Genomic DNA, 68,026 nt, shown 5'->3' on the forward strand with positions numbered 1-68,026 from the left:
AAGTCCTATCACTCCCTGGAACCCTCAAAAGTCCCTCCCCAGCTTTCTTGGAGCCACCTTCAGATCCTGCAAGGCCACAAGAAGGTCTCCTCAGAGCCTTCTCTTCTCCAGACTGCACAACCCCAACTCTCTCAGGCTGTCTCCAGAGCAGAGCAGCTCCAGCCCTCTGCTCATCCTCGTGGCCCTTCTCTGGACACCTTCCAGCACCTCCAGATCTTTCCTGGAACAGAGGCTCCAGAACTGGACACAGAGCTCCAGGTGTGGTCTCAGCAGAGTGGAGCAGAGGGGGAGAATCCCCTCCCTGGCCCTGCTGGCCACACTTCTCTTGCTGCAGCCCAGGCTCTGCTTGGCTCTCTGGGCTGCAAGTGCTCACTGCTGGCTCCTGGTGAGCTTCTCCTCCACCAGCACCCCCAAGGCCTTTTCTTCAGGGCTGCTCTCCAGCCAGTCCCTGCCCAGCCTGTATCAATGCTTGGGATTGCCCTGACCCAGCTGCAGGACCTTGCACTTGGTCTTGTTGAACCTCATGAGGTTGGCTTGGGACCAGCTCTGTAGCCTGTCCAGGTCCCTCTGGATGGATCCCTTCCCTCCAGCTGTCAGCAGCACCACACAGCTTGGGGTCAGTGCTGAACTTGCCACTTTGTGAGTGAATTTCTGAGCTGTTTAACAGAGGATGTCCTGAAGGCAGGCAGTGCAAAGGAAGCTTGGTTTGTAAGCACAGAGTAAAAGCAGCAGCCGTGGGTGTACCCTCAAACAGCTAATGCCAATGACTACATGTTCTGGAGGTGTGAGGGGGATGGAGCACACAGTGTCAGGCTCACATGCAGTGCCTACACCAGCATTTTGTGTTGCTGTGGTAGAATGCCAAGCCAGGTGAAACACTGCTGACAGCCCAGCAGAGCTTTGCTTAGCCCTTACAGTCCTCTCCTCTGGCTGGCTGTTGTGTGATTTAGAATCACAGAATGCTCCAGGCTGGAAGGGACCTCCAAAGCTCATCCAGTCCAACCCCTCTGTACTCAGCAGGGACATCCCCAATAGATCAGGTTGCCCAGAGCCCTGTCCAGCCTCACCTTCAATATCTCCAGGCATGGAACCTCAACCACCTCCCTGGGCAACCTGTTCCAGTGTTCCACCACCCTCATGGTGCAGAACTTCTTCCTCACATCCAATCTCAATCTGCTCTGCTCTAGTTTGAAGCCCTTGCCCCTGGTCCTGTCCCTGCAGCCCTTTGCAAACAGTCTCTCTGCAGCCTTCTTGTAGCCCTTTCAGGTACTGGCAGCTGCTCTTAGGTCTCCCTGGAGCCTTCTCTTCTCCAGGCTGAACATCCCCAGCTCCCTCAGCCTGTCCTCATGGCAGAGCTGCTCCAGCCTCCTGATCATTTCATTTCACGTCCCATCCTGCTCTTCATAAGCTTGGTCCTACACTGTGATCTTTATTCCAGTCAAAAAAAAGTCATTAGATATGTTGAGCTTTATTAAAGAGACTGAAATTAGCAAGACCCATGAACCTTTGCAGTGTTTTCAACCAAAGCAAGAATCCTTCAGAAATACCTGGGAAGAACCAAAACCCAGGTTATTATGGCTAAATGGGAATTATGGGAGTTATGGCTAAATTCCACACAAGCCTAAGCTAAGCTTTGTGCTGAAAAAGCAAAAAGTGTTTGATTTTATGAGTGGTGTTAAGGTGCTGTGACAAGCATCAGAGATTCACAGATTGATAGATTCATAGAATGGGTTGGGTTAGAAGGGACCTCAAAGCTCATCCAGTTCCTACCCCCCTGCCATGGGCAGGGACACCTCACACTAGAGCAGGTTGCTCAAAGCCTCATCCAGCCTGGCCTTGAACACCTCCAGGGAGGAGGCATCCACAGCCTCTCTGGGCAATCTGTGCCAGTGTCTCACCACCCTCATGGAAAAGAACTTCCCTGTGTCCTGTTTCAGTCTTCTTCTCTGTGACACATTTGCCCATGCCTCTTGTTAGCTACCTGCATGGTAGTTTGATGTGCACCCATTCTAGGGTGAGCTACCTCATGTTAATGAAATTGAGCTACCCCCTAGTGCAAGTTAGGTCTTCCCAGAGAACAGGTTTGATATGGTTGGGAGCATGGCATGCAAGAATGGCACTTGCTCCTGAGATGGACAGAAGGACAGAGGGATGGGCTGAATAGAATAAATAAATAAATAACCAGAGAGAAATAGAAATAGTGGAGACAAAGTATGCTGAGAGAAGGGTATGAATTCATAGGCTGCTCATGTTGGGTTCTCTTCTGTTCTTCCTGCCTCCACATTCATCATGTTCATTGAGAGGTGACATTTACCAAGACATTAGCAGGAATGCCATGGGTACTGCAGCATGTTCAGCTGAGTCACAGCAGCTCTGGGAGTGAGCTACTCTGCTTTGCAAAACAAATCTAAGAACACATTTCTTCTCTGTGTCATATGTCATAGGATCACAGAATGGGTTGGGTTGGAAAGGACATTAAGGCTCATCCAGTTCCAACCCCCTGCCATGGGCAGGGACAGCTCACACCAGTCCAGGTTGCTCAAGGCCTCATCCAGCCTCCAGGGAGGAGGCATCCACAGCCTCCCTGGGCAACCTGTTCCAGTGTCTCACCACCCTCACTCTAATGAATTTCTTCCTAATCTCCAGTCCAAATCTGTCCTCTTCATGCTTCAATCCATTACCCCTTGTCAAAAGTCCATTCCCAGCTTTCTTGTATCCTCCTTCAGGCACTGAAAGGCTGCTCTAAAATGTCCCCAGAGCCTTCTCTTCTCCAGGCTGAACAGCCCCAACTCTCCCAGCCTGTCCCCACAGGGGATGTTCTCCAACCCTCTGATCATCTTCATGTCCTCCTCTGGACCCTCTCCAGCAGCTCCAGGTCCCTCTTGTGCTGGGGGCCCCAGAACTGGAGGCAGTGCTGCAGGTGGGGTGTGAGCAGAGCAGAGCAGAGGGGCAGAATCCCCTCCCTGTGCTGCTGCTCTCCCTGCTCTGGATGCAGCTCAGCACACAGCTGCCTGCTGGGCTGCCAGGGACCACTGCTGGCTCCTGGGGAGTTTGTCACCAGCTGACACCCCCAAGGCCTTCTCCTGCAGGCTGCTCTCCAGCCACTCCTCACCCAGCCTGGATTTGTGCTTGGGATTTTCCTGACCCAGCTGCAGGACCTTGCACTTGGCCTTGTTGAATCTCTTGAGATTGGTTTGCGCTCAGCTCTGCAGCCTGTCCAGCTCCCTCTGGATGGATCCCTTCCCTCCAGCCTGTCAGCAGCACCACACAGCTTGGTGCCATCAGCAAACTGCTGAGAGTCCTCAGTGCCACTGTCCATGGCACTGACAAAGATGTCAAACAGCACTGGCCCAGCACTGATCCCTGAGGGATGCCACTGGACATTGAGCCATTGGCAGGAACTCACTGAGTGCAGCCATCCAGCCAATTCCACATCCCACCCCTCGAGCCCACACTGTTCTCATTTGGTGACCAGGATGATTATTTGCTAATCATTTATCTGCTTTGATAATTTTAAGTTACATCCAAAAATTTGCATTGCTGTGCTGCCAAAGAATCTTCTCTGAGAGGAGCAAACAAAGGAAATCTCTCTTGTGCCCTGCAAGAACTCTCTCTGAAGCTGAGCAATCACCTCCTTAGCAGCTGGGACAAACACCTGGAAATTATTCTGTGCTGTGACAGCAAACAGTAAAAACAACAACTCTTAACTGAACCCAGGGTTAAATCTTTTCTTTCAGCCCTCCTGATGATATTCATCTCCTCAGCACTTGCTTTCATTAATAAGAGCAAATTCTTCTCATACATCACTTTCCAAATTCAGGGCTGGAACTGCTGTGGTGTTCACTTGATACATTTCCTATCCTGTTAACTTTGGGTTTTGCTTTGAACAAATGAAATAAAAACCCTGGTTGTGAATTAGCAACCAGATGTAGTTTTCCCTGGGACTGTGATTTGCTCTTTCCACAGATGCATTTCATTAGGGATTGCTTCATTGCATTCTAGTGAACAAGATCCTGTTATGCAGCCTCTCAAGCAGGGAATCATGGAATCACAGAATTGTCAGGGTTGGAAGGGACCTCAAGGATCAGCCAGTTCCAACCCCCCTGCCATGGCCAGGGACACCTCACACTACAGCAGGTTGCTCACAGCCACATCCAGCCTGGCTGCAAAAACCTCCAGGCATGAGGCTTCCACCACCTCCCTGGGCAACCTGTGCCAGTCTCTCACCACCCTCATGTGAACAACTTCTTCCTAACACCCAATCTGAATCTCCCCACTTCTAGTTTTGCTCCATTCCCCCCAGTCCTATCACTCCCTGACACCCTAAAAAGTCCCTCCTCAGCTTTCTTGGAGCCCCCTTCAGATCCTGCAAGGCCACAAGAAGGTCTCCTCAGAGCCTTCTCTTCTCCAGACTGAACAACCCCAACTCTCTTAGTCTGTCTTCATAGGAATTCTTTTTCATGAGCATAAAAGCTACTGGGGAGCCTTTATGAGTTAAACAAGTAGCAGATGTAGTGAAAGCTGCCTGACTCCAACAGCTCTGCAGCTTTTCTTTGCATCCTTCAGTTTGAATTCTTATCCATCTTTGGTTTGTGGCATTCAAAACGTTCCTCTCACAGTTTATTTCATTCCTACTAGCAGGAAACTCCTCCTAGCCTTGTTTTGTGAAGAACTTGCACAAATTCGGTGTTTCTGCAGCATGGCCAGCAGATGGAGAGAGGTGATTCTGCCACTTTGCTCTGCTAAGTGCTCCCCTGCAGTGCTGTGTCCAGCTCTGGAGCCCTCAACACAGGAAGGACATGGACCTGATGGAGAGGGTCCAGAGGAGGCCACGAAAATGATCCAAGGGCTGGGGTACCTCTGCTGTAAGGACAGGCTGAGGGAGCTGGGGGTGTTCAGCCTGGAGAAGAGAAGGCTCCAGGGAGACCTAATAGCAACCTTCCAGTACCTGAAGGGGGCTACAAGAAGGCTGCAGAGAGACTGTTTGCAAAGGCCTGCAGGGACAGGACCAGGGGCAATGGCTTCAAACTAGAGCAGAGCAGAGTGAGATTGGATGTGAGGAAGAAGTTCTGCACCATGAGGGTGGTGGAACACTGGAACAGGTTGCCCAGGGAGGTGGTTGAGGCTCCATCCCTGGAGATCTTCAAGGTGAGGCTGGACAGGGCTCTGGGCAACCTGATCTAGTTGGGGATTCCCTGCTGAGTACAGAGGGGTTGGACTGGATGAGCTTTGGAGGTCCCTTCCCACCCAGAGCTGTGGAGTGAGTGCAGAGGAGGCCACAAAGGTGATCCAAGGGCTGGAGCAGTTCTGCTGTGAGGACAGGCTGAGGGAGCTGGGGGTGTTTATAAATATGTGAAGGCTGAGTACCCAGAGGCTGGAGCCAGGCTCTGCTGGGTGATGCCCAATGCCAGCACAAGGAGCAGTGGTGGAAGCTGAGCCATAGGAAGTTCCATGGAAACAGGAGGAAGAATTTTTTCCCTATGAGGGTGACAGAGCCCTGGAACAGGCTGCCCAGGGGGTTTGTGTAGTCTCCCTCTCTGGAGATCTTCAAAACCTACCTGGATGTGTTCCTGTGTGAGCTGCTCTAGGTGCTCCTGCTCTGGCAGGGGGTTGGACTGGATGAGCTTTGGAGGTCCCTTCCAGCCCCTAACATTCTGTGATTCTTCTGTTCAGCCTGGAGAAGAGAAGACCCAGGGGAAAGGGGAGGGTGAGAGGGGGGAGACTTCTTTAATTCTTTTCAGGACTTCTGCAAAATAGAAATTTTGCAATCAAATTCTGATTGAAACCTCACAAACATCCCTGGAGAGAGTTAATTACATTTCCTCAGTGCACTAACACTCTGCATACTAATCCACTTAGGCTTTCTGTTTCAAGCTTATGAGTAGCAGCCACTGACCTGTTCTGTTTGTTCAAAGCCTGTTTTGAACTTTACACTGGGTTGCAGCTGGTGTGTAGCTAAGTCTGAGCAAGTGTGTCTCATTTTTAAGGATACTCATCCTTACCAATTGTGCATCCAAGGAAATTGTGAACATTGAGACTGCACTTTACAGTTAGGATTTGGCAGGCTCCTCTGTGTGTGTGTTTAAAAAAAAGAGAGTGATGAAAAGGAGGATTAGGATTAAAGGTCCTCTTCCATATCACAGGCTCACTGGCTCACAAGATGTTAAGGGTTGGATGGGAACCTCTGGAGATCTCCCAGTCCAACCTCCCTGCCAGAGCAGGACCATAGAATCCAGCACAGGTCACACAGGAACACATCCAGACAGGGATCATTCCTCTTTTTATTTATTTATTCTGTTGTTTTCTGAGGACATGTAGCTACTCCTGTCAGCAATCACTCACTGCAAGCAGATTGAGACTGCAAAGGAGGAAGAAATTCTTTCCAGTGAGGCTGAGGAGGCACTGGAACAGGTTGCCCAGGGAGGTTGTAGATATCCCTTCCCCAGAGGTGTTCCAGGACAGGTTGGATGAGGCCTTGAGCAACCTGGGCTGGTGGGAGGTGTCCCTGCCCATGGCAGAGGGGCTGGAACTGGATGATATTGAAGGACCCTTCCAACCTTAACCATTCTGTTCATCTATGAAATAGGCTCAAGCTGCCCCCCAGGGGAGGTTTAGTTTGGATCTTGGAAGAAACTTCTTCCCTGAAAGGCTTCTCAAGCACTGGCACAGGGTGCCCAGAGAGGTGGTTGAATCCCCATCCCTGGAGGTGTCTCCAAGAGGCAGAGCTGTGGCACACACAGATGAGGGCCATGGTTCAGCCCCAGCCTTGGTAGAGTTAGATAATGGTTGGGTCTTTTCCAAGAGGAACAGTTCTGTGCTCCCATCAGCTGATGCTAACAACTGCTTCCAAAGCAGCAGTGCAGTGCTGTAGAGGTGTGAAATTCTTTGATGAGAGCAGCATGGCTGGAGGCACAGGCAGTGCTCTGGGGGCATGGCTTAAGAGTTGAGTTTGCCACCACCAAGAAACTCATTGACAAGCCAGGGCAGGTTTGCAACACTTAAACAGGGAAGGGAATTCTCCTTTGAAGTCAGCCATAGTGCCCTGTGCTAATTATTATCTACTGTTAGATAATAATCTACTATCATCTACTAATCCCTTTTTAACCATCCCTTTGTAACAGAAACGTTAATTTAAGATATAGCCAGAATGATGTCAGTCCTCTCTCAGCAGCCCTCAGAATCCATAAATCATCAAATGTTGCTTTGAAAGTTGGCTTCTCTCAATAAATGGAAACAATTCACCCTCTGTTTGTAGACTTTTAACAGGACAAAATGAATTCTGAGTTTTGACTTGGGCTTCTATACAAACCACTCAATTCGGCACAGAAAAACCTGTTCTGTGTTTGTCTGGAGGTTGAGCAATCCCCAGAATCAAGTGCTGGAAGCTGTGCCCTCATTATCTGAGGACTAGTGTTTTATTAGTGGAACAAATGTGGATGTGGCTAGCTTTGTTTCACAGAGCAGAGGATATAAAAGCTGCAGGAGATGTGTATCATCATCTGTTTCTGCTTTCCAGGCATTCATACAAATTTCTTTGAGATTAAAATGTCTGGCATTCTTGTTTGCCTAACCTTGCAAATTTGCCAGTGTTAGCTTGGGAAATAACTTCTGGAGTTGATGAAAAAAAAGATAATTTGATACAAATCACAGAATCATAGAATCATAGAATTACAAAATCATAGAATCACAGAATCATAGAATCACAGAATCATAGAATCACAGAATCATAGAATCACAGAATCAGAGAAGGAGACTCCACAACCTCTCTGGGCAGCCTGCTCCAAGCTCCAGCACCCTCACAGGGACAAAGTTTTCCCTTCTGTTCCTGTGGCTCCTCCTCTGTTCCAGCTTGCCCCCAGTGCCCCTTGTGCTGTCCTTGGACATCCCTGAGCAGAGCCTGGCTCCAGCCCTGCACATCTTTATCCCAGCAATGAGGGCAGCCCTCAGGCTCCTCTGCTGCAAGCCCCAAGCCCCAGCTCCCTCAGCCTGGCCTCACAGGGAGATGTTCCACTGCCTGCAGCAGCTTTGTGGCTCTGTGCTGGACTCTCTCAAGCAGTTCCCTGAGGTTCTTCTTGATCTGAGGGGCCCAGAACTGGATACCATGCAATGGCATGGTGACAGAAATGTCGATTTTGTAGCAGCATCCCTCTGGAAAACCCAAGTGAGTGGAAGCAACTTTTCTTCTCTGCAGTCTGAGGCTCTTTTAATCTGATGCAGATGTGGCCTGGAGTAAGTGGTGATGAAGGAGCCTGTTTGCTGTGGGCAGTGTTCCCCAAAGGAAAATGCCATTTTTCTACGGAGACACTTGAAAACATATTTCAATTTCTAATCTGTTCTCACACTTGGAACCACAAAGGAATATTTTGATGCAAACAGAGATCCAGGTTTGTTGGGGTCAGTTAATGTAGACAAGAGTTAGAGTCCTGCAGGTTTTATCTGCTGGACTGAAACACATTCTGCAATAGATTTTACCCAGGCAGCCCTGCTTAAACAGAGCCTCTTTACACAAAATGATAACTCCTCAAATCTGTGGCATACAGGCAGTAATGTGATGCTTAGAACTTGCCAAGAAGAACGTGTTCTGATTCCCATCCACCTCCATTGTTACCTCCAGAGCAGCTCTCTCCATAGCAACTGAAAACTTTTCAAGGCAGCCATAAACTAATCCTCTCCAGCCTCCAGAGCACCATCAAGGAATTTTAAAAACATTGGGCTCCCGAGCAGCTAAATACTTCTGAGGATTCAGAAGGCCACAAAGCTAGACACACACAGGCATTCTTTTTCTCCCCTCCAGAAGGTAAGAAAACGACGTTTAGAATTAAGTGCATCCTCCTAACAGCACTACAGCCTCCTAACTGCTAACACTCAAATGCATTTAACCACCAATGATTTCCTAACGACCTTAACTTAGCTGAGCGACTGCCAGGGCGAGTGCTGCACTTCTTTCCTCCTTTGAAGTACTTCGTTAGCAGAGTTTCCTTTGCAGTAAGGCACTCACCTATGGTGTTTGCACTTTAAAGACACTTAACTTCTGCCTGGCTGTTCAATGCATGCTCCTTACCATCTGACAATCTGCGTGGCTGCCGGCAGCTGCTTGTCAATAAAATGAAAGCAGAAGTGAACCTCTTGCATGTTTCTTGAGACAGATCATTGTTAAAGCGGAGCAGAAGGTTGTAAGACGGATTTACACTACAAATATCTTTTGCACAGGGAATTAAAAAGTTCAGGTTGTTACTTCTGCACGTTTGTCTTGTTGTTTTTTTCCACTGAATTCTGTGAGGGGACAGGCTCTGCTCAATGATAGGACAAGGGGAAATGGATAGAAACTACAGCATAGGAGGTTCCACCACAACATGAGGAGGAATTTATTCACTGTGAAGGTTACAGAGCACTGGAACAGGCTGCCCAGAGAGGTTGTGGAGTCTCCTTCTCTGGAGACTTTCAAGACCTATCTGGATGTGTTCCTGTGTGACCTGTGCTGGGTTCTATGGTCCTGCTCTGGCAGGGGGGTTGGACTCAAAGATCTCCAGAAGTCCCTTCCAAACCCTAACATCCTGTGGACCTGTGATCTGTGAACCTCTTTTATCTGGTCAGAAAAGGTCACTAATTTTGTAAACACATCCTGGTTCATGGGTTACAGCTGGAGTTTGATGCTGATGGAAACAAAACCTGCTCTGAGTCATGGTGGTGCAATGCACTTACCGCACATTCTGCTCATCTTTACTTACAGCCAGCTTGCTGCTGAAAATCTGCTTCAGGATGGAATGAAAGTGAAAGTTATGGTCTTTTCCTCTTCTTCCTGGGGAGGATTATTGGGGAGTGTGATAACATAAATAAAGCATACACTCTGCTTTTATGAGGAGAGAAGGGCTCCCTGAGCCAGCCTCTCGTTGGATAACTCTACAGAAGTTTAAGGCCATGGCTGCCTTCATTTCCTGCTGTTCTGGGCTGTAAAGCCCTTACAGGCTCTCCGTTGTTCAAAAACAGCTTGTCACTGCAAATCAGCTTAGATGACCAATTAATAAATCCTTTCAAACATATTGCATTCACACTAATTAAAGGGTTGGGGTTTGTTGTGGGTTTTTTTTCCTTCTCTTTACCATTCAGATTCCTCAGGTTTCAAGTGTTAAGCTGTGAAGTGCAACCAACAACCCCGAGACTCGGCGCAGCAAGAGGAGATGTGTCCAGCTCTTGGGCTGGTATGCTCTGCTTTCCTCTTCAGCCTGCTCCTCACTGAAGGCCAGCCTGGGGAAGAGCAGGATGGCAGCTATGCTCCCAGCAGAGGCTCTCTGAGGGAAGCCTTGCACCTGCTTTCAACCGAGGATGCTGAGCTCCACACGAAGCGCTCAGGAGAAGTGGTCAGAAGGCTGCTGGAGAGAGCTGGGTGCCCACAGCGGATGGCAGGCGTGCAAGAGGACTGTGAGCTGGTCAGTGCTTCCCTCACCGAGGGCTGTCTTTGCAGCATGGGCAGGGAGGCTGGCAATTCTTTATCAGAGTGATACTCTCCTCCATACCAAACCTAGACACCAGAAGGGCTTCTTGTTGCATCCCCCCCTCGAAAAAAATGTCCCTGCTTGACTAATCTCCTTTTGATTTTTTAATACTTATTGTTGGGGCTCGTAAAGAGATATCCCAAACATGACAGGCATTCCTGAAAGCAGCAATCACTTCCCTTTGAAAGCTGTCAAGAGTTTCTGTTCCAAGCAAGATTTTTCCATCTAACCGCAAGAGCATCAGTCTGAGATTGGGACACCACAGATTTGTGCTGTGGGAAGACAGAGGGAAAAACTGGGGACCAGTTCTGCCATTTTTTTCTTCTTGTTGTTCTGGATTTTAGTCCATAAAAATAAGGCCCAGAGAGAAATATCTCAGATTTATGTCCCCACTTCACTGAAATACTCCAGATTTAGGGGAGGGTTTTGGTAAGCAGTTCAGGTCAAGGAATAATCAAAGGCAGAACAAGGAATCTGCAAAACTAGAAGTGGGTAGGTTCAGATTGGATGTTAGGAAGAAGTTCTTCTCCATGAGGGTGGTGAGAGACTGGAACAGGTTACCCAGGGAGGTGTTGGAGTGCCCATGCCTGGAGCTGTTCAAGAAGCTGTAGATGTGGTGCTGCAGGACAGAGTTCAGTGGCCATGGTAGTTGTGTTATGGTTGGACTTGATGATCTTAAAGGTCTTTTCCAGCCTTAGTGATTTTGTGGCTGTGTGATATATATGTGGTTACATATAATATCTATATGTATTTTTAGATATGTCTGTATGTCTTGGCATTGTATAGATGTGTCTTTAAAAACTCTACTCAGGCAGGAAGCTTGCACAGGGTGACTTCATCATTTCTGTCCCTCCTGAAATGCATTCAGAGGACTGGATGGTGTTGAGACACTATGCTGGCTCTCTGGACTGGATTGTTCAAGTTAACAGAATTCAATTAAGATAAATGAAAACAGGAGTATGATTAGAGAGTTAATTAAATCTTTTCACAGTTCATCAACTAGGCTATAAATTCAGTGTACTGCATTAACCAGAGTCCAGAAATGGTCTTTCTCTAGTAATATAAACACATCTAGAACGCACAGGTGAAAATGTGAATACCCTTAGCCCTTATTTACTGTATTTATAACCAGAAATTTAAGCTGTTGAAGCTGGTGAAAGACTTTCCGTTCTCTACAGTGACCGATCAGAGCTAGTCCTGTTTTGTAGCAGCTCTGAAATCCCCTGGATCTTTGCCATGTCTTAAAAAAGAGAAGGGGCTCTGGAATAACAAAAAAAAAAAAAACCAACAAAAAACAAACCAACAAACCAAACCAAACCAAACCAAATCAAACCAAACCATGATGTGATCTTGCAACCAGAGAGGGGCAATGAATTACCTGCACCACCAGCCTGCATCTGTGTAGGCTTAGGTCTGATCCCTTATATTTAAGGGTTGAATTCTCCTGTTCTCCTCTCTGAATGGTGTTTGCAGATGACAGGCAATGTGTTCTTGGAGCTGAATTTCCATCCCTTTCTATTGTTGCCCAGTGCCTGGATCCAGATGCTGTGTTACTGACAGCTGGTGGGGCTTTAGAGGACCGGCTCAGCGAAGAAGTCTTTGAGAGGATCTCTCTAATTCTCCTCTACCACATTCTGCATCACAGAGATGTGTGCTCCTCACAGCTCAGCCTGGAAAACAAGGATTATAAGTATTACCTTCAGAGCATGCTCAGCTTAAGACAGGATGAAGACTGTTACTATTTTTCCCAGAATGAAACTGAAGACACCTTGGCTGCAGTCAGGCAGCATTTTAAAACTACGGAGACCCAGGTAAAAAATACTTTAGGTTTCCTACAGATCTAATGCCTGCAAGCTGCTTCAGACATGTCAGGACCATGGTCCTCCAGGAAACTGGGTAAATAACAGTATCAGAGCACAGGCTGAGTATTGGTCTGGCCTGGTTTTGAGCCAGGAGCTGCCCAGGGCCGAAGGACAGAGAAGATCTTTTAGCCTTTCCCAGGGAGCAAATGAAACTGCTCCATTCTGGATTGGAAGATTAAATGGAAATCCTATTTACAAATCTATACAAATATACAGGAAAATACAGAACACATGAATCCTTAACACCTAATACAGATACAGGATACATGAAAGCCCACAAAAACCTTCCCCCAACCAGACCAAACCACAAGCCCCACTGCTCCTTTTCATCCCCACTCACTGTCTCCATGGCATAAGAAGGCCATATTTGCACAGTGCAAAATGAGTCAGGCCTCTGAATGACACCAACAGGTCTCCTCCCCCATATAACCAGTTAAGGACTCCCTCCAGAGAGCCAAAGGAAGGGAGGAAAGAGACCAAGTTGGCCTTGCTGCCAACTTACAAAGAGACAGCAGAATTCTGGGACTGAATAACAACATTACAAATGTCCAGTCCATCCCTGGACCTTCCTGGGCAACCTGTTCCAGTGTCACCACCCTCACTGTGCAGAACTTCCTCCTGATGTCCAACCTAAATCTGCCCTGCTCCAGTTTCAAACCATTGTTCCTCATCCTATCACAGCCCCCTTTGAACAGTCCCTCCCCAGCCTTCCTGCAGGACCTCTTCAGATACTGAAATGCAGCTCTAAGGTCTCTCTGGAGCCTTCTACCAATTAAATTAAAAGCTGGGTGGTTTTATTTTGTTTTGTTTTTTAACAAGAAAACAATCATATTGAGTATATTCATCCAAACCCATCCTTTTTTAAGTCAGGAAACATGCAGCAAGTTTTCTCCCTACTGTTTATTATTCCCTATCTCAAGTAGGCTCTATAAAATAATAGAATCACAATCCAAAGAAAATCTGTTTTCCTTGTAATGAGCAATAAAAGATGTTTGTGGCAGATTAAGCAACTCCTAAAGCTCAGGATGACCTGCAGAAGCCCCTTAGACATGTTCATACCATGCAGTTGTATTTGGTTTATTGCAGAATTTGATTTTGCCCTTTATTTTATGTCACTAGGTTTTAAATCACTCCATAGTGCAGTCAGAGTTCCCTGCACAGGGATAAGGTGGCCAGGAGTCCTGGCTCTGCAGCAGAATGTTGATGGCCTCCAGCTCCTCTTTCTGTGTTCTCTGTGCCATGGTTTCCCATCATAAATTATTCATTGAGCAGTGCTTTTGGTTGTGAGGCTTGGGGAACGTGCTGATTTCCAAGAACTCCAGTGGTATCTGGGCAACTGTGAAGAGGCATTAGAGGGTATTTGGCATCCCAGGCTGGAATGACAATCCATAAAGTGCTTGACTGTCTGCTCTGCTTGCTTCTGCTGGCACTGGCATCAGTTGTCAGGCCTCTGCAGTGGCTGAGACTTCACTGCTCACAGACACCAGGAAAAAAGTGGGGGGGTTTATGAAAAAAGCATATTCAAAGCATTACAGACTAAAGAATGCTGAGAAGCACAGAGCCACAGCATCATTCAAGTGGGAAAAGACCTCTGGGATCATCAAGTCCAACCACTGACCCAACTCTGTAAAGTTCATCCCTAATCCATATCCAGTGCCCATGGCAGGGAGGTTAGAGTAGATGATTCCTGAGGTCCCTTCCAACTTAAGCCCTCATGAAAAGTCCCTCTGCAGCCTTCCTGTAGGGTCCCTTCAGGTACTGGAAGGCAGCTAGAAGGTTCCCCTGGAGTCTTCCCTTCTCCAGGCTGCACACCCCCAGCCCCCTCAGCCTGGCCTCACAGCAGAGCTGCTCCAACCTTTGGATCATCTTTGTGGCCTCCTCTGGCCTCTCTCCACAGTTCTGTATCCTTCTTCTGCTGGCGACAGCAGAACTGCTCACCCCTTCTCTGTAAATTTATATCCTTCCATGCTGTCCTCAGATAGCTGCCCCATAACAAATTATTGATTTCATTTAATAGGGAAATCAAAACAGGAAGAGAATTCTTTCTGAAATCTGAGCCAATTTCTTGTGCCTTAACAAAAATTTCTCCCTTTTCTGACAGTTTGTGGGATTAGATGTAGCTGGAACTGTGGAGGACACAGGATTGATAGAAACTGCAAGAACATAATGCTGAGCAATAGAAAGCTGAATGAAAGGCTGTGAATTTTCTGTGTCAGACACTGATCAGAGTCAGGCTTTTCTCCTCTCTGCCTGTTCCCCTCACTGCAGGAAGGACCTTGAGGGGCTGGAGCCTGTGCAGAGCAGGGCAGGGAGGCTGGAGAAGGGCCTGGAGCCCCTGGGCTAGAGGAGGGGCTGAGGGAGCTGGGGGTGTTGAGGCTGGAGAAGAGGAGGCTGAGGAGACCTCAGTGCTCTCTCCAGCTCCCTGAAGGGAGGTTGCAGTGAGCAGGGGGCAGCCTCTGCTCCTTGGTGTCAAGCCACAGGAGCAGAGGAAATGGTTCCAAGCTGCCCCAGGGGAGGTGCAGGCTGGATGTTAGGAAATCTTTCTTCCCTGGAAGGGTTCTCAGCCATTGGAATGCTGTGCCCAGGGCAGTGCTGGAGTCACCATCCCTGGAGGTGTTTCAGCAGTGTGTGGAGCTGGTGCTTAGGGACATGGTTTGGTGTTGAGCCTGCAGTGCTGGGTGGAGGGTTGGACTGGAGGAGCTTGGAGGTCTCTTCCCATCCAGATGTGTTCTGTGAGTCTGTGATTCTCTGAATTTCCACAATACTTTACTGATAAAAACATAACTCACTCCCCAGAGCTGTTGGTGGAAGCTTTGTCTGCCCTCTGATTCACATTTGCTGTCTCAGTCACAGATTTATTCTTGCTGTTGCTTCTGCTCTGGCTGGCTGTGCAAGTGCTGTCTCTCCACTCTCCTCCTGTCACTCTGATTATCTAAATGGAGCTGGCCAGCTCTGCCTTCATGGTGTTTTCTCCTGATTGCAGTGTGTTGATGTGAGTACTCTGGAGAAAACAGCTGAGATAATGGACAGAGCTGGTGCTGATGAAAACACTCTTCCACGCCTGGCTGCTTTAATCATTACTCTGGCTCTGCAAGGAGTCTGCATGGGGAAAGCCAGCCTGCCCTCCCCTGAATTCTTTATAAAATACATTTTCAGTTCTCTGAACAGCACCACTGAGCTCCAAGTGACAGGTAAGCTCTTTGCTTGTCTCCAGCTGCCTTTTGCAACACACATTTGATGTAAACTCTCTTTAGGCATTTCAAGGCTTCCTTTCAGATTTGAATGCCAGCTCACTTCACAGCAGTTCTCTGTTCTACATTAAAAATACAAAAGGTTGAAGAAGAAACACCTGATGTTGATAATTCTCTGAGGGGTATAAAACAACTTGTTACTGAAGTTAAATGTGCACTGCCAGATTCATTTATTGCTTGATTGCTCAGCACCATCTCAGCACCCCAGAGAGCTGTAAAAGTGGCACTCTAGCTGTGAGGGCAGGCTGCAGTGGAGCCTCAATTAGGTTGTTTCTTGATAGAACCATTTTGTTTGGAAAAGACCTTTAAGGACATTGAGTCCAATCATTCTCTAACTCTCCCAAGGCTGGTGCTAAACCATGGCCCTCAGCACCACATCTCTGCCTCTCTGAAACACCTCCAGGGATGGGGATTCAACCACCTCCCTGGGCAGCCTGTGCCTGGCTTTGAGAACAGGAGTCAGTCTCTTCTCCCAGGCAACCAGCAGCAGAAGGAGGGGACACAGTCTCAAGCTGTGCCAGGGGAGGTCTAGGCTGGATATTAGGATTAAGTTCTTCAGAGAGAGATTTGCCATTGGGATGTGCTGCCCAGGGAGGTGGTGGAGTCACCATCCCTGGAGATGTTCAAGAGAAGCCTGGATGAGGCACTTGGTGCCGTGGTCTGGTTGGTTGGATAGGGCTGGGTGATAGCTTGGACTGGGTGATCTTGGAGGTCTCTTCCAACCTGGCTGATTCTATGATTCTATGAACCCTTTCAGCAAAGAAGTTTCTTCTAAGGTTCAACCTAAACCTCCCCTGGGGCAACTCAAGGCCATTTCCTCTCATGCTAAATATACAGATCATTATACACTGCAAACCTCATTGAGGTCTGGAGCCCTCAACACAGGGAGGACGTGGACCTGATGGAGCAGGTCCAGAGGAGGGCCACAAAAATGATCAGGGGGTTGGAGCAGCTCTGCTATGGGGACAGGCTGAGGGAGCTGGAGAAGAGAAGGCTCTGCAGGAAAGAGCAAGGAACTGGCAGCATGGAAAACAAAAAAGAAAGAAAATCAGAGTTGCCTGCATTTAGACAGCTCCAGCTTTGTTCAGAGCTGTTTGCTCAAGACAAAGGAAGCAGACAAAGAGCTTATCACAAGGCCTTGTGTAAGATTTACCACTGAGATAATGCCATTTGCTTTTTCTAGGTAGAAGGTTAAAAAAGTAAAGGATGAGCACCTGGCAAAGTTCTTCTTCTCATTGATCCAAAAGCATTCAAAATTCACTCGTGGACATGCAGGGAGAAAATGAGAAGGACCAAAGCCCAAGTGGAAATTGATTTGGCTTCAGCTGTCCAAGAGAACAGGGCTGGTGAGGAGCAGCTGAGGGAACTGGGGGTGTTCAGTCTGGAAAGGAGAAGGCTGAGGGGAGACCTCATTGCTCTCTACAGATCCCTGAAAGGAGGTTGCAGTGAGGTGGGCTCAGTCTCTTCTGGTGACAGGTGAGAGAACAAGAGCAAATGGCCTGAAATTGTCCCAGGGGAGATTTAGGTTGGAGATGAGGAAAAATGTCATTGCTGTAAGAGTGGTCAGGGATTGGCACAGGCTGCCCAGAGAGGTGGTGGAATCCCCACCCCTGGAGGCATTCAATAAACATGTGGCCATGGTACTTTGGGACATGGTTTAATAGTCCTTGTGGTGTTGAGCTGATGGTAGGACTTTATGGTCTTAAAGGCCTTTTCCAAATGAAATGATTCTATGAAACTACTGACAACACCAAACTGGGAGAGGAAGAAAAAAAGTTCTCAACTGAGTAGTCCAGTTGGTGTTAAAACTAACAAGATGTTAACAGTGACTTTTGGGGTTATCTGTTTTCAATCTGTATCTCCCCATGGTAACCTCTGTGTTTTCTAATGAATTACTAGAACTGGAGCAACTCCTCAGTGTGCTTGCAGCCAAAAAGACCTGCACTGGGCAATTCCACAGCCACCAAAGAAGGTTTGATGGTGTGGCAGGCAAAATCCTTCCAGCCAAAGGAAACCATACAAAAGGTGGTGAAGACCCTGAAAGGAACACAGAGTGGGACCAGGTTAAGTCAGTTTTATCTCATTACAGTGTTGGTCACAGAATTGCAGGCATGAAAGTTCAGACTGGTTTGCAAACACAACTTTATTTCTGAGGTATAATCTGCTAGTTTAAAAAAGCCATCTAGGTGCTGATCAGATTTCTTCATGTATGGATATTGAATTGTGTGGCTGTTGAATGTCTGATTAAAGTAGCTGGGAAGGGCTAGCAAAGGACACAGAGCTGTTGGGAAGAGTCCAGAGGAGGCCACAAGGATGATCCAAGGGCTGGAGCACCTCTGCTATGAGGACAGGCTGAGGGAACTGGGGGTGTTCAGCCTGAAGAAGAGAAAACCCTGGGGGGACATTAGAGCTGCCTTCCTGAAGGGATCCTACAGGAAGGCTGCAGAGGGACTTTCCATGAGGATGTCTAGAGACAGGACAAGGGGGAATGGTTTGAAGCTGAGGGAGAGAAGGGTTGGAGTGGAGCTGAGGAAGAAGTTCTTCAGTGTGAGGGTGGTGAGACTCTGGAACAGGTTGTCCAGGGAGGTTGTGGCTACCTCTTCCCTGGAGGTGTTCAAGGCCAGGCTGGATGAGGCCTTGAGCAACCTGGGCTGGTGGGAGGTGTCCCTGCAGGGGGTTGGAACTGAATGATCTTTAAGGTCCCTTCTAACCCAAACCATTCAGTAAATCTATGAACTAATGATTAAGTTGGCAACTGACTCATTTGCTTTAGACATTCCTCAGGCAAAAAAATAGACTTCAGAGTATGTGCTTTGCAAATCTCTTGTTGCACACATGTGAAATACATACTTCAAAGGAATAGATATTTGTGAATTCTTTGCAGTTCTTTACAATTAAAGTTAACCCAGAGACAATGCAGGAGGAGAAGCAACATGCACCTGACCTGTGCTGTGTGCTCAGGCCACTGTGGGAGACACCTATCTGAGAATTTCTTGCATTTGGCACACATTTTCCATCAATATCTTTATTTCTACCCAGAATATTGCTGATCAGCTTGTCCTGTGCTGGGCACTGGTGAGGCCTCACCTCCAGCACTGTTTGCAGCTCTGGGACCTCACTGCAAGAGAGATCTTGAGGTGCTGGAGCAGGTCTAGAGGAGAGCAACCAGACTGGGGAAGAGACTGGAGGGAAAGTCTGATGAGGAGAGGCTGAGGGGGCTGGGGGTGTTCAGCCTGCAGAAGAGGAGGCTCAGGGGGGACCTTATCACACTCTACAACTACCTGAAGGGAAGTTGCAGTCAGGTGGGGGTCAGGCTCTGCTCCCAGGCACCTTGTGACAAGAGGAGAGGGCATGGCCTGAAGCTGTGCCAGAGGAGGGTTAGGTTGGATGTTAGGAAGCACTTCCTCAGGAAAGAGGAATCAGACACTGGGATGGACTGCCCAGGGAGGAGGTGGAGTCACCATGCCTGGAGGTGTTTAAGCAAGATTGGATGTGGCACTCAGTGCCATGGTCTGGTTGGTGTGGTGATGGTAGGTCATAGGCTGGAACTGATGATCTCAGAGGTCTCTTTCAGCCTCAAGAATTCTGTGACTCTGTGATTCATAGAGGCTCAAAATAATTTAAAAAGAAGGTAATTTTAAATATGCTTCATATTAACTTTAAATTATGGAGGCCAGAAAGCATTAGTGAATCTATACAAGGAATAAAAATTGTTCTCTAGCAATAGAAACATTTATAAAACAAAGCTTTTGGATCCCTTGATCTTCTGAGGCAGGCTGTTACTGAAGAGATAAGTGTGCAGGACAGTTAGCTGAGGCTTGGGAGTCAAACTGAGAGCCAAATATTCTGAATAGATGGGGGAAAGTCACAAAGAGCATCTGGAGAGAAGAGAACATCACTGCTGTATTAATTCCTAGTTTCTTGGGTTTATTCCATTCCTCTACTTCCTGGTTATATCTGGGGTTTGGGTTCACAGAATCACAGAATGTTAGAGGATGGAAGGGACCTCCAGAGGTCATCCAGTCCAACCCCCTGCCAGAGCAGGAGCACCCAGGGCAGGTCACACAGGAACACATCCAGGTGGGGTTGGAAAGTCTCCAGAGCAGGAGACTCCACAACCTCTCTGGGCAGCCTGTTCCAGGCCTCCAGCACCCTCATACTAAAGTCTCTCCTCATTTTGAGGTGAAATCTTCTCTGTTCCAGTTTGTATCCATTGTTCCTTATCACTGTGCACCACCCAAAAGAGCCTGGCCCCCTCCCCTTGACCCCCACCCCTCAGCTATTGATAGACATTGATCAGATCCCCTCTCAGCCTTCTCTTCTCCAGACTAAACATCTCCAGGGCTCTCAGTCTCTCTTCACAGCAGAGATGCTCAAGTCCCCTAAGCATCCTCATAGCTCTCTGTTGGACTCTCTCCAGCAGGTCTCTGTCTCTCTTGAACTGGGGAGCCCAGAACTGGACACAGGATTGCAGCTGTGGTCTCAGCAGGGCAGAGCAGAGGGGGAGCAGAACCTCCCTAGCCCTGCTGGCCACACTTTTCTTGCTCACCCCAGGATCCCATTGGCTCTCTTGGCCACAAGGGCACATTGCTGTCCCATGCAGAACTTGTCCACCAGCACTCCAAGGTCTTTCTCCGTGGAGCTGCTCTCCAGCAGGGCAGCCTCTAACCTGTACTGATTCCTGCCCAGGTGCACTTATCCTGCACTTGTCCTTACTGCACTTCATGAGTTTCCCCTTCATCCAGCTCTCAGCCTGTCCAGGTCACATTGGATTGCAGCACAGCCTGACAGGTGTCAGCCCCCTACCCCACCCCCCACCCCCCAGTTTTGTCTCATCAGGAGCTTGTTGAGGGTCATTGATAAAGATATTGAACAAAACTGTGCCCAACACTGATCCCTGGGGAACACCACTGGCTGCAGACCTCCAAACTGACTCTGTGCCACCGATCACAATGCTCTGAACTCTGTTGGATCATTCCATGGCTGGACTTGATGATCTTGAAGGTCTTTTCCAAGCTAAATGCTTCTATTATTCCATTGGAAGGCTTTGTGCCTCAGTGTGGTGGTGCTGGTTTTGTCTCTGGCTTCCTGCACACATCTCCACCCCTCGTGCCCCATCAGCAGCAGATGCTGCTGTGTCTGAAGCATTGGCTCACTCATGGTTTGTGTTTGCTGACTGCATTAAGATCTGTAACTGAGTTTTGAGATAGGAATTAGCTTCTGGAATATTATCACAAGAAAACCAGGCACTGCTTTCTTTTCAAGTCATTGCTGTCTCTACTCATTTAAGAAATGCATGAAAAACAGCAGATGATCTAATAAGAGCAATAATATTAAGTTCCATCAGTGGATTAATTTGTTATTCCTCATTAAAGAAACCTGCCTTTTGGAACCCAAAATCATCCACACATCCAGTTTTTCAGCTGAGGCTTTGATTTATGTGCTTCTTCAGTACCACCCTCCAGGAGTACACACAGAGGTTGCTTGACTAGTGGAGACTTAGTCCTCAGTCTCCCTATGACAGAAGCTCAAGAGCTGGAGAAGGTGAAGGACCTTAGGCCTCAAGTCTTAAAGGAATATTGTTTTTAAACAAGCATGAAGAGTGTGGGTGGAGAGTTCAGCTTCCAGATGAGACCTTGCTTTTTAATTACAAATTCCTGATAATAAAATAACATCAAAATAGAGGTTCATAGTAGTCTTGACCTCATACTTGTCTACACTCCCTCTCAAAACAGAGCCAGAATAAACTCAGATCAAGTTTCACAGGGACGTGTCCAGCTGAGTTCTGAATGTCTACAAAGAATATCTACAAACCTGAGCCAGTGTTTTATTGCCCTCATTTTGATGCAGTCTTTTTATTGCAGCAAATTGGATTTTCCCCTGCTGCAGCTACTACCTCTTGCTTCTCATCCTTTTGCTCTACACCTCTGAGACAACCCTGCCTCTGTTTTCACTTCAACCCCCATCAGACAGTTGAAGATTCTTGTCCAAACTGGACCAACAGAGATTGCTCAGCTTCTCACATAATCACAGAACTGTCAGGGGGGAAGGGACCTCAAGGATCAGCCAGTTCCAAACCCCCTGCCATGGGTAGGGACACCTCACACTGCAGCAGGCTGCTCACAGCCACATCCAGCCTGACTGCAAAAATCTCCAGGGATGAGGCTTCCACCACCTCCCTGGGCAACCTGTGCCAGTCTCTCACCACCCTCATGGTGTAAAACTTCTTCCTAACATCCAATCTGAACCCCCCCACTCCTAGTTTTGCTCCATTCCCTCCAGTCCTATCACTCCCTGACACCCTCAAAAGTCCCTCCCCAGCTTTCTTGGAGCCCCCTTGGAGACCACAAGAAGGTCTCCTGGGATCCTTCTCTTCTCCAGACTGAACAACCCCAACTCTCTCCCTGCACATCACCTGCTGTGCTTTCCTAGCTCTCTTGGTGGCCTGTGCAGTGGACTTTCCTCAGCTTGCCAATGATGTTCCTGTCCTGCTGGTTATTAAACTGGACAAAGCCCAGTTGTGGGGCTGTCTGTCCTGAGTGCAGGGCAGTAATCTTTTCCCACTGCTGCTAATGCAGCCCAGTATGCAGTTAGCCCTCACTGCCACAAGGCCACACTGGTGGCTCATTTTCAAGTCTCCTGTCAGGACCCCAAGGGCTCTTTCTGCAAAGCTCCCACCCAGGCAGTGGTTCCCAGCCTTTAGTGATGCATGGAGTTATTCTGCCTGAAGCACAGCAAGTCTGTCTTTGCTCATCTTCCTGGAGGTCTTGTCAGCCCTTTCTTTTGTCCTGTAAACAGCAGCCATGCCCATGAGCACATTGACCACTTGTCCCAGCTGGATTTCATCTGCTATTGTAAGGTGCACTCCGTTCCATCACTCAGGTCATTGGTGAAGGCATTAATCAGCATCAGACCTTACAATGACCAGTGAAGAATGCTGCTGGTGACCAACCACGAGCTGGACTTCAAGCTTGATCCTACTTGTTGGTGTTTCCTGTTTCTGGAGCTAAAACCCTTGCCTAGAACACACAACCTAAAGGTCTTCTCCTGTAACACAGAACCACAGCAGGAGCACAGGGGTTGGAGCTGGATGATCCTTAAGGTCCCTTCCGACCCTGACAATTCTATGAGTCTATAATTCCAGTGGGAAAAGGTCTTTAGGATTATCCATTCCAACCATTCCTAACTCTGCCCAGTCTCATGCTAAACCATGTCCCTTGTGAACCACATCTCTGAAGCTTTTAAATGCCTCCAGGGATGGGGATTCAACCACCTTCCTGTGGAGACTGCTCCAGTCTGTGAGAAACCTTCCAGGGAAGAACTTTCTTGTAACATCCAACCTAAACCTCTCATTTTAGCATTTGTGGCTAGGGAGAAGGGATCAACCCCTACTTGGCTCCAACCCCCACCTGGCTCCAACCTCCTTTCAGGGAGCAGGAGGGTGGTGGAACACTGGAACAGGTTGCCCAGGAAGGTGGTTGAGGCTCCATCCCCAGAGATCTCCCAGGTGAGGCTGGACAGGTCTCTGTGCACCCTGATCTAGTTGGGGATATCCCTGCTGAGTGCAGAGGGTTGGACTGGATGAGCTTTGGAGGTCCCTTCCAACCCAAAACATTATGTGATTCTATTCAGGACAGTGACTTTCTGTACTTCTCTGCACAGGTTTGCTTCTCTGCCAGTGAACTCATGAAGATATTTCTACCAAGCAGCTCCTCCTCCATTTCTAAGGAGCACTTCAAGCAAATCAGTCCAGCTATCATTCAGCAGCTATTAAGTTGTTCATGTCAGCTTCCTGACTCGAAGCAGACAAAGCTTCCACCAACAGCTTTGGAAAGTGAGTTATATTTTTATCAGTATTGTGGAAATTCAGAGAATCACAGACTCACAGAACACATCTGGATGGAAGAGACCTCCAAGCTCACCCAGTCCAACCCTCCACCCAGCACTGCAGGCTCAACACCAATCCATGTCCCTAAGCACCAGCTCCACACACTGCTGAAACACCTCCAGGGATGGTGACTCCAGCACTGCCCTGGGCACAACATTCCAATGGCTGAGAACCCTTCCAGGGAAGAAAGATTTCCTAACATCCAGCCTGGACCTCCCCTGGGGCAGCTTGGAACCATTTCCTCTGCTCCTGTGGCTTGACACCAAGGAGCAGAGGCTGCCCCCTGCTCACTGCAACCTCCCTTCAGGGAGCTGGAGAGAGCACTGAGGTCTCCTCAGCCTCCTCTTCTCCAGCCTCAACACCCCCAGCTCCCTCAGCCCCTCCTCTAGCCCAGGGGCTCCAGGCCCTTCTCCAGCCTCCCTGCCCTGCTCTGCACAGGCTCCAGCCCCTCAAGGTCCTTCCTGCAGGGAGGGCCCAGAGCTGAACACAGCACTTGATCATTTCTGCTGCTTTTTATGTCGTGATATTTTACAGCAGAGAAGCTTTGAGGAAACTACTGTAGGGACAGAGAGAAGCAGGAAAGCAGCACATGGGCAGCAGAATTTGTGGAACAGAGCTGGCACAAGAGCTGAGCCAGAGTATAATCAGATTATTGCCAGTGGCAGTTGTGGCCCTCACGTGCTGCTGCTTCCAGGGATTTCTGTGCAATCTGCTCTGCTGATTCACCCTGTCCTGTTACAGTCCCTAGTCCACCGTCCCACAAAAGATATTAATCCAGTGTGGCCTAAGGGATTCTTAAGGTCTACCCAGCTTTTGTTTTCATTTTCAACCAGCCATGCCTGGGAAGTGGTTACAGACCTGGGTGGTTACAAACCTGGGTGGTTACAAACCTGGTGGAGTTGCCATCCCTGGAGGCATTTTAAAGCCACATGGATGTGGTGCTGAGGGAAGTGGTTCAGTGGCAGTGGCTTAGCAGCAGTGGTGAGATTGTGAGCTCTAGGAAAGGGGTTGGACTTGTTGATGTCTTCCAGCATTAACAGTTCCATGACTCTCTGAAAGAATACTCATGGATTTCCCAGGAATGATTATAAGAGGAAGATAGAGCAGGAAGAATCTCTCTCACTCCTCAGAAGGCATACATCATCATTTCTTATGCTGCCTCTCCTCACCTGAACACCCTGTGACCTCCACACCTTTTACCTGTCCTGTGCTACAGATGTGTCCATTTTTCAAGTGGGTAGTTAATGGACACAGAAAGAAAGGACACATCCAGGTCTTAGAGAAGGCTTATGGCAGATTCACAGCTGAATGAGATTCTCCCAAGTCTAAGGCCATCAGCCCCATCAATGGCATTTGAGTGATCTCATATGAGGATGAGATCAGACAGACTGAGAGAGTTGGGGTTGTACAGTGTGGAGAAGACAAGCCTCCAAAGAGACCTTCTTGTGGCCTTGCAGTATCTGAAGGGGGCTCCAAGAAGGCTGGGGAGGGACTTTCTAGGGTGTCAGGGAGTGATAAGACTGAGGGGGGATGGAGCAAGAGTAGAAGGGGGAAGATTGAGATTGGATGTTAGGAAGAAGTTGTTCCCCATGAGGGTGGTGAGACACTGGCACAGGTTGCCCAGGGAGGTGGTGGAAGCCTCATCCCTGGAGGTTTTTGCAGCCAGGCTGGATGTGGCTGTGAGCAGCCTGCTGTAGTGTGAGGTGTCCCTGGCCATGGCAGGGGGGTTGGAACTGGATGAGTCTTGAGGTCCCTTCCAACCCTGACATTTCTATGATTCTAACGGTGAGAGATCTCTGTAGATGAGAACAGATGAGTTAGAGTGCAACTAGCAAGAGTCTTTTCTGCAGCCCTTTCCCTGTGCTTTTTGGCAAAGAAAGGTTTTCATGACTACAGGGACACTTCTGCTGGCTTGAAGCAGATGTAGGACTTCATGCTTGGCCTAGGTGTGACCTAGTGACCTGAGCACAGGCTCATTAACTTTCTTCTCAGTTCTCTTTTCCTGACAGGCTATGCTGTTTGGCTAGGTCACCGAGGCCAGAGCTTCCATAAATATCTGCCATTCCCCTGTCCTTGGCTGTGCAGTCTGTGGAGGGGGCTGCCTGATTTGACCAGATGCTGAGCACTGGCAATGCTATTAAGGTGTGAAGCATTAAGTGACACTGGTGAATGCTTTGCCATTAGATCCTTCATGTCTGTTTCTCCTCAGTGTTTGACCTCAATCAGAAGACTTCCATGCAGATTAATCAGGATTCCTGTTGGACAGAAAGGTTGGAAGTGTGAGCAGAGAGCAGATCTGAAGAATTGTAGGAGTAACCTTCCCAAAAATCCCAGTCACCTGGGAAAACTCAGTCAGTTGTCCTGCTGCAGTAAGCAAAGGAGTCCATGCCCACAGCATGACTGCAAACATAGTGTGCTCTTGTGGCCCAGAATGTCCATGGGCCAGCAATGTGTCCTTGTGGCCAAGAGAGCCAATGGCATCCTGGGGTGCAGCAAGAAAAGTGTGGCCAGCAGGGCTAGGGAGGTTCTGCTCCCCCTCTGCTCTGTCCTGCTGAGACCACAGCTGCAATCCTGTGTCCAGTTCTGGGCTCCCCAGTTCAAGAGAGACAGAGACCTGCTGGAGAGAGTCCAACAGAGAGCTATGAGGATGCTTAGGGGACTTGAGCATCTCTGCTGTGAAGAGAGACTGAGAGCCCTGGGGCTGTTTAGTCTGGAGAAGAGAAGGCTGAGAGGGGATCTGATCAATGTCTATCAATAGCTGAGGGGTGGGGGTCAGGATGAAGGGGCCAGGATCTGTTTGGTGGTGCCCAGTGATGGGACAAGGACCAACAGGGACAAGCTGGAACCCAGGAGGTTCCACCTCAACATGAGGAGAAACTTCTTTGGTGTGAGGGTGCTGGAGGCCTGGAGCAGGCTGCCCAGAGAGGTTGTGGAGTCTCCTGCTCTGGAGACTTTCCAACCCCACCTGGATGTGTTCCTGTGTGCCCTGCCCTGGGTGATGCTGCCTTGCAGGCGGGTTGGACTGGATGATCTCTGGAGGTCTCTTCCAAGCCCTAACATTCTGTGGTTGTATGATGTGGGACAAAAGCCTTTTGCTTACAACCTACATTGGATGCCCACATTCCTCTGAGGTTTCAGGCCTTGCTTTGTTTACTGAATACAATTTCAGTTGTTGACTGAAGGACGCAGAGGTGTGGGGTGTGAGGACATGACAGACATACCAAGCTGTCAGGAGAGGAAACATGCAGCCCATTACTCCCTGTGCTGCTCTCCTCTGCACAGTGTGTTCAGCTCCTCAGGTCTGAAATTTGGAAGCACCAGGCTATTACCTGCACAGCCTGAGAAAACTGACTGTCTGTTAGGCTTCCAAATCTGTCACCTGTAGCACAGAGGGCTAGAGTCATCTGTGTGGCACAATGAGTGTACGCAGAGATGTACACTCTGATGTCTCCCTGCTTGTACACAGAGATGGCAAAACACAGCCTCAAAACAAACACCAACTGATTCCAAACCCAACACTCAGACACAAATACAAACACTGCATGATTACAGGTTGCCTTCTTTGGTCTCCTTTGTTTGTTTGCCTGCAGAGTATGGGTACAGCACTGTTGCTGTTTTGCTGATCACTGTTGGCTCTATGTTTGGGACCAGCCTCATTCTGTTCAACTCCTGCCAGGAAACCTACACACTGATCCTGCAGCTCTTCGTGGGCTTGGCTGTTGGGACCCTGTCTGGAGATGCTCTGCTGCATCTCATTCCTCAGGTAGGTGACAGGCACTGTGGTGATGTGAAAGGGTTGAGACTTGCAGCTGCACACACACATCCACTGCACACACATCCACTGCACACACATCCACTGCACACACATCCACTGCAGAAACATGTACTGCACACACATCCACTGCAGAAACATGTACTGCACACACATCCACTGCACACACATCCACTGCACACACATCCACTGCAGAAACATGTACTGCACACACATCCGCTGCACACACATCCGCTGCACACACATCCACTGCAGAAACATCCACTGCACACACATCCACTGCAGAAACATGTACTGCACACACATCCGCTGCACACACATCCGCTGCACACACATCCACTGCACACACATCCACTGCACACACATCCACTGCAGAAACATGTACTGCACACACATCCGCTGCACACACATCCGCTGCACACACATCCACTGCACACACATCCACTGCACACACATCCACTGCACACACATCCGCTGCACACACATCCACTGCACACACATCCGCTGCACACACATCCACTGCACACACATCCACTGCACACACATCCACTGCAGAAACATGTACTGCACACACATCCACTGCACACACATCCACTGCACACACATCCACTGCAGAAACATCCACTGCACACACATCCACTGCACACACAAGCACAGCACACACATCCACTGCACACACATCCACTGCACACACATCCACTGCACACACATCCACTGCACACACATCCACTGCACACACATCCACTGCAGAAACATGCATTGCACACACATCCACTGCACACACATCCACTGCACACACATCCACTGCAGAAACATGCACCTGCACACACATCCACTGCACACACATCCACTGCAGAAACATGCACCTGCACACACATGCACTGCACACACATCCACTGCACACACATGCACCTGCACCATAGAATGGCCTGGGTTGGAAAGGACCTCCAAAGCTCATCCAGTCCAACCCCTCTGCAGTCAGCAGGGACATCCCCACTAGATCAGATTGCCCAGAGCCTCACCTTGAAGATCTCCAGGGATGGAGCCTCAACCACCTCCCTGGGCAACCTGTTCCAGTGTTCCACCACCCTCATGGTGCAGAACTTCTTCCTCACATCCAATCTCAATCTGCTCTGCTCTAGTTTGAAGCCATTGCCCCTGGTCCTGTCCCTGCAGGCCTTTGCAAACAGTCTCTCTGCAGCCTTCTTGTAGCCCCTTTCAGGTACTGGCAGGTTGCTCTTAGGTCTCCCTGGAGCCTTCTCTCCTCCAGGCTGAACATCCCCAGCTCCCTCAGCCTGTCCTCATTACAGAGATGCTCCAACCCCTTGATCATTTTCATGGCCCCCTTCAGGTACTTCATTTTCAATATGAAGTTTACATCTGAAGATGATACAACTGAATTTTTAAGGTTTTTATTTTTTAGCCTTTAAAATCTATATGCTCCAAAGAAAATATATCAAATTTATTGTTTTATTTATTTATACAATCAAACTAGAGAAGGGTAGATTTAGATTGGACATCAGGAAATAGTTCTGCACCATGAGGGTGGTGGAACACTGGAACAGGTTGCCCAGGGAGGTGGGTGAGGCTCCATCCCTGGAGATCTTCAAGGTGAGGCTGGACAGGGCTCTGGGCAACCTGATCTAGTGGAGGATGTCCCTGCTGACTGCAGGGAGGTCAGAGTGGATGACCTTCGGAGGTCTCTTCCAGCCTGGCCCATTCTATGGTGTATTTATATATATTCAAATCTATATCACATAAATTAGTATAATTGTATTTATTTATATTATATTGATTTCTATATGCATAATATATATTCTATGTACCATGTATATTATATATGATATATTATGTATGAATCAATATAATATAAATAGAATTATATAAACATATAAAATATATAAACATATAAAAATATATTAACATATAAAAATATATATAAAACATATAAAATATATATAAACATATAAAAATATGGATGCATTATATAAAATATATGTTTTTTTATATATATATCTATATATAAAGGGTAATTTCATAAATCTGTCTCTAAAAAACATGTTACTTTCACCACAGAGAGATGATGAAGTCTAGCAGAGGCTCCTAATAATTACCTTAATGCATCTACTATTGAGCTAATTAGTATCTCAAAGCAATTGAAATCTGGAAGAGATGTCAAAAGCAAATGCAGAGAACAGTTTGAATGAAGCAAAGACTAAAACACTGCCAGGTTCAGTGCTTTCATTTCCCTCTTCCTTTTAGACTCTTCGCTTGCACAAGCATGAAGCACAAGAGGCAGAACATTTCTATGATGGGAAAGAATATATTTGGAAGCTGTTGGGGATCATTGGAGGAATCCATGGATTTTTTCTGATAGAAAAGTGCTTCTTCCTTCTGGTGACACCACGCCAGCAGGTAAAGCTTTGAGGCGTTTATCCTTTTAAAGAAAACACAAAAAGCTCTTTTGTTTTGAGGTTTTGCAGCACACAAAACATTAAACTGTTTGTGGAGGATAGTTATACTTTGTATGAGTTAAATGAGGCTTTAAATATCACTTTCCAAAGTGCTCCTAACTGATTTTTGCCTCTGCTCTGTGGGGGAGGGGGGTTTGTGATGCTCCATGAATGTGTCCCATGGGTTTATAACTCAAGAAGTAAGCAGTTAGCTGAATGTGCTCCTTAAGCATACTTCCATGACTGACTGGAGCAGGTGAAGAGTATGGATCTGGATGAAGTAACAGCAACAGTTGCTTGCTCTAGGCTTGGTTTCAAGAGGAGGAAAGCACAGGTGGCAGCACAAGATATTTTCAAGAATGGTATCTTGGAATTTCCAGATTGTTTTTGATCCTACACTCCCAGGAGGCTTGCAGATCTACTCTGTGTGTTGCAGTCAGTAGAAGCCAGTCTTGTATTGCTAATATGGTGCTGAAGGGACTGGAGCACTGCCTGAGCAGGAGAGGCTGAGAGCCCTGGGGGTGGTTAGTCTGGAGTGGAGAAGATTGCGAGGGGATCTGATCAATGTCTATCAATATCTGAGGGCTGGGGGTCAGGAAGGAAGGGACAGGGACAGCCTCTGCTCACTGTGCCCTGGGATAGGACAAGGAGCAATGAATGGAAACTACAGCACAGGAGGTTCCACCTCAACATGAGGAGGAACTTCTTCCCTGTGAGGGTCACAGAGCCCTGGAACAGGTTGCCCAGAGAGGTTGTGGAGTCTCCTTCTCTGGAGACTTTCCAGCCCTGTCTGGATGTGTTCCTGTGTGACCTGTGCTGGATTCTATGGTCCTGCTCTGGCAGGGGAGTTGGACTGGAAGATCTCTGGAGGTCACTTCCAACCCCTGACATCCTGTGGGCCTGTGAGCCTGTAATATCTCCTTGCTCACTGCCATGCTTAGAGTAATCCTGTCACTTGATTTCAGTGTGGCTGCTGCCTGACAATCTTATTCTGCAGAGGGATATAGCATAGCACAAAGTGGGATGGCTCCTTAGGTTTCCCAGATGGAGGCTGTCTTAATGCACACTTCAGGAGGCTAAGCCTTTGCTCTTTGTTGGTTCATGGCTGGCCTGATTCAGATATGTAGCCACAAGGCCTTATTCCTACTCTCTTTGAGTCAGCCATAAGAATATGGTGAGATTGAGAAGCTATAGAATGAGATACAGAAGGAGACTATTTCAATGATGGTGATGTTTGTTAGTAAAAAGCAGCCCTTTGGGTTACTTCTTTGGAGAGAAGCCCTTTAGCATCATCCCCCACAACTGAGAACCAGATGAATTTGCCAAGCTCATTTTTATGTTCATCTCAGCTTCCAGTTTTAATCTGAAGATTTCAAACAAAATATTTTTTTTTCCTAGCAGAGTGATTGTCACCAATTTATCTGATTCATTTTCCTGTTTTTTTTTTTGGTAACCAAGCAGGCACTAGGAAATGTTGATGGCAGCCAATAATCTTCTCCAACAGGTTTTGTTTTGAACAAAGTCATTCTTGTAACTGCTAAGCTTTCCCAAGAGGCTGAGAAAAACTGCAGCTGTGTTCCCTGGGGTTCAGAACTAACAGCAAAGCATCTTCATTCAGCAGGACCACTCATTAGTTAATGGGCACTGGGGACATTCCCATGAGCTTCCAGTGGAATCTGAACTAAATGAACACTCAGGCAGAGGCAAGTCTACTTCCACCATCCAGTTGGTAGGTTCCCAGTATGACACACTTGCCTGATTTTAGATCCTTCCTTCTCGGTTCCTCAAAAAAACCCCAAATGAACCAAACAAATGTAATGAATCAGTATTTGGTCTCAGTCTTTACTGATTTTTTCCTTTATTATATGAGATGATTGTCAGCAACCTCTAGATTTTGGAACCTTATGATGAGCTTTCCTGATCTATTGGGGATGTCCCTGCTGAGTGCAGAGGGGGTTGGACTGGATGACCTTTGCAGGTCCCTTCCAACCCAGACCATTCTGTGATTCTATGATTTCAAGCACAGATTTGTCCACTAACCTTTCTGAAGTGTGTCTCAGATCAAGGTAACAACTTCCTTCCTCTCCTACCTTGTGGTGATGAAATTCTTGAAGATTTTTACTGCTCCCTTCAATCACTTATGATGGGAATCTGTGGGGAAAATGTCAGAATTTTCTGCAATGAGGCTTAAGTGCAGAATTAGTGAACAGATGAAAACATGGACTGCTTTTGGCCATCTTCCCACAGGCTTTCAGAGTAACAGAAAGGAGTTTGATATCTGGGAATGGTGCTTACCTACAAGAAGTTAGATCATTTTCTGTGGAGAGTACCCAGACAGATACCTTTGCAAAGTAAATTGACTCAGATCTTTTAACCTATTTCCTCTTTTTTATCCAACAAATCTCTTCACTGTGTATGTAGTATCTAAATACAGAGATTCTTGGTTATTTTAATCAGAATCTCCGATAACTTCCATCCCTGGAAGTTTATAAGGCCAGGCTGGATGTGGCTCTGGGCAACCTGATCTGGTGTGAGGTGTGAGGGGGGCTGGAACTGAATGATCCTTGAGGTCACTTCCAACCCTGACAATTCCATGATTGTCTAATGTGAACTCCATTTTACTGAAGATAGGTTAGAGCCTCATCTGCCACTGCTCATCTCTCAGACACAGCTTAGGAAAACTCTCAGATGAATGCAGAAGGAGCAGAGGAGTGAAGAATGCTTAGTAAATTGTGATTCATGCCATAACTTCTTGTGTATGATGTCCAGAGAAGAGCCACAAGGATGAGCAGAGGGCTGGAGCTGCTCTGCTCTGGAACAGACTGAGAGAGTTGGGGTTGTTCAGTCTGGAGAAGAGAAGGCTCTGAGGAGACCTTCTTGTGGCCTTCCAGTATCTGAAAGGGCCTCCAAGAAAGCTGGGGAGGGACTTTTTAGGGTGTCAGAGAGTGACAGGACTGGGGGGAATGGAGCAACAGTAGAAGTGGGGAGATTCAGATTGGATGTTAGGAAGAAATTCTTCCCCATGAGGGTAGAGAGACACTGGAAGAGGTTGCCCAGGGAGGTGGTAGAAGCCTCATGCCTGGAGGTTTTTGCAGCCAGGCTGGAAATGGCTATGAGCAACCTGCTCCTGTGTCCAGTTCTGGGCTCCCCAGTTCAAGAGAGACAGAGACCTGCTGGAGAGAGTCGAACAGAGAGCCACAAGGATGCTTAGGGGACTTGAGCATCTCTGCTGTGAAGAGAGACTGAGAGCCCTGGGGCTGTTTAGTCTGGAGAAGAGAAGGCTGAGAGGGGATCTGATCAATGTCTATCAATAGCTGAGGGGTGGGGGTCAGGATGAAGGGACCAGGATCTGTTTGGTGGTACCCAGTGACAGGACAAGACACAACAGGGACAAGCTGGGCCCAGGAGGTTCCACCTCAAGATTAGGAGAAACTTCCTTGGTGTGTGGGTGCTGGAGCCCTGGAGCAGGCTGCCCTGAGAGACTGTGGAGTCTCCTTCTCTGGAGACTTTCCAACCCCACCTGGATGTGTTCCTGTGTGACCTGCCCTGGGTGCTCCTGCTCTGGCAGGGAGGTTGGACTGGATGATCTCTGGAGGTCCCTTCCATCCTCTAACATTCTGTGATTCTGTGATTTAGTGATAGCTCTGTAAATAACAGTGACTAATCCAGAAAATCCTGAACTGATTTGATATTTTCCTGTATTAATGATACCTCTGTAAATAACAGTGAGTGACTTGAATCCAGAAAACCTGAAGTCATTTGATATTTTCCTGTCTTTATAGCAGCAGCTGGAAGAGCCAGCCCCTTAACACTGATCTATTGTCTTTTCTTTTTAACTAGAGAAGCCCAGAAGATTCTGAGTCTGCTGAAGTTCCTCCAGAAAGTAAAACCATCAGCAAAAAAAGTTAGTATTAATACCAAGACTGGACAGGTAACAGGAAAATGCCTTCAGAGCTAAGATAGGACTGGAAGGGTGAAGCTGGCTTAACTCTGCATTTGCTGTGTGCTAAGATGGGACTGGAAGGGTGAAGCTGGCTTAGCTCTGCATTTGCTATGTGCTAAGATAGGACTGGAAGGGTGAAGCTGGCTTAGCTCTGCATTTGCTGTGTGCTAAGATAGGACTGGAAGGGTGAAGCTGGCTTAGCTCTGCATTTGCTATGTGCTAAGATAGGACTGGAAGGGTGAAGCTGGCTTAGCTCTGCATTTGCTGTGTGCTAAGATAGGACTGGAAGGGTGAAGCTGGCTTAGCTCTGCATTTGCTGTGTGCTAAGATGGGACTGGAAGGGTGAAGCTGGCTTAGCTCTGCATTTGCTGTGTGCTAAGATGGGACTGGAAGGGTGAAGCTGGCTTAGCTCTGCATTTGCTGTGTGCTAAGATAGGACTGGAAGGGTGAAGCTGGCTTAGCTCTGCATTTGCTGTGTGCTAAGATGGGACTGGAAGGGTGAAGCTGGCTTAGCTCTGCATTTGCTGTGTGCTAAGATGGGACTGGAAGGGTGAAGCTGGCTTAGCTCTGTATTTGCTATGTGCTAAGATAGGACTGGAAGGGTGAAGCTGGCTTAGCTCTGCATTTGCTGTGTGCTAAGATGGGACTGGAAGGGTGAAGCTGGCTTAGCTCTGTATTTGCTATGTGCTAAGATGGGACTGGAAGGGTGAAGCTGGCTTAGCTCTGCATTTGCTGTGTGCTAAGATAGGACTGGAAGGGTGAAGCTGGCTTAGCTCTGCATTTGCTGTGTGCTAAGATAGGACTGGAAGGGTGAAGCTGGCTTAGCTCTGTATTTGCTATGTGCTAAGATAGGACTGGAAGGGTGAAGCTGGCTTAGCTCTGCATTTGCTGTGTGCTAAGATGGGACTGGAAGGGTGAAGCTGGCTTAGCTCTGCATTTGCTGTGTGCTAAGATGGGACTGGAAGGGTGAAGCTGGCTTAGCTCTGCATTTGCTGTGTGCTAAGATGGGACTGGAAGGGTGAAGCTGGCTTAGCTCTGCATTTGCTGTGTGCTAAGATGGGACTGGAAGGGTGAAGCTGGCTTAGCTCTGCATTTGCTATGTGCTCCATCACCACATCTGGCAGCACCTGGCTACATAATTTCATCTCTGCTCACAGAGCTGTTCAGCTTCCAGTCCTGCAGTTGTGAAGTTTATTAACCTCACACTGTCCCTACTTCATTGGTTTTTTCCTCACTCTTGCAAATCTTTTTTTTTTTTTAAAGCCTTTTCTTAAAGGGAACTATTCCCAAGTCAATACAAACCAGATTTTTATAACTGCAATCTTTCCTTGGCCTTTTCTTTCTGAAGGTGGTGGAGGAGTTCTTTTGCTGTCTCACTGCATTACTGTGATTCTGCTGCCTTCTTCTCTCACATGGAAAAGCAACAGCCTCTTTAAACCAGCCATGATGTATTCCATGTATGGAATGATGGGCTCATGATGGCTCTGGCTTTTCAGATGGCCTCTTTCCTTCAGCCAGCTTCAAAGTAATTCCTGGCTGCTCTGATCTGTTGCTGCTTGGTCCAAAAAAAAAAAAAAAAAAACCAAAGATGGAGCACAAACCAAACTGTGCCTTGGACTGTGCTGGTGTGACCTTAGAGGCTTTACTGGAGCTGCAGACATTAAACTGAAGCAATAAGATCTTAATTGAAATCAGGATTTAGGGGCTGCAGAACAGATCTGGTGAGGAGGGAGCTGGGATTGTTTAGTCTGGAGAAGAGGAGGAAGGCTGAGGGCAAACCTCACTGCTGTCTACAATGCACTGAAATGAGGTTGGAGTGAGGTGGGCTCAGTCTCTTCTCCCCTCTAACAGGTGACAGAAGGAGAGGAAATGGCCTGAAACTGTGCCAGGGGAGGGTTAGGTTGGAGGTTAGGAACAATTTCTTTGCTGCAAGAGTGGTCAGGGATTGGAACAAGCTCCTCAGGGAAGTGGTGGAGTCCCCATCCCTGGAGGTGTTACAGACCATGTGGAGTTGGCACTTGCGGACATTCCACCTCAGGATGAGGAGAAACTTCTTTGGTGTGAGGGTGCTGGAGCCCTGGAGCAGGCTGCCCAGAGAGGTTGTGGAGTCTCCTTCTCTGGAGACTTTCCATCCCCACCTGGAGGTGTTCCTGGAGATGCAGGACCCTGCACTTGTCCTTATTAAACTTCCTGAGGTTTGCCTGCACCCAGCTCTCAGCCTGTCCAGGTCATGTTGGATGGCTGCACAGCCTGAGGGGTGTCAGCCACCCCCCAGGCATCAGGAACCTGCTGAGGGAACTTTGCATCCTCTCAGCCAGGTTGTAGATAAAGATATTGAACCAAACTGACCCAGTACTGATCCCTGGGGGACACCACTGGCCACAGGCCTCCAAGTGGGTTCTGTGCCATTGATGACAACCCTCTGAACTCTGTTGTGGAGCCAGTTTGCAATGCACCTCACTGACAGCCATCTGTGCCACATCTCCTGAGCTTTTAGTTTGTGGTCTCAGATTTCAGGTCATCTGTTTGATCTGTTCAATGATATCATTATCTTCTTTGAGGCTTTTAATATTCTTCTCTGGTTTCTGCCCATTTCTGAGGCCTTTGAATCTGCATTTCTGGCTCTTCAGTCTCCCTGGTGAGCAGCACACATGCTAGTTTCTCAGTACTGTTCTTTGTTAGGTTCAATTTTTTCCTCACACCTCAGATTTAGCTCTATATTAGAAGCCACTAAGTGAAGCCCTCCTGTGTGTGAGGGGGTTGGGGTTTAGAGTTGTTACAGTTCTTATGAATATCTAAATGCTTCACCAGCCCTCAGTGCCCTGACATTGCCCTAAGCTTCCAGGTGTTCTGCTGGTTGGGTTTTCCCAAATGCAACACAATCTGCAGCTCCCATTCCCTAGAATTGTCTCTAAGGAGGAAGCTTGACCTTTCCAGAGGTAAACACACATCCAAGTAGGACTCAGAGAAGAGTCTGTCACCTTTGATAGCCAGGGTGTAACTCAGAACAGTAGGAAGCTACTGGAAGAGGATGTCTCATAAATTCACAGATATCATCAGGCTGAAGGGACCCTCAGAGGTCATCTTGTCCAAGCCCCAGCAGGCAGCAGGGACACCTCCAGCTAGAGCAGGCTGCCCAGGGACACAGCAAGGCTGATCCTGAATGTTTCCAGGGATGGGACCTCAACCATATCTCTGAGCACCCTGTTCCAGTGTCTCACCACCCTGACTGTGCAGAACTGCCTCCTGATGTCCAACCTAACTCTGCCCTGCTCCAGTTTCAAACCATTGCTCCTCATCCTATCCTCACAGCCCCTTCTGAACAGTCCCTCCCCAGCCTGCCTGTAGCTCCTCTGCAGATATTCAAATACAGCTCTAAGGTCTCCCTGGAGCCTTCTCTTCTCCAGGCTGAACAGCCCCAACTCTCCCAGCCTGTCCCCATAGCAGAGGTTCTCCAGCCCTCTGATAGTCTTGGTGGCCTCTTCTGGACCCTCTCCATCAGGTCCATGTCTCTCTTGTGTTAGGGACCCCACAGCTGGACACAGCACTGCAGGTGAGGTGTCCCCAGAGCAGAGCAGAGGGGCAGGATCCTCTCTCTCCATCTCTGGTCATGCTGCTTTGGATGCAGCCCAGGCTGTCCTTGGCCTTCTGTGCTGCCAGTGCCCATTGCTGGCTCCTGTCCAGCTTCTCCCCCACCAGCACCACCAAGTCCTTCTCTGCAGGGCTGCCCTCAATGTCACCAGCCCTCAGCCCGGATTGATACCCAGGATTGACCCAATCTAGGTGCAGGACCTTGTGCTTTGTGCTTTGTGCTTTGCCTTGTCCTTTTCCTCATTTATCAAACTAATTTCATTATATCTGAAAAGATCAAACAGTAGCATTTTATACTTGGTATGCTCTGTGGGACTGTACATTAACTGGGAATGTATTTGATGTATAAGGTAGGAAAATATTGGAAAGAAGGTCTATTAATGGATAAATTTTGCTTCAAACTCCTATTCCTAGAATCACAGAATATTAGGGGTTGGAAGGGACCTCCAGAGATCATCCAGTCCAACTCCCCTGCCAGAGCAGGACCATAGAATCCAGCACAGGTCACACAGGAACACATCCAGGTGGGGTTGGAAAGTCTCCAGAGAAGGAGACTCCACAACCTCTCTGGGCAGCCTGCTCCAGGGCTCAAGGAACCTCACAGTAAAGAAGTTCTTCCTCATGTTGAGGTAGAACCTCCTGTGCTGGAGTTTCCATTCATTGCCTCTTGTCCTATCCCAGGGCACAGTGAGCAGAGGCTGTCCCTGTCCCTTCCTTCCTGAATCCCAGCCCTCAGCTATTGATAGACATTGATCAGATCACTTCTCAGAATTCTCTCTCCAGACTGCACAGCCCCAGGGCTCTCAGCCTCTCCTCCCCAGGCACTGCTCCAGTCCCTTCAGCATCCTTGGAGCCCTCCTTTGGACTCTCTCCAGCAGATCCCTGTCCCTCTTGAACTGGGGAGCCCAGAACTGGATGCAATATTCCAGGTGGGGCCTCACTAGGGCAGAGTAGAGGAGGAGGAGAACCTCCCTGGCTCTGCTGGACACACTCCTCTGAATGCCCCCTAGGCTGGTTTTTCATTGTTTGTCTGTCTGTCTGTTTGTTGCCCAGGTAAGAACATCAGCTTGTTAGCAATCATGGTTCTGGTGGGTGACAGCCTCCACAATTTTGCAGATGGCTTGGTAATAGGAGCAGCATTCTCATCATCAACAGAAACAGGGGTGACCACCACTGTGGCTATCTTATGCCATGAAATCCCTCATGAAATGGGTAAGAAATATGCATCTGTGTATTTTTCCTGCCTGCCTTTGCATTTCCAGATTCCCAAAGGATTATTTCCTGTATTAGCAGCAAGTCTTGCCTGTATCATCATAACCTCTAACATTCATGTGTGAGATGGATCTCTAAAGAGTCAGTTTCCTTCTCTCACCACTGTAGGCCATCTCATGTACATCCCAAGTGTAAATGCCACCAGGCCAAGAGCAAGCAGCTAGTTTTGGTTTAGTAGGGGGTGAGCAAGAGCCATGTGTGTGTAAAGCACACACCTGACATGAGGTCCCACGTGCCCAGGGTATTCCTCATGCCCCCTTCAGTCCTGCTGCTAACCAAGGGAAAAAAGGATAACAGAAGAAAAAGCCAAGGGTAAGGTCCTGCCCCTGGGGCAGGGCAATCCCAAGCACAAATCCAGCCTGGGCAGAGAATGGCTGGGGAGCAGTGCTGAGGAGAAGGACTTGGGGGTGCTGGGTCAGGAGGAGCTCAACATAAGTTGGCAAAGTGCACTCACAGCCCAGAAACCAACCCTGTGCTGGGCTGATCCCCAGCTGTGGGCAGCAGCTCAAAGGAGGGGATTGTGTGCCCCTGCTCCACTCTGGAGTCCTGTGTCCAGCTCCGGAGCCCCCCTGCACAAGAAGGACATGGAACTGTTAGAGTGGGTCCAGAAGAGGACACCAAGTTGATCTGAGGGCTGGAGCAACTCAGCTATGAAGAAAGGCTGAGAGAGTTGGGGCTGCAAAAGAGAAGGCTCTGGGGAGACCTTAAAGTAGCCTTCAAGTATTTGTAGGACTCTACAGGAGAGCTGGGGAGGGAATTTCCTAAAGGTATGGAGTGACAGAAGCCCCTGCTCCTGTCAGAGCAGGGAGATTTAGAAGCTCAGGGAAAGCATGTGGCCATGTTTGCAAGTATCCAAGTTGGAAATGTCCCAGAAGATCCAGAACCAAGAGCAAGCTACTGCTGGGTACTGTGTGCTGTCTTCAGGAACAGCTAAACAAATACAACCCTGCATCAAAAGCAATGTGACCAGCAGGACAGGGGAAGTGGCTCTCCCGCTCCTCTCATGAGACTCCACCTGGAGCAGTGCCTCCAGTTCTGTTGCCCCCAGCACAAGAAGGACATGGAACTGCTGGAGAGGGTCCAGAGGTGGCCACCAAGATGATCAGAGGGCTGGAGAACCTCCCCTGTGGGGACAGGCTGGGAGAGCTGGGGCTGTTCAGCCTGGAGAAGAGAAGGCTCCAGGGAAGAGCAGACTTCCAGTACCTGAAGAGGCTCCAGGGGAGCTGGGAAGGGACTCTTGACAAGAGCTGGGAGTGACAAGACGAGGGGCAATGGATTGAAGCTTGAGGAGGGCAGATCTAGACTGAGATTAGGAAGAAAATCTTTCCAGTGAGGGTGGTGAGACACTGGCACAGGTTGCCCAGGGAGGCTGTGGATGCCTCCTCCCTGGAGGTGTTCCAGACTGGCTGGATGAGGCCTTGAGCAACCTGTGCTGGTGGGAGGTATCCCTGCCCATGGCAGGGGGTTGGAACTGGATGATCTTAAGGTCCCTTCCAACCCAACCCATTCTATGAATCTATGGAAGTCAGTCTGGGCTTCTTCTTTAGTTGTGGTTTTTCATTCTCACAGGATGAGTTTATAACTACCTCCACAGCTAAGGGCAGGCCTCCACCATTCCCTCCCCTTGTGCCTATCTTAGTTATTTTCCTTCATGCTTTGTTCCCAGCTGTGACACTTGGTGCCATGGGTTGGTTGATTAGATGGTGTTGGGTAATAGGTTGGACTTGATGATCTCCAGGGCTTTTCCAACCTGGTTAATTCTGTCATTCTGTGAATCTATTTATCAGTTAATGACTACATTTTCTGTTTTCCTTTGCAGGAGATTTTGCTGTGCTGCTAAGCACAGGGCTCCCCACCAAGATTGCCATTTTGATGAATTTCATAAGTGCCCTAACAGCTTTCTTAGGACTTTACATTGGCCTTTCCCTGTCAGCTGACCCCTGCATCCAGAACTGGATTTTCACTGTTACAGCTGGCATGTTCCTCTATTTATCTTTAGCAGAAATGGTGAGAACTTGAGTCTCTTGTTGTGTTTTCCTCCTAAAGTAGCCACATCACAGATGGGTGTCTGATGGATAAACTTGGAAGGAAAAGGAGTTCACAGGCTGCTCAGCACAGGAAGGACATGGACCTGATGGACAGGTGCAAAGGAGGCCATGAAAATGCTCAGGGGGTTGGAGCAGCTCTGCTATGAGGACAGGCTGAGGGAGCTGGGGGTGTTCAGCCTGGAGAAGAGAAGGCTCCAGGGAGACCTAAGAGCAGCCTGCCAGTACCTGAAGGGGGCTACAAGAAGGCTGCAGAGAGACTGTTTGCAAAGGGCTGCAGGGACAGGACCAGGGGCAATGGCTCCAAACTAGAGCAGAGCAGATTGAGATTGGATGTGAGGAACAAGTTCTGCACCATGAGGGTGGTGGAACACTGGAACAGGTTGCCCAGGGAGGTGGTTGAGGCTCCATCCCTGGAGATATTCAAGCTGAAGCTGGACAGCTCCTAGAACACCACCATGATTTTCCATGAATCCACAAAGCAGTAAATCCCAGGAGATGACACAATTCCAGGCAGAGACAGGGACATGCTTTTCATTCTTAGAATCACAGAATTGTCAGAGTTGGAAGGGACCTCAAGGATCAGTCAGTTCCAACCCCCCTGCCATGGCCAGGGACACCTCACACTACAGCAGGTTGCTCACAGCCACATCCAGCCTGGCTGCAAAAACCTCCAGGGATGAGGCTTCCACCACCTCCCTGGGCAACCTGTGCCAGTGTCTCACCACCCTCATGGGGAAGAACTTCTTCCTAACATCTCATCTCAGCTCATCACCATAACATTGTTCTTTATGTGGAGAAAGAAGGGAGACAGAGGGGAGGATCTTCTTTCTCTCACCACCCATTCATGAGCAGGATTCCCATCAGCCTTTCCCTGCTTTTTGCCACTGGGCTGCTCACCAACATTTGTCAGAAGTAGAAGTGTTCAGCACCACAGGGAGTGTCTCATACACAAAGATACTCCTGTAGCACTGCGGGAACCCTGAGATCTGACAAGTCTTGTACCTTGCTAGAGTACATCTCAAAGGAACAGCAGCCAGCTTGATGTATTTTTCAGCTCCCTGCACAGAAAGAACTTCCATTCCCTGCTGCATTCTCCTCTACAAACAGCAGCCTGTGTTGTACACATAACAGCATGCAGAGCTGGACTGTAGATTTCAGGATTTGTTGGATGGGCTTCCACACACTGCCCTGCTGCTCAGAGCTGCAGCTCCTGGAGAGAGCAGCACTGAAATAAGACTGAATCATAGAATCCTAGATTCACTATGATTCTGAGCAGCCTCCCTGCTTTCTGCACTGAGGAACATTTGAGGGTCAGTGCCAGGAAAGAATTGAGGCTGCTGCCACAGTGCAGCCTGCACAGATCACAGAATGGTCTGGGTTGGAGGAGACCTCCAAAGCTCACCCAGTCCAACCCCCTTGCAGTCAGCAGGACATCCTCAACTAGACCAAGTTGCCCAGAGCCCTGTCAGGCCTCACGCTAACTATCTCCAGGCATGGAGCCTCAACCCCCTCCCTGGGCAACCTGTTCCAGTGTTCCACCACCTTCATGGTGTAGAATTTGTTCCTAAATGTGACCCAGCTTGGGGGAACTGTGGTCCAGCCAGCCCATGGTTGAGAGCCCCTCATGCCTCTTTTCAGTATGCTGCTTCCTTATTCCTCCTGTCTCTTGTGTACTCCAGATAACATGAGCTGGAGTGGGAGCAGAGCAGTCCATGAACAGCAATGCTCCTGCCTCCAGCAGACCTTCTCTTCTCCAGACTGAACAACCCCAACTCTCTCAGTCTGTCTCCAGAGCAGAGCAGCTCCAGCCCTCTGCTCATCCTCGTGGCCCTTCCCTGGACACCTTCCAGCACCTCCAGATCCTTCCTGGAACAGAGGCTCCAGAACTGGACACAGAGCTCCAGGTGTGGTCTCAGCAGAGTGGAGCAGAGGGGGAGAATCCCCTCCCTGGCCCTGCTGGCCACACTTCTCCTGCTGCAGCCCAGGCTCTGCTTGGCTCTCTGGGCTGCAAGTGCTCACTGCTGGCTCCTGGTGAGCTTCTCCTCCACCAGCACCCCCAAGTCTACATCATCACCCATGGGCTGAGTGGCAGCCCCCTTGACCTGTCTCAGTGAACTGAGAGCATCTAGCACCACTGCCCTGGCCGCTCCGCTCGGTGATGTCCTCCTGGCCCTCGCTGGCTCCTTGGGCCTGCACCTCCCTGGCTCCACCTCAGCAGAGGAACTGGTTGTCATTTCACTGTCAAGATTGATGGTGTTATGATGTACAGAACATGCTGCAGCTTCATAGTTTGCTGTGTGGCCTGCCCTGGATGATGCTGCTTTGTCAGGAGGGTTGGACTGGTTGATCTCTGGAGGTCCCTTCCAACCCCTACTCTTCTGTGCTATCCATCAGAACCCTTGTCCCATTCCAGATACTCTATGTCTGTGCTCACTGTAACCAGAAGCCATCTCTGACAGCATCCCACAAGCCTTGCATCTCCACCACAATGTTCAAAACCATCATTTGGAGTAAGACAATGCTGCACATGAGAACCAGAAACCACAGGGAATTTGCTGGGAGAATCCAGGGACAAAGTAAAGCACAACACTTGATTCTCATTCAATCCCATTGCTCAGCTTGAAATTAACTCTTTACAACTGTGTGGATTTCCTCCTGTGTCATGGTTTGGGGCTGGTGCCTTTAAAAAAACATAGAACTGAGTCCTCCAGGAGGAGCAGGAAGGTCCAGGGATGGACTGGAAATTTGTAATGTTGTTATTCAGTCCCAGAATTCTGCTGTCTCTTTATAAGTTGGCAGCAAGGCAAACTCAGTGACTTTTCTCCCTCCTTTCAGCTCTCTGGAAGAGTCCCTTGTCTGGCAGCATGGGGGAGGAGGGCTGCTGGTGGCATTCAGAGGCCTGACTGATTTTCTCCTGTGAAATTATGGCCTGATGGGAGGCAACAGTTGGGGAGAAAAGGAGCAGTGGGGCTTGTGGTTTGGTCTGGCTGGGGGAAGGTTTTTGTGGGTTTTCATGCGTCCTGTATCTGTATCAGGTGTTAAGCATCCATGTGTTCTGTATAATGTGCCCTTGTGGCCAAGACAGACCTGCTGGAGATAGTCCAGCAGAGAGCCACAAGGATGCTTAGGGGACTTGAGCATCTCCCCTGTGAAGAGAGCCTGAGAGCCCTGGGGCTGTTTAGTCTGGAGAAGAGAAGGCTGAGAGGGATCTGATCAATGTCTATCAATAGCTGAGGGGTGGGGGGCAAGGGGAGAGGGCCAGGCTCTTTTGGGTGGTTCACAGTGATAAGACAAGACACAAAAGGTAGAAACTTGAACATAGAAGGTTCCACCTCAAGATGAGGAGAAACTTCTTTGGTGTGAGGGTGCTGGAGGCCTGGAGCAGGCTGCCCAGAGAGGTTGTGGAGTCTCCTGCTCTGGAGACTTTCCAACCCCACCTGGATGTGTTCCTGTGTGACCTGCCCTGGGTGCTCCTGCTGTGGCAGGGGGCTTGGACTGGCTGATCCCTGGAGGTCCCTTCCAACCCCTAATGTTCTTCTGTGATACTGTGAACATATTTCTGTATTTCTCTTCAATTCAACACGAGTCTCTTCATTTACTTCCTTTGGGAGTAAAATCCTTTCTGTCCACTCTGTGTATGCAGACCCTACTGTGATAGCTACGTTCAGAAACTCAGCATTGTGAAAGCCTTTTTTTTATTTTTAATGAAGCTTGCCCTGTTTTTCCCACAAGCCTTTTCTATTTCCCACCCCCCCAGAGCTGAATCTCTCAGTCTCTCTCTCACTCTGCTGTCTCATTCTTTTTTTAGCTTCCTGAAATGACTCACACTCAGACCCGGCGCCCCTGGTTGATGTTTCTCCTGCAGAACCTTGGATTGCTCTCAGGCTGGCTCTGCCTCTTACTTCTGGCTATCTATGAACAGAAGATTAAAATCTGAGCTTTCTGCTGGAAACCTTGAAGCCCCACTGGTGACAGTGGGTAGCAGTGGGTAGCCTGCTCTAGTGGTATATGTAAATGAAGCTGCTGAGGGTTTTGTACCTGAAACAGTAGGAAACTATTTCAAGGCATTAACTTATTTTTCAGATTTTGTAATTATTCTGTTTGTTTGTTTGTTTGTTTTGTTTTTAGTGTAAACATGAATGGTTAGAATTTAGAACTTGGTGGGTTGCTGTGTTTACCAGATCCCATGCTCAAACTCACAGGAGCTTCTCATTAGTTTGTGCTGAGACTTGTTCTAGTTGAATGCTCAAAGTGATCTCTGCCAAGCTGATTGAAGAGGAGAATAAAACACTTTTCAGATGCATTGACTGAAGTGGACTAAGCAGAAGTGAATGATTTGGAGCAGAAATGGGATTTGCCTCTCAGTACAAAGGATAAATGGGTTTCTATAAAGCTAAACTAAACTGTTAGATGGCATACAGCAAACTCATCATATCTGCACAATCTGCTTTGTCACAGAGTCATTTTGGGTGGGAAAGACCATTAACATCATCCAGGCCAACCATTCTCTAACTCTGCCAAGGCTGGGGTTAAACCATGGCCCTCAGCACCACATCTCTGCCTCTTGGAAACACCTCCAGGATGGGGATTCAACCACCTCCCTGGGCAGCCTGTACCAGGCTTTGAGAAACCTTCCAGAGAAGAATTTTCCTCTAAGATCCAACCTAAACCTCCCCTGGGTCTACTTGAGGCCTCTTATCCTATGTTGCTGGGAAGAAGAGACCAGCCCCTCCCCCTGCTCACTGCAACCTCCCTTCAGGGAGCTGGAGAGAGCACTGAGGTCTCCTCAGCCTCCTCTTCTCCAGCCTCAACACCCCCAGCTCCCTCAGCCCCTCCTCTAGCCCAGGGGCTCCAGGCCCTCCTCCAGCCTCACTGCCCTGCTCTGGACAGGCTCCAGCCCCTCAATGTCCTTTCTGCAGTGAGAGCCCCCCCAACTGAGCACAGTACTCAAGGTGTGGCCTCACCAGTGCTGAGTACATTGGGACAATCCCTAGTCCTACTAGTCACACTATTCCTCATCCAGACCAGGATGCTGGTGACCTTTTTAGCCACTGAGCAGACAGTGGCTCACCTTCAGCCAGCTGTCAACCACCATCCCCAGGTCTTTCTCTGCTGAGCAACTTTCCAACCACTATTTCCCCAGCCTGGAGCATTGCATGGGGTTATTGTGACCACCATGTTCCCTGGTTAGGAGAGCCTGGGCCAGCAAACACTTTCCCTGCAGAGTGATAGTCCATGGAGAAAAGGCAGAATTTGGTGTGGTCTTAGGACTGGAATATGTCATAATAATTCACTAGTTTGTTCCTCTGTGTCTGGTCATCTCTCTGGGATAGGTTGAGTTAATTTCTGCTTCTCCCTGCAAAAGGATGAGGGAGAGATCCCCAGCTGGCTGCAGTGGGAGGCAGTGCTGTGAGATGTAGACATGCCTGTGGCACTGGATCAGTGCAGGGCCAGCCCTCTCTTGGGCCAGTATGGAAATGGTTGCTAGTCACCTTCAGGTTGCCAGCCACTACTGTGCCTAATGCTGTCTGGCAGTGTCAGAGCTGAGGCCCTGGGGTGCAGGGGCTGCCACACTGTGCTCTGTTTGGGTGCCCTGCTGCTGGGATGTGGACATCTATCACCCTGGTCATGACTACAGGCCTTGTCTTTTAGTTATGAGAGTATGGGGGGGAGCTAGCTCCACAGGATAAAGGCATTCCCCTGGGTCACCCTGACTGCTGGGCTCCTGTACAGTGTTGCCTGGCAGGAGCCTGCCCTCCCTGGTGTGATGGGTTGAAAATTCCCACTCCCCAACATTACATTAGCCAGAGCAGCTCAGTTGGAAGCAAATGGAAGCTGTATTTACAAGCAAAACTACAATCTGCAATGGAATGCAGTGAATATACAGCATTTACAATATTTACAGGTATTGACAAGGAATAAACAGCACAAGGATCCCCTGGTCGAGGATGAGGAGAGCTGCAACAGCTTTTCTCTCCCTGCCTCCTTCCCTACCCCCCTGTATGCAAAGCGACAAGAGGAAAGAGAACAGAGAGAAGTTGTTGTTAATACCAGTCACAACAAAAACGATGCAGCCAGGGTCAGTGAAGCCAGGAGAAGCCTCAGCCAGAGCTGAAGAAGCCAAAAGAGAAAGATTGTTTTCCTAACTAAGTCTGAAGTCCATTATCTTTCCCATGGGATTGTTTAGAGTTATCATTACTTTCCTTTTTACACCTATTGGTGATTTATTTACATTTTACTACTTTTTGCTTAAGACCTGTGGAAAATTTTTAAAGGCATAGCCTAAAACTACCACACCTGGTTACCACCAGAGCCTTCCTGCCCATAGCCAAGCCAGTGCCAACCAGCTGAGAACGTGCCCCGGCCTGAGCTCCTGCAGGATGCTACCGAGCCAGCCAGAAACCTTTCATCCTTCTGCTGTGCTGCTGAAGTGCTGCGCTGAAGGGCGCTCCTCTGGAGCCCCCCCTCCTGCTCTGTCTCCTGGCAGCTCTGCACAGGGAAGCAGCATCAGCCCTCTGCCGTTCGGCAGTGCCTGCGCCGGGCTGCTGCTCCCTGCCGCCGCCGAGCAGAGCTTGGCAGGGACTTTAGTGAAGCCAGGCGGCCACGCAGGGGCTCCTGTCCTGCTCTGTCCTCTTAGCAGGGACACAAAAGGAAGAAGGCACATGCCCCAGAGCAGAGAGCTCTGCATGTGGATTTTGGGTGCTTTTGGGGAGAAGGGAATGAAGGTGGCTCTAGTGAAATCAACTGCAGGGCTTTTGGATTGGTTACAAACCACTGTGTCCCTGCTGCTTGTGTTTTCTGGAGTCACACCCCTACACCCACAACAGAAGGCAGCTGATTTTGAAGATGAGAGGAAGAGCTGACCAAAAGGTTACAGTAAAGCAAGAAAAACTATCAGCACTGCTCAGGTAGAAGCAAGTAGCAGTAGGATGCTTAAGTAGAGCAACCTGCTCTAGTGTGAGGTGTCCCTGGCCATGGCAGGGGGGTTGGAACTGGATGATCCTTGAGGTCCCTTCCAACCCTGACAATTCTGTGATTAAATGAATCAAATCCAACCTCTAATGCCCTTTCCCTAGCACCAACAAGAATGATAAACAGGCTTCCAAGCTTTGCTACCAGCTCAGTAGTTTCTGGTGCTTATTATAATTATCCTGGTGCCCTTACTATAAAATTTTTGCAGCCCTCATCCTTACTTTGACCTAAACGTGGTTTTGGTTTCTAGCCACAGGCTAAAAAACATTTGTTGCAGTTATAATATGCTTCCTCCAATGCAATGGCAAGGTGCAAGAAAAATAATCCAAATGAACATATCTAAAGTAGCCAGGGATTCATATATAAAAAAAAAACAAAAGGCTTTTTTTTTTTTTGGTCTCTGGAGAAATGCCACAGTCATACCTAGAGTGAAATACAGTGAAGGAATAGATGGCAGTATCTAAATCATGCAGATGAGCTCCAGAAACTTCTGAGGGCATTAGCATAGCTGGCTGGAAGGAAGGGACTATTTATCTTAGGAGTCACTGAGTAATGTGTAACACACACACACAAAAAAGAGAGGTACAAGGTCAGCTCTCATGCTCAGGAGTCCTGGTGGTCTGCAATTGGAAGTATTCTTCCCTCTGCCATTTAAATTCCAGGAAAAAATACACTGGAGCAGACAAATGCAACTTTTCCTTCTGCAGTTCATTTTCTGGGAGGGAAAGCCAGATCTTTTCTAATGTTTTCATCTTGAGAGTGCCTGAAAACTAAGAATAGATGAAAGAGAGAACTACTGACTAGCTCCTTCCAGAAAAAAACTCTTAGTGTTTCAAAGGAACATTAGCAGTATACAGTCAGAACTGCCTGGCAGGCTGTAGAACTTGACCAAGTAATCTCTCCATCAAGCACTTAACATCTGCTGGAGTGACTGCATACCTCCTGGAGAGAGAGACCCAGGCATGAGCTGCAAGTGAAGAAGCTCTGCAGTCCCTGCCCAGGATTGGTCTTGGTGAAAGCCATGGGCACATTATCCCTGCTGTCTGCTGGATTTGGAGGATCAGAGAGAAATACCTGCCTTTAAATAGAGTCTTGTTTGAAATCTCAGGGAATAAATGCTGCAGAATGTAAAACAAACAGAAGGAGAAGGCATCAGCAGAATGCAGCATCTTCTCTTCTGGAAGCACACAGAGTCACACAGAATTGTCAGGGGGGAAGGGACCCCAAGGATCATCCAGTTCCAACCCCCTGCCATGGCCAGGCACACCTCACACTACAGCAGGTTGCTCACAGCCACATCCAGCCTGGCCTTAAACACCTCCAGGGATGAGGCTTCCACCACCTCCCTGGGCAACCTGTGCCAGTCTCTCACCACCCTCATGGGGAACAACTTCCTAACATCCAATCTGAATCTCCCCACTTCTAGTTTTGCTCCATCCCCCAAGTCCTATCACTCCCTGACACCCTAAAAAGTCCCTCCCCAGCTTTCTTGGAGCCCCTTCAGATACTGGAAGGCTACAATGAGGTCTCCTTGGAGCCTTCTCTTCTCTGGACTGAACAGCCCCAACTCTTTCAGTCTGTCTCCATATCCTTCTGTCCTTTTCCTTGGGCTTTGCGGAGAACACTGACAAAACACAGACGAACCCTTCAGGTGGATCTCCCTGGATTTAAACTGATTTGCTGTTCTAATTCAGTGACCTACAGGAACAGTTTCAAGCCCTCTGTAGGATGCATTGTTCCTAATACACAGTTTGGTCATGGTTTATGTCACAGTTTGGTCATGGTTTATGTGTGCTAACACTGCACCTTCAGTAGCACAGAATCACAGAAGGTTAGGGGTTGGAAGGGAACTTCAGAGATCATCCAGTCCAACCACCCTGCCACAGCAGCATCACCCAGGGCAGGGCACACAGGAACACATCCAGGTGGCTTTGGAAAGTCTTCAGAGGAGACTCCACAACCTCTCTGGGCAGCCTGCTCCAGGGCTCCAGCACTCTCACAGTGACAAAGTTTTCGCTTGCCCCCAGTGCCCCTTGTGCTGACCTTGGACATCCCTGAGCAGAGCCTGGCTCCAGCCCTGCACAGTTTTTTCCCCAGCAATGAGGGCAGCCCTCAGGCTCCTCTGCTGCAAGCTCCAAGCCCCAGCTCCCTCAGCCTGGCCTCACAGGGAGATGTTCCACTGCCTTAATCACTGTCTCCTTTCAGACAGGTTCATGACCAGTGGGGAAATCCTTCAGAACACACCGACACTGCTAGAACATGATCACTTTGGGAAGGCTGCTTCCTGTGGTACTGAACATTCTGCACAGCTAACAATGCAGATGTGGCAGCTCCTCTCTGTCTAATTACAAAGGTTTCCAATATTCATCTGCACCATCTGACATGAGAATAGATTTTGCTTACGTCCAGTGCTGTCCTGCTGAATGTGTTCAAGGGCAGGTTGGATGAGGCCTTGAGCTGAGTCCAGATGATAAGGACACCCCTGCCCATGGAGCAGATGATCTCTGAGGTCTCTTCCCACTTAATCTGTTTAGTGATTCTAAGATTCTGTAATTAGGTAAAGAAATTAATCCAAGTGGCAATGCACTCTCAATTGCATCATCCTGCACAAGATGCCAAGCACCTCCCTTGTCACTTAGAGACAGACAGGGCAGGTAGCTGTAGACAGCTACAGCTGTAACCATCCCCAGCCCCTTCAATTGCTCCTCACAAGATTTATTCTCCAGGCCCTTCCCAGCTTCCTTGCCCTCCTCTGCCCTGGCTCCAGCACCTCCACATCTCTCTTGCATTGAGGTGCCCAAAACTGGACACAACACTCCAGGTGTGGCCTCCCCAGAGCTGAGTCCCAGGGGACAATCCCCCCTCTGCTCCTGCTGTGTTGGTAAACACAAACCCCACACAATTCCCTGCAAGTGCTGCTGGAAAATATCAGAAGCTGAGCCTTGCCTTTGGAAATAGCTTAAATGGTACAAGGCAGATGACCTTTCAGAACTCTTAGACTGGAGACATGCATTGAAAATCTGATCCATATGCTCAGAGTCTTGTGTTTTGGAAAACACTTCTTCAGAGCTGATTAAGGCAGAGCAATTTGGAGTGCAGGATTTCAACTACATCTCAAGTAACAAGAAGAGAAATAAGGCTGTGAGAGCATAGTCCATTTGCTAGCATTTCCTACCAGCAGAAAGCTTCCTTTTGAATTTGGCTGCTGGTATTTGCAATTAGCAAGAATATGCCATTTGTCTAGACAGCAGAGGAGCTGAGTGTCTGGCACAGCATTCCTGGCACTGCTGGGGTGGGCTAAGGAAGCACATGGCTATTGGGTGCAGATTCTTCTCTAGCACATAGTATTTGAACAGGCCATCAAAACAAAGCTTGGATTCCACTCCATTAACCCTCCACTCCCCACCTGCATTCTCCCTCACAGAGCTCTGCTTTTTAGAAGTAGTTATCACAGAATCACAGAATGTGAGGGGCTGGAAGGGACCTTGAGAGATCATCCACTGCAACCCCCCTGCCAGAGCAGCATCACCTAGAGCAGACCACACAGGAACACATCCAGGCAGGTTTTGAATGGGAGACTCCACAACCCCCCTGGGCAGCCTGTCCCACGGCTCTGGCAACCTCACAGGGTTAAAAAATTCTTCCTCATGGAACTTCCTATGCCTCAGCTTCCACCACTGCCCTTGTGCTGGCATTGGGCATCACCCAGCAGAGCCTGGCTCCAGCCTCTGGGCACTCCCCCTGCACATCTTTATCACCAGCAATGAGGTCACCCTCAGGCTCCTCCTCTCCAAGCTACAGAGCCCTCAGCTCCCTCAGGCTCTCCTCATAAGGAAGATGTTCCACTGCCTGCAGCAGCTTTGTGGCTCTGTGCTGGACTCTCTCAAGCAGTATGATATAATTCACATGAGTGGTGTGTTTTGTTTCCTTCCCTTCATACAATCACAGGATTTTAGGGGTCGGAAGGGACCTCCAGAGATCATTTGAGTCCTATCCCCCTGCCAGAGCAGCATCACCCAGGGCAGTCACACAGGAACACATCCAGGTAGGTTTGGAAAGTCTCCAGAGAAGGAGACTCCACAACCTCTCTGGGCAGCCTGCTCCAGGCCTCCAGCACCCTCACATCTCTCCCTGGTTTCTTAGAGGCACCCAGCCCCAAACCATAACACTCTGTGACCGCTAGGCAGCAGCCATCAGTGCCAATGAGATGGTTTGGGCACCAGGTTGCTTCTCTTTATGCCTGTCTATTGGCTACATCTACTCTTTTGACTCTGCCCCACTGGCCAAGCTGCACTGATTTGCTGCAACCAAGGGCAGGAGATTCAACAATGCCAAGGGCTAGGTCCTGCACTTTGGTTAGAACAAACCCACAAAGATTCCAGGCCTAGGGCAGAATGGCTGGAAACTGCCTAGCAGGGAAAGACCTGGGGGTGCTAGAACCATAGAATTACGGAATGGTTTGGGTTGGAAGTAGCCTTAAACATCATCTACTTCTAACACTCACCACCCCCACCACGGGCAGGGACACCTCCCACTAGATCAGATTGCTCAAGGCTTCATCCAGCCTGGCCTTGAACACCTCCAGGGAGGGGGCATGCTGAACAACAGCTGGCTGAAGATGAATCAGCATGTGCCCAGGTGGCCAAGAAAGCCACCAGCATCCTAGCCAGATTCAGTGATAAGTCTGACCAGCAGGACCAGGGAAGAGATTGTTCCCTTGTGCATGGCACTGGGGAGGCCACACCTTCAGGACTGGGTGCAGTTTTGGGGTCCTCACTACAAGAAAGACATTGAGGAGCTGGAGCAGGTCCAGAGAAGAGCAACAAAGCTGGGGAAGGGTCTGGAGCAGCTGAGGGAACTGGAGGTGTTTAGCCTGGAGAAGAGGAGGCTGAGGGGAGACCTCATTGCTCTCCACAGTTCCCTGAAAGGAGGCTGGAGCCAGGTGGGGATTGGTCCCCTTTCCCTAGTAACAAGTAACAGGACAAAAGGAAACAGCTTCAAGCTGCCCCAGGGGAGGTTTAGGTTGGATAATAGAAGAAACTTCTTCCCTGAAAGGGTTCTCAAGCACTCGCACAGGCTGCCCAGGGAGGTGGTGGAGTCATCATCCCTGGAGGTGTTTCAGAGAGGCAGAGCTGTGGGGCTGAGGGCCATGGTTTAGTCCCAGCCTTGGCAGAGTGGTTTGCCTGGATGATGTTAATTGTCTTTCCCACCCAAAAAGACTCTCTGATTCTCTAATTACTCACTTTTCCACATTACCTACTGAAATGAGAGAATAATTGACCAATCTCTCCTCGGGAAAAGCTAATGCAGGAAAGAGCTCCTTCCCAAATGGGCTCTTCCATGCCTTGTTTACCACATTAGCACATCAGCTCAGCCCTGCAGAACGCTAAGAAAATGAAAAAAAAGCTCTATGAAAGCTCAGTGGAAAAATTAAACCCCAAGGGACTTCCTCACAGTTTTAAGCAGCATCAGTGGCTGCTTCGAGCAACACCTTGGGCTCAGCAAGTCTGTCAGTTTGTCTCTCCATGGTTAGAAACAACAAAAGCCACCTCCTTCAGCACATGGTCCTTCAGCACAGGGGCTTGTCTGCACAGCAGGTTTTGGAAGAGAGCAGGAGGGCAGCAGGAGGATGGCAGTTCTGGGCTTCTCAATTCAAGAGAGATGTTGAGGTACTGGAACATGTCCAGAGAAGGGCAACGAAGCTGGGGAGGTGCCTGGAACACAAACCCTGTGAGGAGAGGCTGAGGGAGCTGGGGGTGTTTAGCCTGCAGAAGAGGAGGCTCAGGGGGGACCTCATGGCTGTCTACAACTACCTGAAGGGAGGTTGTAGCCAGGTGGGGGTTGGTCTCTTCTCCCAGGCAACCAGCACCAGAACAAGAGGACACAGTCTCAAGTTGTGCCAGGGGAGGTCTAGGCTGGATGTTAGGAGGAAGTTCTTGACAGAGAGAGAGATTTGCCCTTGGGATGTGCTGCCCAGGGAGGTGGTGGAGTCACCATCCCTGGAGATGTTCAAGAGAAGCCTGGATGAGGCACTTGGTGCCATGGTCTGGTTGATTGGATAGGGCTGGGTGATAGGTTGGACTGGGTGATCTTGGAGGTCTCTTCCAACCTGGCTGATTCTATGATTCTATGAAAAGCCCCAAACAGCCTGTACAGAACCCAGCCATTTCTAGGGATGGCTAATGCAAAAGGGAGCAAAATAGATCACCCTGCCCTTCTCTCCACGATTTAGAGGCCTTTGGGGTTGCTACAGTTGGCAGGGGAACTTTTGCCTAGTCCCTGACTGCAAAGACTGAAAGTAAAATAAAGGACCACTGGATGTAAAAGAAGAATAATGCTAAGGTCTATAGAATTCATTGGCTTGCTAATGGCAATAGAGAGCAGAGGCATAAACAGTTCTCTCTTTTCTTCTTCTTTGCCTCTGCTTGCAACTTTCCTTTCTGCCTCCCGCAACCTTGCCAGGGGATCTCTGTTTTGACTTCTCTGTGAGGTAGAGGGAAGGAGGGAGGGAGTGGGGGAGGAGGTGAATGGTCCCCCTGGATCCATCCAGGGGGGTCTGAGGAGTTTCTGTGTGGTTTATAAATTGTAAATAGATCTCTACTGTACATCTATTGTATACTTTGTACATATTCATTGCATTCATACTTCTAGAGATTAGTTTGCTTGTAAATAGAGCTTCATTTGCTTCCAAAACCTTCTGAGCTTGTCTGGACATTTTAATTTTGGGGGGTAATTCTCTCAAATTAGTTGGGGGGGTAATTTCAACCTACTACATGGGTTGGGATGACCTTTTAATCAGTCTGGATCTAGTGAACTGAATCTCCCTCCTGAGAACACAGATCTTCTCTTTCAAAGATCTGAACCTGGTCTCTCTTCTCTTTTGGATATTGTTTGAAGGACACAAGGTCAAAAGCTTCAAGTTGGCTAAGGGAGCTGACCTTGGCTTTGAAAACTTCCATGCCTGGAGCCACCACAACTTCTCTGGGCAACCTGTCCCAGTGCCTCAACACCCTCATGGGCAAGAATTTCTTCTAATGTCTCTTCTAAATCGCTCTTCTGCCAGTCTGAAGCCATTACCCTTCCTCATGTCACTTCAAACCTTTGTAAATGTCCCTCTCCTGCTCTCCTGTACTGGAAAGCTGCTCTAAGGTCTCCCTAGCACCACACCTCTGCATCTTTTAAGCACCTCCAGGGAAGGTTAAAAGAAAGGAAATGTTCAGTAGGGCACAGGGCACTATGGCTGACTTCAAAGGAGAATTCCCTTCCCTGTTTAAGTGTTGCAAACCTGCCCTGGCTTGTCAATGAGTTTCTTGGTGGTGGCAAACTCAACTCTTAAGCCATGCCCCCAGAGCACTGCCTGTGCCTCCAGCCATGCTGCTCTCATCAAAGAATTTCACACCTCTAGAGCACTGCACTGCTGCTTTGGAAGCAGTTGTTAGCATCAGCTGATGGGAGCACAGAACTGTTCCTCTTGGAAAAGACCCAACCATTATCTAACTCTACCAAGGCTGGGGCTGAACCATGGCCCTCATCTGTGTGTGCCACAGCTCTGCCTCTTGGAGACACCTCCAGGGATGGGCATTCAACCACCTCTCTGGGCACCCTGTGCCAGTGCTTGAGAAGCCTTCAGGGAAGAAGTTTCTTCCAAGATCCAAACTAAACCTCCCCTGGGGGGCAGCTTGAGCCTATTTCATAGATGAACAGAATGGTTAAGGTTGGAAGGGTCCTTCAATATCATCCAGTTCCAGCCCCTCTGCCATGGGCAGGGACACCTCCCACCAGCCCAGGTTGCTCAAGGCCTCATCCAGCCTGTCCTGGAACACCTCTGGGGAAGGGATATCTACAACCTCCCTGGGCAACCTGTTCCAGTGCCTCCTCAGCCTCACTGGAAAGAATTTCTTCCTCCTTTGCAGTCTCAATCTGCTTGCAGTGAGTGATTGCTGACAGGAGTAGCTACATGTCCTCAGAAAACAACAGAATAAATAAATAAAAAGAGGAATGATAAAAAGAGGAATGATAAAAATAGGAACTCTTCAGGACTTTCATTTTCATTTGATGCTTGGATTCCTGAACTCCAGTCACAAGTGGTGCTCCTCAGGGCTCTGTACTGGGGCCAGTCTTGTTTAATATCTTTATCAATGATCTGGAGGAGGGGACTGAGTGTTCCAGTATGCTGCATGTTCACCCTCAGAACACATTGATGGTCTGAAGAAAATCTGGAGATGATGCAAGTAAATGGGTTCTTAGCAATACTTCATACTAACTACTTATTTATGGTGCGGGCCAGGCACAAGATAGTAAAGGAAATTAATAATGATTTACTGTGAGAAGAGTTCAGTCCATTGTTATGCACTGGATCTGACAACAAAGCAGAGCTGTTTCTGTCTGGGATCTCCCCATGCAACCAAGACAGTTGGCTGATGTCCCTCAGATTTTGGGGTATACAAACCCAGGCTCTGCCATAAATATTTACATTTCTTGCTTTATATAAAGTGCTGTGCCAAGACCAAAGGAGAAAAAAGGCTTTAAACCTTCCAAAAGACTGAAGTAATATTTGGCCTTGCTCATTTTAAAGCATTCCTTTCTTTTAACTGTGTTTCTACTTCTCAGGTGGGAATTCCTAGCAAGATCAAACTGTCTGAAACTTTTAGCATAGAATCATAGGATCACAGAATGGTCTGGGCTAGAAGGCACTTCCAAAGCTCATCCAGTCCAACCCCACTGCACTCAGCAGGGACATCCTCCACTAGATCAGATTGCCAGAGCCCTGTGCAGCCTCACCTCCAGGAAGTGAACCGCAACCACCTCCCAGGGCAACCTGTTCCAGTGTTCCACCACCCTCATGGTGCAGAACTTCTTCCTCACATCCAATCTCACTCTGCTCTGCTCTAGTTTGGAGCCATTGCCCCTGGTCCTGTCCCTGCAGGCCTTTGCAAACAGTCTCTCTGCAGCCTTCTTGTAGCCCTTCAGGCACTGGCAGGTTGCTATTAGGTCTCCCTGGAGCCTTCTCTTCTCCAGGCTGAACACCCCCAGCTCCCTCAGCCTGTCCTCATAGCAGAGCTGCTCCAACCCCCTGAGCATTTTCATGGGCTCCTTTGCACCTGTCCATCAGGTCCATGTCCTTCCTGTGCTGAGCAGCCTGTGAACTCCTTTTCCTTCCAAGTTTATCCATCAGACACCCATCTGTGATGTGGCTACTTTAGGAGGAAAACACAACAAGAGACTCAAGTTCTCACCATTTCTGCTAAAGATAAATAGAGGAACATGCCAGCTGTAACAGTGAAAATCCAGTTCTGGATGCAGGGGTCAGCTGACAGGGAAAGGCCAATGTAAAGTCCTAAGAAAGCTGTTAGGGCACTTAGGAAATTCATCAAAATGGCAATCTTGGTGGGGAGCCCTGTGCTTAGCAGCATCCATCCTTCTTGTAGACAGAAGCTAGAGAAAATTTGAAGGCTTTCATGGAAAATACATTATTATCCTGTGAATTCGTTTTCTACCCAGGATCTTACAGAGACTCAGGAGCTTAGGTGAATACTTCAGGTCTCTTCAGTAAGGATATTTTGTAAGGAAGTAATAAATACTTATCTGCATAGATCTCATTTTAAGGGTTTGTGTATGTTAAACAGTGGCTGGTACAAAAGCTTGGCATGAGATTTGTATTTATTTATGTATTAAAGAGGAGCACAGTTCCATTTAATGTCTTTATCAATGATCTGGATGAGGGCATTGAGGCACCCTCAGTCAGTTTGCAGGGACCACAAGCTGGGTGGCTGTGTCCATCTGCCAGAGGCTAGGGAAGCTTTGCAGCAGGATCTGGACAGGTGAGAGCCATGAGCCAAGGCTCACTGGATGAAGTTCAACAAGGCCAAGGGCCAGGTCCTGCACCTGGGTCACAACAAGCCCACGGGCAGCTCCAGGCTTGGGGATGTGTGGTTGGAAAGCTGCAGCTTGGAGAGGGACCTGGGGGTGTTGGGTGGCAGTCACTGACCATGAGGCAGCAGTGGCAGGGGGCCAAGAAAGCCAATGGCATCCTGGCTTGGGTCAGAAGCAGGGTGGGCAGCAGGGCAGGGAGGAGATCATCCTCCTGTGCTCAGCACTGGGGAGGCCACAGCTGCAGTGCTGTGTTCAGCTCTGGGCCCTCCCTGCAGGAAGGACCTTGAGGGGCTGGAGCCTGTGCAGAGCAGGGCAGGGAGGCTGGAGAAGGGCCTGGAGCCCCTGGGCTAGAGGAGGGGCTGAGGGAGCTGGGGGTGTTGAGGCTGGAGAAGAGGAGGCTGAGGAGACCTCAGTGCTCTCTCCAGCTCCCTGAAGGGAGGTTGCAGTGAGCAGGGGGCAGCCTCTGCTCCTTGGTGTCAAGCCACAGGAGCAGAGGAAATGGTTCCAAGCTGCCCCAGGGGAGGTGCAGGCTGGATGTTAGGAAATCTTTCTTCCCTGGAAGAGTTCTCAGCCATTGGAATGTTGTGCCCAGGGCAGTGCTGGAGTCACCATCCCTGGAGGTGTTTCAGCAGTGTGTGGAGCTGGTGCTTAGGGACATGGATTGGTGTTGAGCCTGCAGTGCTGGGTGGAGGATTGGACTGGAGGAGCTTGGAAGTGTCTTCAAACTGGATGTATTCTGTGATATTCCTTTTTTGGGGTGCACCTGAAAGCAAAGACAATTTTTTCCCCCTGCTGACATCCACATTATTTATCTGTCAGGAGTTTCCTGTAATGACTACTATTATGAAAACAACATTTCTTGGCACTAGAATGAGAGGAGGAGTAAATATTAGGGTTTAGATAATGTTGAGTATTCCAAGAATATGTGATTGTCCTGGGACTGGATTTTAATTCATCCAGTGCCTCCTTTGTCTAAAAAGACAGAGCAGTCTCACCTTGGAAACATGCAACTGCTCTGTACTTCTTCTTCCTGATCTGTAAGTTAAAGTTTCACTGCCTTATTATACTATTAGAGATAATCAACTCATAACAATGTTTAAAAAAAAGATTGCATTTCAATTATACAGTGTGAGACAATTAGCAAAATTACTAAATCTATCAGGCATTCAGAATAATGAAAGCATTAAATACAAGGGAACAAACACATAACTGCTGTGCATGACAGACACCTATCCTGAGGATGGTTTTCCCTTCCTAGCTGAAGCGTGGCAGCCACTCTAGAAGACTGATTCATTTTCTTACAGCACACAGAATGGAGCTGTGGCCCTGGATGAGGGCACAGAGTGGACTCTCAGCCAGCTTGCTGATAATATGAAACTAGGAGGGGTGGCTGCTACCCCGTGAGGCTGTGCTGCATTCAGTGAGATCTGGGCAGGCTGAGAGCTGGGCCAAGAGGAACCTCATGAAGTTCAATAAGGTCCTGCATCTGGGGAGGAACAACACCAGGCACCACCACAAGTTAGGGGATGCCCTACTGGAAAGCAGGGAGAGAAAGACCTTGGAGTCCTGGTGGACAGCAAGGTCTGCATGGGACAGCAATGTGCCCTTGTGGCCAAGAGAGCCAATGGGATCCTGGGGTGCAGCAAGAAAAGTGTGGCCAGCAGGGCTAGGGAGGTTCTGCTCCCCCTCTGCTCTGCCCTGCTGAGACCACAGCTGCAATACTGTGTCCAGTTCAAGAGAGACAGAGACCTGGTGGAGAAAGTCCAACAGAGAGCTATGAGGATGATGAAGGGACTGGAACACCTCCCCTGGGAAGAGAGGCTGAGAGCCCTGGGGCTGTTTAGTCTGGAGAAGAGAAGGCTGAGAGGGGATCTGATCAATGTCTATCAATAGCTGAGGGGTGGGGGTCAGGATGAAGGGGCCAGGCTCTGTTTGGTGGTGCCCAGTGACAGGACAAGGAACAACAGGTACAAGCTGGAGCCCAGGAGGTTCCAGCTCAAGACGAGGAGACCATTCTGTGATTCTATGACACCCAAAAGTATTCTATCTGCCTTCTTCGACTCCTTATTCAGGACCAGTCCACAGGTGCTGGTCTAGCAATAATCAGCTTCAATACTGTTGTTGTTACAGTAAGTCCTGCTTCAGGACTTCTCAAAACTTGAGTGAATAACCAGATGCACACTGACTACATATTTTTGTTTATAAAAAAGGAAACACATCAACTGGGTGAATTTGCTTTGAATATTACCAAAACAAAGGCTGTAGAATCTCATCCTGACTTGATTGTGTTCCCAGGAAAAAATCATTTAATGTACAGAAAATTGATTCATTCCAAAAGACCCTGATCTGCTTGAGGAAGAACATGTGTTAAGGCTTTGTTTCTTTTCACTGTGTTTGTTTTCCTGCTGCTGCAGAATATGCTTCACCTATCTTTGTGGAATCAGGGCTCTGGCTACCAGGCTGCTTCTTTAGCATTTGTTGCCATGGAGCTGCCTCTGCCTGTTGAATTCACCTGGCCAGACCTCAGCTGGCCCACTGAAGCTGATTGAATCTGTCACTGACACGTGTCCCCAGTCAGCTCTGGACCTCACAAAGGCTGTCAGGAAAAGCCAGTCCTGTCCAGATTGCCTATTAAGGGATTGTTTGGAGCTGAAAGAAAGGATCATTTTTTCAGGGGATGCTTTGTGAGATCACTGATGGCTTGACATTCCCTCCTGGAAAGAACAATGCTTCGTCATGATGGGGAGGTGCTGCCTTCTGCATGAATATTCTGTCAGGAAACCAAGAGCAGACATGGATGTGTGCACCACCAGCAGCACTGCCCAGCAGGAGCAGCATGGCATTGTTTGAGGGTTTTTTTGAAAGTCCTGGGTGTCACAGGCTTGGCCTCCAACACGATAGCTGCTGGCTTCTAAGGGATGCATCACTTTCACAGCTGATCCTTTCCTATTACTTTTATCAGTGTAGTTTCATCATGCAAGGAGATATCTATATCTAAATACATATCTATATATCACCTATATCTATATATCTCTGTCTCTGTCTCTCTCTGTCTCTATCTCACTATCTCTATCTCTATTTTTATCTCTGTCTCTCTCTCTGTCTCTATTTCTATCTCTGTCTCTATGTTCTCCCTCTCTCTCTCTCTCTCTATATATATATATATATCTGTCTTCAATCTCCCTATCTTCTATCTCTGTATCTCTATCTCTATTTCTATCTCTGTCTCTCTCTCTGTTCTGTCTCTATCTCTGTATCTCTATCTCTGTGTCTCTATCTCTCTGTCTTCTATCTCTATCATCTCTATCCAACCTCCCTGCCATGGGCAGGGACACCTCTCAACTAGACTCAGCTGCTCAAAGCCTCATCCAGCCTGGCCTTGAGCACCTCCTGGGAGCAGGCATCCACAGCCTCTCTGGACAACCTGTTCCAGAGTCTCACCACCCTCACACTGAAGAACTTCTTCCTCAGCTCCAGTCTAACCCTGCTCTCCCTCAGCTTCAAACCATTCCCCCTTGTCCTGTCTGTAGACACCCTCAGGAAAAGTCCCTCTGCAGCCTTCCTGCCGGATCCCTTCAGGAAGGCAGCCAGAAGGTCCCCCTGGAGCCTTCTCTTCTCCAGGCTGAACATTCCCAGCTCCCTAAGCCTGGCCTCATAGCAGAGCTGCTCCAGCCCTCTGGGCTGTACCACTCAGATGGGATGCCACTGTGAGCTTACAATAAGGAACTATCATCCCAGCACAGCCTTGGGCTTAGGTTTGAAAAGGACACTTCAAGGACAGTTGGCAAAATGGAGAGCAGCACAGAACCAGAGGGGAAGATGGTGAATCTTATGTTCTATTTCATGTTTCAGGTGGGCAAATGCTTCTCTCCAAATTTTACTCTGGAGAGAGATAAGATGGTTTTGATGGCAGTTAATGGACTGTGGCTAATTCCCATCACGGTATTAATGTGGCTGGTCAGATCTCATCTTTCAGAATCACTTTTCTTATGAGGCATGAAGGCTGCAAAGACTTTACTGAAAAATAATTTCTGACATCAATTTTGGGAAAGATTGGGGGAGGGCAATTGAATGAAAGAGGCTTAGCATTAAGGGAGAAAAAAGAGGAGCAAAGAGAAGCCTGAAGATTTGTCTTTCTTCGCTGTCCTTTTGCTCCATAGATTTAAAGTACTTATCAAAAATAACTTTTCAGAAGCCAAACTAACATTGTTCTGCAGTCGTGTTTTCAAAAGTGACCCTGGTTGCAGTTTGACATTTGTAGCTCAGCTACTCTAAGGGCTGGTTGCTGCCAGGAAGGAAATCCTGCAACCCAGCTCTCAGCTCTATATTCCTGCTGTCCCTCCCTTCCCCTCTCACCCTGGCACTTCATGGTGAGATGGCTCCTGGAGATAAAGGCAGCAGGAATTAAACCTATGGAAGATAATTAACTTCCTGTTACATTTGACTTTTAAAGGAATGTGCCTGGTCAGAGAGGCAGCAGGGGTTTGAGGGCATTATAGGAGCAGCAGCTGAGGGAGCTGGGGCTGTGCAGTGTGGAGAAGGCTGAGGGAGACCTCATTGCTCTCTGCAGCTCCCTGAAAGGAGGTTGGAGTGAGGCTGGGGTTGGTCTCTTCTCCCAAGTAACCAGAGGTAGGATGAGAGGAAATGTGCTGAAGCTGTGCCAGGGGAGGGGTAGGTTGGAGAGGAGGAACAATTTCTTTGGTGCAAGCATGGTGAGGGGTTGGGACAGGCTGCCCAGGGAGGTGGTGGAGTCACCACCATCTCTGGAGGTGTTCAAGAAGCTGCAGATGTGGGTCAGGATAGAGTTCAGTGGTCATGGTAGTTGGATTATGGTTGGACTTGATGATCTTAAAGGTCTTTTCCAGCCTTAATGATTCTGTGATTCTGCTTTTCAGTGATTCTATGATCAGTTAGCACAGCCAAGGCATGAAGGGAGAGAAACCATTTCTGGCAAATTTCTGCTAAAATCAACTTGATGGTAACATGGAGCTTTACCATCAGTGACCTGTGCTTCAGATCTGTGCCTGTATAAATGGGCCAAAACTTTGTAAACTCTTAGGTGCATTAATTCTGCCAACACCCTCAGTCATGATGAGTTAACTGTCAACCCTGGTGATGGTTATACAGTACTGATACAAGAGAGGTTGTCACTGTCTTTTCATACACAGTTATTGTGGATGAAGCTTTGCTCCAGTGCCACAAATAAGTGGTTGCTAGGTGAAGAATATCTTCCCCAAAGCAATAAAGCCCAAGCTGAGCACAGGACTTTATGAAGGGGAGAGGAAAGGCCAAGCTCAAGCAGCTGAGAAGAGCTGGGATGCTGTCCTTGGACAGTCTATTAAAAGCTGTGCCTCCTGTCAGTGACTCATATGGGCTGAGCATATTTGTGGGTCAGAGTGCTAGAAAGGCTTTTTGTGCTCCTGCAATTCAAGTATTTAATAACAAGAAAGCTATAAACAGGAACACCATAGCAAGGACAGGGGGATACAAAACGAGATAGGCAGTCTCAGGTCTGACGGGGGGGTGAAGAGAAAAGGCAGAAAGCAGCAGGTGAAACCAGCAGCTTCTGCAGAAGTGCTTCATCAGACATGAACTGTGCCTGCAGCCCATCCCCAGCAAAGTGCCTCTTGCGAAGTGCACAGCCTGGGAGCGGGAGTGTGCCTTTTTTGGTCACGTTTTGCAAAGGGCTGAAAATATGTGCTCAGGAGGTGGGGTGGCTTTTGCCAGCAGACTGAACCTCCCTGGGCATTAGCAGCAGTTCTGCCAGAGTTTGTATCTTGCTCATGGAGTCCATCATGCAGAAACCTTGCTCTTTTCAGTGTTATCTCCCCTCCCTGCATGGATCACAACAGTATCTCTCAAGGTTCTGCTGCCTGGCACCTAAAGACTGAAGCGTAGCAGACACGAGCTGGAAGCACAGATGGGTTCATTAAATCCAGCCAGGCAGTCTTGTACTCTGATACAGACTGATAATAAACTCATAAGTGAACCTGTCTGGAGTGCTTTTTGTCCAGCCTTTGTCCAGATGAAGTACAAAAAGAAGAGGAATCTCCTTAGCTTGCACTTGTGAGAGCCAGCTCCCTGTTTGTCACTAGAGAAGATGGACTAGGTCTGACTCAAGCCTGTTTCACGATACTAAATCCAGGAAACTGACTGAATCCTTCTTGTCATAGAATCCTAGAATCATTTGGGTTGGAAGAGACCTTACAGATCATCTAGTTCTCAGTCCCTGACATGGACAGGGACACCTCCTACTAGCCCAGCCTGGCTTTCAACACTTCCAGGCTTGGAGCCTCCACAGCTTCCCTGGGCAGCCTGTGCAGTGTCTCACCACCCTCATGGGGGAGGATTTTTTTCCTCATGTCTAATCTAAACCCAGCTTCTTCCAGTTTGAAGTCATTATCCCTCATCCTGTCAACCCATGCCTTTGTCAGAAGTCTCTCTCCAGCTCTCCTGTAGCTGGAAGGCTGCTCTAAGGTCTCCTTGGAGCCTTCCCTTTTCCAGGCTGAACAGCCCCAATTCTTTCAGCCTGTCTTCCTAGCAGAGGTGCTCCAGCCCTCTGATCATCTTTGTGGCTTCCCCTGGACCTGCTCTAACAGTTCCACGGCCTTCTTGTGTTGCAGGCTCCAGTGCTGGACATAGGACTCCAGGTGGAGTTTCAGCAGAGCAGAGAAGATGAGGGAATCCCCTCCCTGGAGCTGCTGCCCACTCTGCTGGGGATGCAGCCCAGGATACAGTCTTGAACTCCCCACTACAAGGCATTTGAAGCAGGAGCAGACACAGAGTAACACATGTCAGCACTTCTTTTGAACTGATATTTCTAAAGAACTGAGGGCTTTAAAGACATGCTTAATGAGAAGCACTTCAGTAGTTAGGTAAGAGTCCTTGTAAGCTCCTGGGCCTCTGTTTCTGCAAGTTTGTAATGATAGCCCTTGGGCCTCAGTCGTGCTGCACTTGCACAAATATCTGCTAACCATCCTAAGTCTATTTTTGCACCTTCAGATGACAGCTACACATCAAACCAATCCTGCACTCACAGTATGGGCATGTAAAGATAACAACATGGTGCTGATATCCCATTCTGATATTGGTGATAAAGGACAATTAAACACACAATGTAACACAGTGCTCCTTGCTCTGAAAGACCCTCTAATGACACAGACAATGGCAGACAAAGCTGGGAGGAGGTGTTGATCTGCTTGAGGGTAGGAAGCCTCTACAGAGGGACCTGGACAGGCTGAATTGATAAGCTGAGGCCAACAGTATGAGATACAACAAGGCCAAGTGCTGGGTCCTGAACTTGGGTCACAATCATCTCTTGAATGCTCCAGGCTTGGGGCAGAGTGGCTGGAAACTGCCCAGGAGAGAAACTCCTGGGGGTGTTCGCTGACAGCCAGCTGAAGGTGAGCCAGCAGTGTGCTCAGGTGGCCAAGAAAGCCACCAGCACCCTGGCCTGGATCAGCAAAAGTGTGGTCAGCAGGACCAGGGAAGGGATTGTCCCTCTGTACTGGGCACTGGTGAGACCACACCTTGAGTACTGGGTTCAGTTTTGAGCCTCTCAGTCCATGGAAGACATTGAGGTGCTGGAGCAGGTCCAGAGAAGAGCAATGAAGCTGCTGAAGGGTCTGGAAAACAGGGCTGGTGAGGAGCAGCTGAGGGAACTGTGGTTGAACTGGAGAAGCAGAGGCTGAGGGAAGATCTTCTGGCTCTCTACAACTCCCTGAAGGGAGGTTGGAGGCAAGTGGGGGTTAGTCTGCTTCTTCTCCCTAGTAACAAGAGATAGGACAAGAGGAAATGGCCCCAAGTTGCCCCAGGGGAGGTTTAGGTTGGGGATTAGAAGAAACTTCTTCCCTGAAAGGGTTCTCAAGCACTGGCACAGGCTGCCCAGGGAGGTGGCTGAATCCCCATCCCTGGAGGTGTTTCAAAGAGGCAGAGATGTGCTGAGGGACATGGTTTAGCACCAGAGTTTGTACCAACCAAGTCCAAACATAACCAAAATTATTTAAAAAAACCCAACAAACCCCAAACAAAACTAATGGTTGGCACCCAGATCAAGTTGTCTCTTTAGTCAGCCTAAGATTTTGAGGCCATTGTTTATTTGTTTGGGTTTGTTTTAAGCCAAAATATTCCCCCAACCAGCTCATCTTTTCTCCTGGTATTCTTATATTTACATGTTGAGAGCAATCCAAATAAGCATGCACAACACCTTTCCATTGCAGAGAAACCCTTACAAAAAACCCAGCCTGCAGCTGGGTGGATTTGTGCTGAGCAGTGGTTAGGCAAAGCAGGTCTCTTTCCCCTTGAGAAAGAACAAGCAGTTTGGAATCCCTGTGTTATTGTTTTTACACATTGACCCTTGTGCTGGAGCAGATGTGGCCAAAAACAGCACACAAAAGGCTGGCTGCATAGGTATGCACTGAAGGATTTTCACTGAGCATTTCAAGGTCAGAGAAGTCTCTTACAGTGGCTGAACAAAAGGGGTAAAAGAGAGCAGGACACTTAGGATCATTTTTGCAGGGCAATCTGCTAGGCACCCCTCAAGGCAAGGAATGCTGCTTGCTACCAAACAAGAGGTAGGCAGAACACTTTTTTTCAGGAGGAAAAAAGGAATAAACTTCCTAGCTTATTTCTGGAGGTTATTAGGGGAGATGTGGATGGTTGCTGCATCACACAATCACAGAATGTGAGGGGCTGGAAGAGACTTCCAAAGCTCATCCAGTCCAACCCCCATGCCAGAGCAGGAGGACCTAGAGCAGGTCACACAGGAACACAGCCAGGGGGATTCTGAATATCTCCAGAGAGGGAGACTCCACAACCCCCCAGGGCAGCCACTTCCAGGGCTCTGTCACCCACACAGGGAAAAAATTCTTCCTCCTGTTTCCATGGAACTTCCTATGCCTCAGCTTCCACCACTGCCCCTTGTGCTGGCATTGGGCATCACCCAGCAGAGCCTGGCTCCAGCCTCTTGGCACACATCCAGTGGTAAGAGACCTCCAAGCCCATCCAGTCCAACCCTCCACCCAGCACTGCAGGCTCAACACCAATCCATGTCCCTAAGCACCAGCTCCACACACTGCTGAAACACCTCCAGGGATGGTGACTCCAGCACTGCCCTGGGCACAACATTCCAATGGCTGAGAACCCTTCCAGGGAAGAAAGATTTCCTAACATCCAGCCTGCACCTCCCCTGGGGCAGCTTGGAACCATTTCCTCTGCTCCTGTGGCTTGACACCAAGGAGCAGAGGCTGTCCCCTGCTCACTGCAACCTCCCTTCAGGGAGCTGGAGAGAGCACTGAGGTCTCCTCAGCCTCCTCTTCTCCAGCCTCAACACCCCCAGCTCCCTCAGCCCCTCCTCTAGCCCAGGGGCTCCAGGCCCTTCTCCAGCCTCCCTGCCCTGCTCTGCACAGGCTCCAGCCCCTCAAGGTCCTTCCTGCAGGGAGGGCCCAGAGCTGAACACAGCACTGCAGCTGTGGCCTCCCCAGTGCTGAGCACAGGAGGATGATCTCCTCCCTGCCCTGCTGCCCACCCTGCTTCTGACCCAAGCCAGGATGCCATTGGCTTTCTTGGCCCCCTGGGCACTGCTGCCTCATGGTCAGTGACTGCCACCCAACACCCCCAGGTCCCTCTCCAAGCTGCAGCTTTCCAACCACACATCCCCAAGTCTGGAGCTGCCCGTGGGCTTGTTGTGACCCAGGTGCAGGACCTGGCCCTTGGCCTTGTTGAACTTCATCCACTGAGCCTTGGCTCATGGCTCTCACCTGTCCAGATCCTGCTGCAAAGCTTCCCTAGCCTCTGGCAGATGGACACAGCCACCCAGCTTGTGGTCCCTGCAAACTGACTGAGGGTGCCTCAATGCCCTCATCCAGATCATTGATAAAGACATTGAAGAGGACAGTCCCTAGTGCTGAGCCCTGGGAAACACCACTGCTGACTGGCACCAGCCAGGTTGAGCTCCATTCCCAAGCACTCTTTGGGCCTGGCCATCAGCCAGTTTGTTATCCAGTGCAGAGGGCACTGAGCCAAGCCTTGTGCCATGAACAAGGACTGCTACATGATTAAATAACTTCCACTCCCTTCTTTGCATGAGAGCAGGTGATCTCTGACAGCTGCCTGAGAATTTACCAGGGAAATGTATGAATCAGGATGGCTCAGGTGTGCCTCATAAAGGAATGGTCTGAAACTCAAGGACAAATGGTTCCAGTTGGCAGGAATACTGTGTTAAGGTCCTTTGTACATTTTCACTTGGGCATTAACTTTCCTTAATTATTATGATGGCCACAAAACTCAGTTTCATTAGAACAATCCAACTGAGAAGTGACAAAGGGATAACTATTTGAAGGCCTGTATTAGAAGCTGAAGCATGCATTCTTCCCACCAAATGGTCCCAGAGAAAATACCTCTTTGGTTATAGCCACTAAGAGAATACTGGAAGCAGCTGAGGCTCCAGCTAAGTTGGAGAGATATGGCTTTGCTGGGTAGACTGTTCAGTGGGTAAGGAATTGGCTGGATGGTTGCATCCAGAGGGCGGTGCTCAATGGCTTGAAGTCCAGATGGAGAGGAGTGACAGTGGTGTCCCAGTGCTGTTTAATGTTTTTATCAATGCCATAG

General features: G+C 48.8%; 1 protein-coding gene across 1 annotated transcript; it reads left to right on the forward strand.

Moving 5' to 3' along the window:
* The first annotated feature begins 10,178 nt into the window (after positions 1-10,178).
* On the forward strand, positions 10,179-44,510 carry SLC39A12 (solute carrier family 39 member 12). Its single transcript, XM_054389958.1, has 12 exons — positions 10,179-10,427; positions 12,023-12,304; positions 15,339-15,546; positions 17,506-17,669; positions 23,269-23,440; positions 27,085-27,257; positions 29,529-29,681; positions 31,338-31,448; positions 33,560-33,623; positions 38,307-38,465; positions 40,345-40,532; positions 44,382-44,510. The coding sequence occupies exons 1-12, from the start codon at positions 10,179-10,181 to the stop codon at positions 44,508-44,510; spliced, it is 2,052 nt and encodes a 683-aa protein (XP_054245933.1).
* Positions 44,511-68,026: the final 23,516 nt, after the last annotated feature.

The sequence above is a fragment of the Indicator indicator genome, chromosome 20 (genome assembly GCF_027791375.1).
Source record: "Indicator indicator isolate 239-I01 chromosome 20, UM_Iind_1.1, whole genome shotgun sequence".
Classification (NCBI taxonomy): domain Eukaryota; kingdom Metazoa; phylum Chordata; class Aves; order Piciformes; family Indicatoridae; genus Indicator; species Indicator indicator.

Bases quoted from the DNA above. Each gene is read 5' to 3' on its own strand.
- SLC39A12 (XM_054389958.1), top strand. From the start codon at position 10,179: ATGTGTCCAGCTCTTGGGCTGGTATGCTCTGCTTTCCTCTTCAGCCTG. The intron at 23,441-27,084 runs GTGAGTTATATT...GTTTGCCTGCAG, and splicing joins TCCACCAACAGCTTTGGAAA to AGTATGGGTACAGCACTGTT. The intron at 31,449-33,559 runs GTAGGTTCCCAG...CTTTTTAACTAG, and splicing joins CTACTTCCACCATCCAGTTG to AGAAGCCCAGAAGATTCTGA.